This window comes from Rhinatrema bivittatum, chromosome 9 (assembly GCF_901001135.1).
Source record: "Rhinatrema bivittatum chromosome 9, aRhiBiv1.1, whole genome shotgun sequence".
Classification (NCBI taxonomy): domain Eukaryota; kingdom Metazoa; phylum Chordata; class Amphibia; order Gymnophiona; family Rhinatrematidae; genus Rhinatrema; species Rhinatrema bivittatum.
Window position 1 is genome coordinate 245,907,074 of NC_042623.1, and position 72,089 is coordinate 245,979,162.

A 72,089-nucleotide genomic window follows, 5' to 3' on the forward strand; every position below is an offset into this window, starting at 1 on the left:
GAATTGATTCAAACAGCTCAACAATTAGTACAATTATATTTGGAAGTCAACAGTTAGTACAATAACCTTTTGGCAGTGGTGAGTATTGAGACGGAATTGATTCAAACGGCTTAATAGGGCGATTTGATTCAATATCTCAGTAGGTCGATAACTATGGTTACATGGTTACATAGGGTGCCTTAGGCTATTCATGCCACTTTGGTGCCACTTTGCCAAAGTCTAAGTACTTTGGGGCAGACTGATTTTGGGATGCCTCGCAAGCGTCTCATTCAAGACATTGGCACCCAGTGGAATTCCACCTATATGATGCTGCAGAGGTTAGTGGAGCAGCAAATACCCCTTCATGACCTTTCTCTGGAAATGGAGATAGGTGTGCATAATCCCCTAGGGCATCATGACTGGGTAGTCATGAGTCAGCTGGTGAAAATCCTGCAGCCCTTCAAGATGCCACAGAGGAGCTGAGTTCCAGAAGTGCCACTTTGGGTGATATCATCCCTATAGTTAATATTCTGGAGGAAAATTTGGAGGGCTTTAAACAGGAAGAGGGAATGACAGCAGAGGTGCTGCGTTGTCTGGACTTTTTGCAGAAGCAGGTGCAAGAGAGATTTGGACCTTTAACAAAAGATGACAGATACATGCTCGCCACAGTCTGTGATCCCTGTGTGAAAGGGAAACTCGCCCTACAGTCCAATTGTCTCACATTTGTGAAGAACCTGCTATTAGAAAAGGTCTATGAACAGGAGCGCCATATGCAGAGACAGATTAGGCAAGAAGCAGAGGCGGAAACAGCAGGCACATCAGAGAGTAGTGCAAGCCTAAGCAGGAGCAGCACTCTGTCAGCGACAACTAGTATTTCCTCCTCCACTTCAGTACGTCAAAGCCATGTTGTCCCTAAAAAATCATCTCTTCTGGCACAGGCTAGAGCGAAAGTAGCTAGCAAGAAGGACTCTCAGCCCACCCAAGTAAAGGAGATACCAGTACAAATGTCAGTGACACGGTATCTCACAGAGTCCACTGAGGACATGGAGACAGATCCACTGGCATATTGGGCACACAAGTCCACTGTCTGGCCACACCTAGCCAAAGTGGCTCAGTGACATCTGTCATGTCTACCAACCAGTGAACATGTCTTTTCAATGACAGGGGATATCATGAGCCCTCATCGCTCAAGGCTGGCACCAGATCTAATGGAAATGCTAGTGTTTTTGAAAATAAACAAGCCTTTGGTTGGGTTTCCAGATTTAACCTGTGAATGGCAATATGAATAAAAGCACTTTAAAGCCTTGCAGCACCTCTTCCTGCCTCATATGCTCCGGATATATCAGCACATGGAACTGACCTCATTGCTGTGCCTGTCTGTCTCGAGCCTTATGTCACACTACCTCATTGCTGTGCCTGTCTGTTTTGCCCCTTATGTCACACCAGAAGGGCCTGACCTCATTGCTGTGCCTGTCTGTCTCACCCCTATCAACACCAGAGGGACCTGACTGTGCCTGCTTGTCTTGCCCCTATCAAAACCAGAGGGGCCTGTCTACTTCCATTGTGCCTATCTGTCTTGCCCCTATCAACACCAGAGGGACCTGCTATCTCCACTGTGCCTGCCTGTCTCACCCCTATCAACAACAGAGGGACCTGACTATACCTCCACTGTGCCTGCCTGTCTTGCCCCTATCAAAACCAGAGGGACTGTACCTCCACTGTACCTGCCTGTCTTGCCCCTGTCAACAACAGAGGGACCTGACTCTACCTCCACTGTGCCTGCCTGTCTTGCCCCTATCAACACCAGAGGGATCTGTCTATCTCCACTGTACCTGCTGTCTTGGCCCTATCAATACCAGAGGGACCTCCACTGTTCCTTCCTGTCTTGCCCCTATCAACTTTCTGCCACTTTGCCTTGCTACCATACACCAGACGTCAGATGACTCTACTCCTTGTGGAGTTCTTGCCACTATCATGGTTCCTCAGTGTGTTGGTGCTTGTCTTTCTGCTGCGTTGTCCCTTTATTGGTGCCTTGGGGTTTTTTGTGACACCTTTTCTGCTTGCTATGTTCCCCCTTCATTGTGCTGTAGGATTTTTATGCCACTTGTCATGCCACTTTGCCTCTTGTGCTGCCTTTGAGGGTTCATGCAACTGTTATCGGTGCCCTCTTTTGAAGCTGTGGGGTCTTTTTGACACTCTTGCTGCTGCTTTGCACCCCTGTTATAGCACTCTTGCCACTCCTGGTACCCCTTTGCCCCTTTATATATTTATTTATTTGCTTTTGTATACCAACATTTCTTGGGGTACATCACATCAGTTTACATCTTGGCATGGAGAGATAATAGGACGAGTGTGTCTTACTATTTTACATGGAGGAGGAAAATCAACAGTTAGTACAATTACGTTATGCGAATCAACAGTATAATTACCTTTCAGCAAATCAGCAGTTAGTATAATTACATTTTAACAGTGGTGAACATTGAGAAGGAATTGATTCAAACATCTCAACAGTTAGTACAATTATATTTGGAAGTCAACAGTTAGTACAATTACCTTTTGGCAGTGGTGAGTATTGAGACGGAATTGATTCAAATGGCTTAACAGGGCGATTTGATTCAACATCTCAGTAGGTCGATAACTATGGTTACATGGTTACATAGGGTGCCTTAGGCTATTCATGCCACTTTGGTGCCACTTTGCCAAAGTCTAAGTACCTTGGAGCATTTTTGCCCTTCTGATGATTGCTTCCCAGAAGTTTTGTCCAAATTGATAAGAAAACCCCAATTCTGCAGCCAAAAATAGGCTGCAATACTTCCCCCATTGACTTTAATGTCAAACGAAAAACTAATCAAACTAATAAACAAATGTTTTTGGTTTTTTTTGCTTTGAAACTAATGAAATAAATTGGGGTCCCAACGAAATGAATAAATGAACCAAAATGATTTTTTTTCTTCTGCACATCCCTATACTCTCCATTCCTACCCCCCAATGGTTGGGTTACCATAACCTTTGCACTGCAGACCAAATACAACATCTTTAAGTAGCAACAATCAACATAACCTGAATTTTTTGGTCATTTTGGTTAATTTAAATATTTTCTAATTACTATATATTAAAGCTAGTTTTATTTATTTATTTATTTATTTATTTAACTTTTATTTACCGACATTCGTGCAGCACATCATGCCGGTTTACAAATAACTCAGGTGGGCGATACAATAAAACAATAAAACAATGTACAAAGAATAAAATAAAAGTAAAACCATAACAATGTAACCTTAGAACCAAATACTATTTCTTACAAAAGGACACATTAACCGATCATGATCAAAAAGGGATAAATTAAGCAGTAGGGGGGGATATTGTTTCTTCTAGGGTATCCATGGGTGGTGCGGGGGGAAGCGAGGGAAACAAAGGAAGGGGTGGAAAGTTCGAACAGGGGGGGCTGGGGAGAAATTAAATTTGGTTTGTGTCGGGATAGGCCTGTCGGAATAGCCATGTTTTGACTCCTTTCTTGAAAATTTGCAGGGATGTCTCTTGGCGTAGGAGGGTGGGGAGGGAGTTCCAGAGGGTGGGGCCAGCGACGGAGAAGGCTCTCTCTCTGGTGTGCGTGGAATGTGCTGTCTTTAGAGATGGGGTGTGCAGAGTACCTGCATGGGTTGTTCTTGTGGGTCGGTCGGAGGAACGGTACAGAGGCATTTCGTCTAGCCAGGTGTGATTATGTTTGTGTAGGGAATTGTGAAGGATGGTGAGGGTTTTGTATTGTGAGCGGAAGGAGATGGGTAACCAATGTAGGTCTTTTAGTATGGGGGTGATGTGTTCCCTTTTTTGTGTGCCTGTTATGATTCTAGCCATGGAGTTTTGTAGAATTTGGAGGGGTTTGATGGTGGTGGCGGGGAGTCCTAGTAATAGGGAATTGCAATAGTCTAGTTTTGTGAGCATTGTGGTCTGTACGACTGTGCGGAAATCGTGGGTGTGGAGGAGGGGTTTGAGTTTTTTTATGATGTTAAGTTTGTAGACACCCCCCTTTAGTAGAGTTTTGATGTGAGGTTTGAAACTTAGGTGTTGGTCTATGTAGACTCCCAGATCTCTTACAAACTGGGTCTGAGGGGTGGCTGTGGTTGTATTTTGAGTAGTGTTCTGTCGCATGGGGAGATTGAAACGTTCAGGCTGCTTAGAGATGACGAGTAATTCTGTTTTTGACGAGTTTAGAGCAAGATGGAGTTCGGATAGTGAGGCGCTTATGGTGGCGAGGCAAGATTCCCAGTGTTGCAGAGGTTCTTTTATGGATCCCTGAAACGGGATGAGAATCTGCACGTCATCTGCATACAGGAAGAATTTCAGGCCTAGTTTGGAGAGGAGGTGGCATAGGGGTATGAGATAAATATTAAATAGGGTGGAGGATAAGGATGATCCTTGGGGTACGCCTTGCGTGATAGGTATGTGTGAGGATTCGTGCTTGTCGATTTTTACTAGATACTCTCTGTGTGTGAGGTAGGAGGAGAGCCATGAAAGGGCTGTGTCGGCGATACCTATTTCTGTTAGGCGGGTCATTAGTATCTGATGGTTGACAGTATCGTAAGCAGCTGAGATGTCTAGTAGGGCGAGTAGGTACGAGTTTCCGTGGTCCATACCTTTAAGTATGGTGTCTGTCATGGCTAGTAGTAAGGTTTCGGTGCTTCGGTCTTTACGGAAACCGAACTGTTGAGTGTGGAGGACATTGTGGTCTTCTAAAAACTCTGTTAGTTGTTTGTTAATAACCCTCTCTAGGACTTTGGATAAGAATGGGAGATTGGAAATTGGACGGTAATTGGCAGGGTCTGTGGGGTCGAGAGTGGGTTTCTTCAGGAGGGGCTTGACTATGGCCAGTTTGAGTGGGTTTGGGACACTGCCTGCAGTAATGGAGCAGTTGATAAAGTCCTTAATATGTTTGGTGATGGCGGGGGTGATGGAGAGAAGAGTTTTTGAAGGAATGGTGTCTGAAGAGTGTGTGGATGGTTTCATCTTTTTTAGTATAGTTTCTACTTCTATGTTGGTGGTGAGGTCAAATGTTTTAAGGGTGATCTTTTTGTCATTGGGAATGGGGGGGAGGGGGGTAGTGTTGTCTGGGAAGCGGAGTAGAATATTGTCGATTTTATTCTTGAAGAATAGGGCTAGTTCTTCACATTTTTTGTTGGAGATAGTATCGTTGAGAGTTGGTGTATTGGGATTGGTGAGTTCTGAGACATATGTGAATAAGGCGTTTGCATTAAATTGGTAGTCGTGGATATTTGTTGCATGGAAATCACGCTTGGCTTGGGTAATTGCATGACGGTATGCGTGTAAAGTGTTGTTATAGGTGGCTTTAAGTGCAGCCGACGGTTGTTTGCGCCAGGCGCGTTCTTTGGCTCTTAGTTCTTGTTTCAAGGTTTTTAACTTGGCGGAGAACCAAGGTTTCCTTTTCTCCTGTTGTGTAGAGGGTATTTATTTATTTATTTATTTATTTATTTAGATTTTTTATATACCGGCATTCGAGACAGCAGTCACATCATGCTGGTTCACATAAAACAGGGGTGCAAAGTAAACATAACAATAACAAAGTGCTGAAAAGGCAGTTACATATAACAAGGTGATAAGAACTTGGCTTAGAGGAAGAGAAAGGACAGGTTATTAATTTACACAAGTAAACGATAGGAGATAAGGTCGACCATAGTGTAGATGGAGATTAGGGGTGGCTTGTAAGTATTAGATCAATTGACGTCTGGGAAGGCTTGTATGAATATCCAGGTCTTTAGTCTTTTTTTGAAGGTTGAGATGCATGGTTCTATTCTAAGATTTGAGGGTATGGAGTTCCATAACGGTGGGATGGCTGTAGAGAAAGCTCGGTCTCTTAGTGTGCTGTGTCTGGTAGATTTGGGCGGTGGAACCTGTAGCGAACCCTTGTATGCATCTCTTGTCGGTCTTGACGAATTGTGTAGTCGGAGAGGGATCTGTAGGTCAATGGGAGCCAGTTGGTGGATGTTTTTATATGTGGTGAGAATGGCCTTGTATATTATTCTAAAGTGTATCGGTAGCCAATGGAGGTTCTTTAGAATAGGGGTTATGTGGTCCCTTCTCCTGGTATTTGTCAGAATTCGTGCAGCTGCATTTTGCACCATCTGAAGCGGTTTGGTGTATGAAGCGGGAAGGCCAAGTAGGATGGTGTTACAATAGTCTAATTTTGAAAAAATGATTGCTTGCAGAATGGTTCTGAAATCTTGGGCATAGAAAAGAGGTCTAATTCTTTTCAGAACTTGTAATTGATAGAAACAGTCTTTGGTGGTTTTGTTAATAGTGGCTTTGAAATTCAGGCGATTATCAACTAGGACTCCTAGGTCTCTCACTTGTGTGATTGTTGGCGTGGCTTGCTGTGCAGAGGTAATGGGGTTGTTCTCTGAGGCGATGAGCAGTAGTTCAGTTTTGCCGGAATTTAATACCAGGTTTAGGCTGGTGAGGAGGAGTTTAATTTTTTGAAGGCATGTATCCCAGTAAGCCAGAGTTTTTGTGAAGGAATCCTTAATGGGTATCAGGACCTGGATATCGTCCGCATAAAGGAAGTGTTTGAGGTTGAGGTCTGTGAGTAGTTGGCATAATGGTATAAGGTAAATGTTAAATAAAGTAGGAGACAGGGAGGACCCTTGTGGGACTCCTACTGACGACGGGTGTAGAGAGGATTCTTTGTTCTGGATCTTGACCTTGTATCCTCTGTTGCTGAGAAAGGATATGAACCAGGAGAGTGCTGTGCCTGAGATGCCTATGGCGGTTAACTGGTTAATGAGTAGGGAATGATTGACGGTGTCAAAGGCTGAAGAAAGGTCCAGTAGGATCAATAAGAAGGCTTGACCTTTATCGAGGCCCAGGATGAGGTAATCTGTTAAGGAGATGAGGAGGGACTCTGTGCTTAGTGTTTTGCGGAATCCGTATTGTGATGGGGATAGGAGGTTATTTTCTTCAATGTAGTTTGAGAGTCGGGTGTTCACCAATTTCTCCATAATCTTGGCTATGAAGGGGAGGTTGGCGATCGGTCTGTAGTTGTTTGGGTCATTAGGATCTAGATTAGGTTTCTTGAGTAGTGGTTTGAGAGAGGCCAATTTTAGGTCATCTGGGTAAGATCCTTGTGTTATTGAGCAATTTATGATGTCTGACAGGGATTTGGCGATGGAGTCAGGAATTGATAGAAGCAATTTCGAGGGGATGTGATCCGAAGGGTGAGAAGATGGTTTCATTTTCCGTAGTATACCTTGGATCTCAATGGAAGAGGTGAGTTCTAGTTCTTCTAAGCGGGTATTTTTGAAGGCGGTCTGAGGTGGTGTTGAAGTAGATGTGATGTTATGGGGCAGCTGAGTTAGTAGTTTGCTTATTTTGTTATTGAAAAATAGCGCTAGTTCTTCCACTTTAGATTTGGCTTGGTTGAGAGCGATTTCTGATGGGTTTATTTGTGTGAGGTTAGAGACGTAGCTAAAGAGCTATTTCTTTGTGGATAATGGGGCATAGATCATTGGCTATGGTCGTAGTGAGATTGTTCCAGGAGTGTAGTGCGGTGTCTGGATTGGTGAGATCGATGTTGTTAGCTATTTTGTTGAAAGCTAGGGTGAGCTCTTCCGTACTACAGTGTTTACGGAAGGAGATGGTTTTATGGTGTTTTTGTGTGGAAGGTGTGAGGGGTTTGGTTTCAAGGGTTGCATTAATGAGGAAATGGTCGGACCATGGTACTGGGGTGACTACGGGTGGGGTGGCGATGGTTATTTTAGAATTCACAAATATTAGATCGAGTGTGTGGCCTGCTTTGTGTGTGGGTTCGGTGATGATTTGATTGAAATCTAGGGCTTTGAGGGTGTGCAGTAGAGTCTCGCAGGCGGGGGTAGTGGGGCGGGTATCCACATGGAGATTGAAATCCCCTAGTATAATGGTAGGAAGATCTGTTTTGATGTTGACGGTGAAGTATTCAATGATGGGTGAGGGATCTTTTTCAATTAGGCCTGGGGGGGCATATACTAGGCAGATTTGTAGGGATTTGGATGCAAATAGTGCGATTTCAATTTTGGGTGGCGGTTGAGTGGTTTGGAGTTTGAGGTTGAGTCTTTTCTTGCCTGCCAAGAGTAGACCACCTCCTTTCTTTTTCGGCCTTGGTATGGAGAGGAGGTCGTATGACTTTGTGGGGAGCTGGTTTAGGAAAACCTGGTCGGTATTTTTTAACCAGGATTCGGTGATGGCACAAAGGTCGGGGTTGTCGTCTGTAAGCAGATCATTTAGTATAGTTCCTTTTTTTTGTATGGATTGGGCATTGAAGAGAGTAATGGCTAATGTGGTTAAACCTAGGATTTGTGAGAAAGGTGGGGTCATAATCGGTATGAGGGATTTGCGATGTAAGGGTGGGTGGGGGGGTGTTGTAGGGGGTTTGCGTAGTAGCGGGCAGTGCCGTCTAGGGATGGGGAGTAGGCACATGGTTCTAGTATAGTGAGGGGACTTGGGTGGTGGGGACTAATGGAGGATAAAACTGGGTGGAGTCTGTGGTGATATCTGGCTTAGCTGGGAGTGCGCGTCGAGTATACCTTACATAGCGCAGATAGGTTACATAGGGCAAGGAGGTTATAATGAGATATTGGGTACACTGACAAGTATGTTATACTCGAAGTCTGTGTGATGTGAATCAGTAGTGTGGAGGAGGGAAGTTGTCTAGGGCGAGCAGTCTACCATGCAATACAGGATGATCGGAAGTATATATCATTCAAAGACATTCAATGGAATTCAAAGGCATTCAAAGGTGGTCAAATGTATGGAACATTTAGAGGCAGAATGCTATCCGGAGTACTGATGTTAAGGTTGTTGTTTAAATCATTCAGTCTAATGTCGGACACGTAGTTGGGTAGTCAAGTATGTCTGGAGCTGCTGGGCTGGTGGACTGGTTATGAGAAAAGGTTCTTACCCCACGTGTGTGGTGCCGACTGCGCGGGCTCCAGCAGAGGCGAGATGAGATGTAGTTGGAGTTGGTGCCGGGAGGGTAGAAAGTTGTGATACCTGTTGCGATGTCCGTTATGTTACGGTTACGTTTACGTTGAGAATGATCTTTGGTCGTTTCGTGGAGATGGGTTGGTGCTCCTGTGGGGCTGCGACGAAGGGGCGAGACAAAGGGGCCAGCCCCTTTGTTGCGCTCCTTCGTGCGCGCGACGCTCAGCGCGCGACGCCGTGGAGTGCAGGGCCTTTTAAGTCCTGTAGGTCGCTGTTCGCTGACGTCACCCCTGTGCCCGGAGTGGGCGGACCTCGGTGCAGCGGGTTTGGATGGCGTAGGGGTGCGCTTGGAGGGGCGGGATCAGGCCTTGTGGCTGGAGAGGCAATTCGGGTGCGGGCTGGTGGCACGGGGAGGCTCCGGGACCCCGATGGGTCAGCGCCGATCGCGCAGGAGCCCCAGCCAGCAGCGGTGGAGAGTCGCAGCGAAAAAGGGCGGCCAGCGTTGAGAGCCGGGAATATGAAGTTCCCTCCGGCCCCTTTGATGACGCGCTTGGAGGGGCGGGATCAGGCCTCGTGGCTGGAGAGGCGATTCGGGTGCGGGCTGGTGGCACGGGGGGGCTCCGGGACCCCGATGGGTCAGCGCCGATCGCGCAGGAGCCCCAGCCAGCAGCGGTGGAGAGTGTTTTGAATGCAAAGTTTGGTTTTTTATTTATACATAGTCTAAAGTTAGCCAGTTAAATCTTTTGACAATTGACCTCTGTATTATCAATATGATATAATCCAATGGATTGCATTTAATTCCTCGGAGGAATCATATTGCTGCTTGCTTATAATGAACTCTGTTCAGGACAAAGGTAGGCACACATTTATGATACCTTGAAGTGGGTATCCTATTGACCCACATATGCCATGATATGTAGTTGTACATTAAAGGAAGTTTAATTCATTTCAGGCTTCAAACTGCCTACAACGCACAGAGATCCATTACAAACCACAGGGATTGCAATGCCATGATCTGATATTCTGATAGATAGGATTTGCTGTCAGATCCTCCTGAGAAAACCAAGGCATACTTACAGTGACCTGTTTATTCACCAAATGGATTGAGTGCCTCACAGCTCCTAACAAAACTGCAGGGTTTAAAATTATAGGATATGAAACTATAAGAGCAATATGGTAACATGGGTGGTCATGGCTTAGGAAACAGACAGTGAATAAAGGAGGCAGACTCTGACTGTTTCCTTATATACAATTGTATTTTCAAAAACAGAAAAAATAAACACCTTGCAAAGGCTGCTTACCTCAGCAATCCTTCCCTTGCAGTTCCAAAAGCATCAAACATGAGTCATTTGGCAGTACTTCTGGCTTCCTGCCTGTTCCCCAGGGTCTCTCTAACCCATCTAGACCCTGATTCCTTATAGTATGTTGAGGGGAACCTTCCTTCACCCAGAATCCCCTGCAGGGCTGATCCTTAAGGAGTACCAGGCTAAATAGCTGTGGCCAGTTGTTCAGTTCAGAGTTAACAGTCTGCTTTGGAGTTAGCAATCTGATGTTATTTAGGAGAGTTGTGGGTGGATCCTTGGACCGGTGGCAGGTGATCACGCCCCCAGGGGGAAGATCCCGAGAGGAACCACTGGTCAGGCTCAGAGTTGGGAGACAGACACACACTAGTTCTTTTATTAGACAGTATACTGAACCACCAGAGGTGGCAGTAGTGAGCTGGAATGTCCGGCTGGGCTGTAGTCCCTCAGATACTGGAACAGCGATCCCTGGAGGCTGAGCTGTAGAGAAAGTGAAATATAGTGAGTAAGCAGAGTATTCAGAGTTCATGTACCGAACCTGATGGTAACACTCACACAATGTCTCATAGAAGCCCAGGAGCTGGAATGAATAGGCCCTCGAGGAGCGAGTACCTGGTTCCAGGGAAAGCTCTGAGAGAGCGATGGTAACTCACTGATGTAGTTGGCAGTGATGACTTCCATGCAGAAGAGAGTACCAAGTAGGGATGTGAATCGTTTTTTGACGATTTAAAAAAATCGTCAGATATTTTTTAAATCATCAAAAATACACTAGAAATTCCCCCAATTTATCAAGAAAAATCGTAAATTGGAGGAGGGAGGGAGGAGGGCGGGAAACCTGGCACACCAAAACAACCCCTAAACCCACCCCAACCCTTTAAAACAAATCCCCCACCCTCCCGAACTCCCCGCAAAATGTTTTAAATTACCTGGTGGTCCAGTGGGGGGGTCCCGGCGCGATCTCCAGCTCTCGGGTCATCGGCGCCATTTTGGCTGCCACTAATATAAATGGCGCCGATGGCCTGATAAAAAAAAATCCACCTGACTCTTTAAAATGACCCCTTAGCCTCCCCCCCCCCAAAAAAAAACCCTTTTAAAATTACCTGGTGGTCCAGCGGGAGCACGGGGAGCGATCTCCCATTCCCAGGCCATCGGCTGCGTTAATAAAAATGGCGCCGATGGCCCTTTGCCCTTACCATGTGACAGGGCAAAGGTAGCGCTGGCGCCATTTTGAATATTGGCAATACGGCCTGAGTGCAGGAGATCGCTCCTGGACCCCCGCTGGACCCCCAGGGACTTTTGGCCAGCTTGGGGGGGGCCCCTGACCACCACAAGACTTGCCAAAAGTCCAGTGGGGGTCCGGGAGCAATCTCCTGCACTCGGGCCGTATTGCCAATATTCAAAATGGCGCCGGCGCTACCTTTGCCCTCACTATGTCATAGGGGCCGCTGTTTTTGACGTCAAATTGTGGGCGGGCTGCGGTCTGGGGGGGGGGAAGCCCTTTAAATTGGGCTTCCCCGCGCGCGTGTGCCCCAAAGGGGAGGGGCCATGTTCTGAGGCTCAGTGGTGTCTCCCTCGCGAGAAGGCTTGAGTAGGCCAATCAGGCTGTGCCTTTCACCGCGGACCCCCTGAAATACTGGGCCAAGTCGGTACACCCCAACGATGTCGACCGGAGGCCGGAGGTAAGAGCCCGGTCGCAAGGCATGCGACCGGGACCGCAACAATGTCTTTCTATATGTTATGTGATTTTGATATTTAGAATACTTTCCACTAATTTTCCTGGTCTGTAGTTTCCTGGATCACCCCTGGAGCCCTTTTTAAATATTGGGGTTACATAAGCTACCTTCCAGTCTTCAGGTTCAATGGATGATTTTAATGATAGGTTACAAATGTTTACTAATAGATCTGAAATTTCATTTTTTTAGTTCCTTCAGAACCCTGGGGTGTATACCATCTGGTCCAGGTGATTTACTACTCTTATCATAAAGCTCGAGGATAACTGCACAGATCAGCAGTTACTACTCTTAAGAGAAACATGGGGATAACCTGCACGGCATGGTGGATATTACCATTGAAAGCTTGCTGGGCAGACTGGATGGATCATTTGGTCCTTTTCTGACATCATTAGTATGTTATATATATGTAAAATTTCTTCTAAATTGTCTTCCTGAATGCAAAATATCATCTAAGGCAGTGTACAACAATTATAAAAGTTATACATAAACTTCAAATATACACAAGTAATTAAAAAACACAAAAAACACAGGAGACTACAAGTCTGAAGCCCAACACAGTTGTCAACCGCCCACCAAAAAATTACTCCATGTCTACATAAAAAGGAAAAGATACTCATGCACAGGAGCCTGAAACCACCACACTTGAGAAACAAGAAAGAGACATGTATTGACCTTCTTGCAGAATAGAAAATATATTTATTTATTTATTGATTGACTGATGTGTTTTATATACCGTCATTCCATGTGAAAATCACTAGCTCATAATTCAACTCCTATCTATTCTCAAGAGGAAGTCAGTTCCATGCTATAAAGGCTACTATAGAAAAGGCCTTTGACCTAATCTGTGCACTTCACATCTCCTTTCAAGGCAGGAATTTGAAGCAGAGAATCCATGACTTGACCACAGACAGCATGATGCATATATTAATTCAGTTTATTGAATGAAAAGGATCATTTATCTTTTCATCACCCGAAATTTAAGAGCCAAGGTTTTCTACTTTATTAAATGAATATTCATTAAAACTGCCCATGGAGTTTGCAGCTAGGCAGGTTATTTAAAAATTGACCCCTATATATAATCTCTGCAGGTAATCACACATGAATATAATAACTGTTAGTTATGTGGTTTTATTCTCATCTATTTTTAACCAGATTATATTAATTAATATTTTTAATCAATATGTTTTTCTATATGGTGAACTGATATAGGGGCGGATTTTAAAAGGGTTATACACATATTATACACGTGTAACCTTTTTAAAAGCCTCCTGTGCACGCCAAGCCTATTTTTCATAGGCGCGGTGACACGCACAAGCCCCAGGACGTGTGTTTGTCCCGGGGCTTGAAAAAGGGGCCGGGGCGTGGGCGGGCAGTCTGGGGCAGGGCAGGGGCAGAGCCGGAGCCTCCAGGCACAGCAGCCATTTGCCACTGTGCCCGGGATCACGGGCTGGCCATCGCCGGTGCGCGCAACCTACGCCTGCCCGGAGGCAGGTGCAACTTAAAATTAAAGGTAAGGGCTGGGGGGCGGGTTAGGTAGGGGAATGGAGGGGAAGGTGGGGGGTGGGGGTGGAGGGAACGGAGGAAGGCTGCGCATGCAAGTTGCACAATTGTGCACCCCCTTGCGCGCGCCGACCCTGGATTTTATAACATGCACGCGGCTGCACGCGCATGTTACAAATCTATGCCCGTGCGTAGTTTTTAAAATCTGGCCCATGGGGGTTATTTTCAAAGGCTTGACGCGTGTGATAAGCCTCTGTCGCACACGAAAAGACCCTTTTCGCGTGCGAAAGCATGCTGGGGGTGGAGTCGGGGCTGTGAGGGGAGGCGTCAGGGCAGCGAGGAGGCGGACTCGGCGGTGTCTTCACTGACGGCGATAAGGTAAGTAACGTTATCATCGCCAGTAGTGCGCCCAATAGCGCTACCTTTCACGGTGGCGCTATTGGGTGCGAAAGCCAGCAGCAAAAACACCATGGTGATGGTGATGCGGACTGCTGTCTTTCGCAGGCCCGCCCCCCCATTTTCGCTGGATTCACCATTCTGCGATAGAATGGTGAATCCAGGCCTATGGTAGTTAATGGATTCCTGTGACCAGCCAGATGTTTTAAAATGGAAACTGGGGAAGTCTGCGTTTAAAAAATCAACTTGGAGGCCCATGAATACAAAGTACTGCAAGCATTTCCATGAGACTGAAAATTATACTCATTGAGGACATTTTTGTTACCTCCTGTATAGGGCTAAAGTTCACATGCAGAAAGTATATGCAGACTTCAGCCCAAATTTTCAAAGTGGACATAGACGGGTAAGTCTGTTTTGAAAATTAGCAGGTATATGTAGAAATCTGTGTGGTGTATGATTGCACATTTACATTGGTAGCAGGTATAAATGGGTTTATGTACAAATATGCGTACAATTTTGAAAACTGAAAGCATGTGTGTAATTGGTTTCCCTACCCAAACTCTGATCCTGGGGTGACTCTTTCAAGTTAAAGTATACATGAAATTACTTCTTTGCACACTTTTACATGCACGACCCCCATGCACATTTTCAGAAAACTAATTTACAAATATAAAACTGCATTTTACATGCATAAATGCTTTTAAAGTTAGGCCCATTATATATATATATGCAACCCTGTACTCACAAATTTGCATAAAGCTGCAATGTAGGCAGGCAGGCAGGCTTAAGAGGTGACGCTTTCTTTTGAAAGAGATGCATCTTAAATGGGAGAAGAAAAAATAGGTCATGCTACAATATGGAATCAGAGCAAAACTGAATGACAGCAATGTTAACAGATCTGTGCCTAGCCTACCAAGCACCAAGGGTGAGAACTACAAATAGCTCATTATGTTTAAACACTTATCTGACTGAAGTTTGGAATTTGCCATGAAGAAGTGCCCCTAAAGGACTTCCTAACCATAAAAGAAAAAGTTCCAAATTTATTCCTAATAATGAAATCATAAGTACATTTGCCTACCGGACATCTGCGGCAGGATAAACTTCATTTTTATCATCAATGTTTGGATTCTAATTAGATGGTTCATTGGACAACATCTGTGATGTGAGCTTTCTCGTAAGGATTTGTGTATAAACTGCAAGACTCTGAGAACCCTTGATATAATGAACCTATTGACTTAATTGACAAAGTAAAGACTGACGACTAATAACCAGGCCAAGATGGCATTCATGCCAGAGCAATGAAAGAACTCAAACATGAAATTTCAAACCTATTATCAGTAATCTGTAACTTTTCATTTAAAAGCAGCCACAGTACCTGAAGGCTGGACAGTGCAAATGTAAGGGGGTACCCAAATTTTAAAAATAAATAAATACAGTAAATAAATGACTTTCCTGAATCTGTAGACATTGAGGCTCGGAGGTGCAGAAAATGCAGAGGAGAATTGGCTGCAAGAGAAGCTCAGAAATAATAAATGGGACATCATACCACTGTAGCTGCTATCCTCCACATTTCAACAGTGGGATCCGGAGCAGCAACAGAGGCCCAGCTACATCGACAGGCCTCCAAAGTGGGTAGATAGATAGGCTGAGCCTGAGACAGCAGTGGTGAGCTGTGGAGAAGCAGAGCCAGCACAAAAGAGGAGGGGCCTGACTAACTCGTGAGAGCAACAGGGAAATAGAAAGGAAGCCGTGCCCAGAAAGGCAGTGTGCGAGCCACGAGGGAGGAACAGCTGATGGGAGTGGAACTAAGCGGCAGTAGGTTGTCATCTGTGACCGAGTGGGAGAGAGAGAAGTGGTCAGCTGTGGGTGTGATCGCTGCCGCTACTGTTCCCTGCTGTGACAGTGTACCTGAGCCGGTGGGGTGAGTTTACTTACCCTGCGCCACTGCAGTTTGTAAAAAATAAGGCAATTGACTTTGGATGGCCTTGAAGAAGCTCTCTTAGCTTTGCTCCAAACTAGGCCATGGTACTGTTGATATCATCGATGATGTCAGCAGGGACCTATAGCTTTGGAGGGGATGCACTAATTTAGTAAAAAAAGAAAGAAATAATAAAGAAAGAAAGAAATGTCATAATGCCTCTGTATCGCTCCATGGTAAGATTGCACCTTGAATACTGTGTACAATTCTGGTCGCCGCATCTCAAAAAAGATATAATTGCGATGGAGAAGGTACAGAGAAGGGCTACCAAAATGATAAGGGGAATGGAACAGCTCCCTATGAGGAAAGACTAAAGAGGTTAGGACTTTTCAGCTTGGAGAAGAGACGGCTGAGGGGGGATATGATAGAGGTGTTTAAAATCATGAGAGGTCTAGAACAGGTAGATGTGAATCAGTTATTTACTCTTTCAAATAATAGAAAGACTAGGGGGCACTCCATGAAGTTAGCATGTGGCACATTTAAAACTAATCGGAGAAAGTTCTTCACTCAATGCACAATTAAGCTCTGGAATTTGTTGCCAGAGGACATGGTTAATTCAGTTAGTATACCTGTGTTTAAAAAAGAATTGGATAAGTTATTGGAGAAGTCCATTACCTGCTATTAATTAAGTTGACTTAGAAAATAGCCACTGCTATTACTAGCATCAGTAGCATGGGATAGACTTAGTTTTTGGGTAATTGCCAGGTTCTTATGGCCTGGATTGGCCACTGTTGGAAACAGGATGCTGGGCTTGATGGACCCTTGGTCTGACCCAGTATGGCACCCAGTATGTTCTTAAGACAAAGTTAAAATAAAACAGATGTAGTGGCCAGGTAACAAGATGCTGGCCACCTGACTCTATCTTCCCAGTTCCAAAGTCAGTTTTAATGGTGGTAAATGCCTCGATGAGAGTCCTTTCAATTTAGGGATTAAAAGCTCCTCTAAACACTAGAATATCAGGGAATTTTGGTAGTGGTCCCCAGTAGGGGACCTAAAAACTCTGATTTAGCCTTTAGAAATATTGTCAGAAAAATAGTTCTTGAAAGAAAAAATATTAACGCTAACAAAGAACTATGGAACTCTGTTACCGTTTGTAGTGGCATAAAGGAAGTTGTGTGTACCAAAGAAATATTTTTGCCGCTAGGAAAAATGCTTTTTAAGTGCAAATAAATATGAAAATGTATGTTTTAAAGTATATGGTCACACAATATTGGCTCTTATACCATATGTATTCCGGGTACCCCAGTTGTGAACAATACTTCAAAATATCGGTACACCTGGTCTTCTCTTAACGCTTATTGAGAGCAAGCTAACATGTATTTGTAGGACCTCTCTTCTCAGGGTCATGGTATATTTACCAGACTCTATCTCATGGTTCTGGGTCCATTTTACTTTATATTTTTTTGTTGTTTGTCATTTTTCACCAATCACCATTTTTTTGAATTAAATCTTTTTTTCTTTTTTTCAAAACCAATGAACATAGTCACTTTTCAAAAGTCACTGAACTCAACATCAAAAGTACTTATCTGCACAAGTATATGGTAGCATCCGTCCACCCCTGAAATTAGTGGTCTGTCCCAAAGCTTCTCTGAAAAACTAGGACTGCCATAGCGATGGGTCATATCTGAGGGCTGCATGGAAATGGCTTCACTAGCAACTAGTGAAGAGACAGGCATAGCATCAATGAGCCTAAAGCACAGATATGATTAAAATTAGTAAACACTGAAAAAAAAAAGAAAAACACATATGTGAATCAGGGCCCCTTCTATCCCCCTACTTACCTATGCAAGACCAAGCTAGATGCCTAGTCCACCTTAAATGCCTTAAGTAGGCTCTTTGGGTGGGATCCTGCAGGGCAGGTGGAGCTCAGAGGGCATAATCAGAGACTGGGGAATAAGAGCTGGGATCCAGGTGGGGGATAACCAGACCAGGCCAGGACTCTGGAAGGAAGGCAGCTCCTGTATGCAACACTGTCCAAACACCGACCTGAGACGAAGTAAGATACTGTTAAGTAGAGAGTGTACACTGATTAAGGAGAAGACAGTCTATGGGTGTGCATGAGCGAAGTTATAATAAAGAGTACTGTTTAGGGATGTGAATCGTGTCCTCGTTCGTCTTAACGATCGATTTCGGCTGGGAGGGGGAGGGAATCGTATTGTTGCCGTTTGGGGGGGTAAAATATCGTGAAAAATCGTTAAAAATCGTTAAAAATCGAAAAATCGAAAAATCGAAAAACCGGCACACTAAAACCCCCTAAAACCCACCCCCGACCCTTTAAATTAAATCCCCCACCCTCCCGAACCCCCCCCCAAATAACTTAAATAACCTGCGGGTCCAGCGGCGGTCCGGAACGGCAGCGGTCCGGAACGGGCTCCTGCTCCTGCATCTTGTCGTCTTCAGCCGGCGCCATTTTCCAAAATGGCGCCGAAAATGGCGGCGGCCATAGACGAAAAAGATTGGACGGCAGGAGGTCCTTCCGGACCCCCGCTGGACTTTTGGCAAGTCTCGTGGGGGTCAGGAGGCCCCCCACAAGCTGGCCAAAAGTTCCTGGAGGTCCAGCGGGGGTCAGGGAGCGATTTCCCGCCGCGAATCGTTTTCGTACGGAAAATGGCGCCGGCAGGAGATCGACTGCAGGAGGTCGTTCAGCGAGGGTTCCGGTGCCTCGCTGAACGACCTCCTGCAGTCGATCTCCTGCCGGCGCCATTTTCCGTATGAAAATGATTCGCGGCGGGAAATCGCTCCCTGACCCCCGCTGGATCTCCAGGAACTTTTGGCCAGCTTGTGGGGGGCCTCCTGACCCCCACGAGACTTGCCAAAAGTCCAGCGGGGGTCCGAAAGGACCTCCTGCCGTCCAATCTTTTTCGTCTATGGCCGCCGCCATTTTTCGGCGCCATTTTGGAAAATGGCGCCGGCTGAAGACGACAAGATGCAGGAGCAGGAGCCCGTTCCGGACCGCTGCCGTTCCGGACCGCCGCTGGACCCGCAGGTTATTTAAGTTATTTGGGGGGGGGTTCGGGAGGGTGGGGGATTTAATTTAAAGGGTCGGGGGTGGGTTTTAGGGGGTTTTAATGTGCCGGCTCACGATTCTAACGATTTATAACGATAAATCGTTAGAATCTGTATTGTATTGTGTTCCATAACGGTTTAAGACGATATTAAAATTATCGGACGATAATTTTAATCGTCCTAAAACGATTCACATCTCTAGTACTGTTTAAGAAGGCTGGAGTCTCCAGATCTGTGGGAATCACCGCTCATTCCCATAGCATAGAACATTTCCCAAAGACCTGAATAGTTGACCCAAGGGGTTGAAAAGACTGTCATTTGTCTAACAAAGGAATGCCATCCTGCAATAGAAAAATTGAGACCTGATGACATCACTAAGCATGGATATGGAAAAGCCAGGAAAAACAGAAAGTTTAGAACTTAGTAGAGAGTTCTGCTGAAGTGTCATGGAGAGGGAGTGCTGCACTAGTACGCCTCTTCAAAAGTGTAAACATTGTTCAAAACATTGCAAAACCTGGCAGGAATAATAGTAAAAAGTCTGGAATGAATGAGGGTGTGAATGAGAAGTGTGCAATTTTATGAAAAGCCACCAAAGATAAGGCTTAGATTAGTTAAATGTAATTGTAAAGCCAGCTGACCCATGGTTGAGTATCTTCAGCTTTAATAATTAGAGTAAGTGACTGGAAAGATAAAATAACTCTTTTTTTTACATTTTTAAACAAAAATATAAAGAAGTAATACAGATACAAATACATACCATATATTTCTTTACCATAATATCTTGTATCTACATTACATAACCCATAATTGAGGGGGAGCAACCAACATATTATATATTTTCAAATAAACATTACTTACTCCATCAATATTCTTATCCTGTAAAAAGGTCTCCAATAAAATAATTCTTAATCAAATACTATTTGAGAAAGTGAGTGTGGTAAAGACGCAAAACTCCCCGAGGCTTCCCAAAGAGGGGAAAGCAGAAAGCTGAAGTGAATATTCTGAGTCTAGTGTATGTAATTTTTGAAATACTTCCCTCTGGTTCTAGGGAAAAAACTGAAAGGGAAACATTCCTGGAACAGGGGATAGGAAAAGAAATTGCTAGCTTTGTATTCCCTTGAAAATTCCAAGTGAAAATAAAGAGACTCAGAACCAAGGGAGATTAATCAGTCTGGGAAAATGCAACCCTCACTTTCCTCAAACAGCAAAAAGGAAGAAAACTAAGGAGAGAACACTCCAAAGAAAAAGAAAGGAAGAGGTTTGCAAGGGGGGAGAATAAGTGCATTAATCACCTCTATTGCTCATGACCAGCATTAGTTAGGGAAAATACAATTATCATTTGTTTTCTATTATTAGCATAAAAGTTCAACAAGCTGTCATTGACAAAACACTTTAGGGAACACATTTACTTTCCAGATGAATTGTCAGTGCCAGGGAGTCAGTTTTCCTTGTTGATTTTTAAAAGAGTGAAGTAGTAGGCGCAAAGCTGTGAGAGTCAAGAGGTTTAATCAATGCACCCCGACAACAAACTCAAAGAATGCCAGACACCAAAAAAGAGTAAATTTTAATGTATACAAATCAGCTAAAAACACTGGCATAGGACACACCAGGAAGGAAAGGACAGTGAAAGAAAAGGAAAATAAATAGAAAAGAGAGATATACAATACAAAGAAAAGATACAAAAAAGGAAGATACTTACCCGGGAATGGTCCTGAGGACAAAGTTCATACTGACTTGTAATCTAGGAAGACATAAAGCAAAAAAAAAAAACAACCACAAAGAATCAATTCCTAGGTTTACAGTAACGCGACAAACATAAAGTGAAACAAAAGTTACTATTGCAAAAATTGATACTTACCTGACTGAATTGCTTGATAGAATCCTGAAGCTAAGGAGCTTTTTTTCTCTGTGCCCTTGAAAATAGTCTAGAAGTAAAGAAATTAAAGTAAAAGATTGTTTTTAATGTGCATTGATTAGAAAAAGAATTGTACTTATTTGATATATAGCTGCACTAACAATGGTTCTGAAATTGATAAAAGAATAGCAAATAGGTGATTTTAAAAGCCTGGCACATGGAAGATACATGAATATGTCTGGATGGCACGTGCTGAGCAGATTTGGAAAGCCACGCGTGTATGTGTATACCTTCTGATATGCAGATAAGTGAGAAAGCCCAAAAAGGGGCATGGTCCGGGCAGGGCAAGGGTGGGACATGGGAATGTGCGAGTTTATGCAGGCAAGCACATGCTGGGGTCCTCTGCCATTGAACTTTACTACTGCTATTGATGGTGTATAATTAATAAAACAAAAAATGAACTAGGCTAATCAGCAAGGTTTTAAGGGTTGGGGCTAACAGGGAGAAAGGGAGGCTAATAACCTATCCCTTATCTGGGCAAATTGGGAACAAACTGGGAAAATGTGTAATGGCATCAGCATATGTCCCTTATAAAATTCCCCCAGTTATGCGGTAGAGGCAGCACTTATGCACATAAAATTGTACACACGTTCAGTGTATTTTAGTCCATGCACACATATGTATTACACAATGACTGCATCCTTTGGTGCAAGCTGGGAGGGAGAGAGAGAGATGGACTCTCTACCTGGGTAACATCAAGCTAGGTTGAGAGAACATTGCACAAATCTCATCTTTGGGTGAGTTTCCTCACTTTGAAGGTCCTCATATCTTCACAAGAGAGCACTGTTCTGTTCGTACATCTCACTCTGAATGTCAAAGTGGCCCCTAATCCCCTACACTAATACCTAAACCTCACCTCGAGTTACTAGGTGGGCCTCCCATAGAGATATAAATATTTATCTAGTGTGAGGGCATCATGGTGAGTCTCTCTCTCTTACTCTCTCTCTCTCTCCACCATATAGCACTTTGATAAATGACCCCCTAAGTCAGTGGTTCTCAACCCTGTCCTGGGGACCCCCCCAGCCAGTCGTGTTTTCAGGATATCCACAATGAATATGGTTGAGAAGAAAATTTGCATACACTGCCTCCATAACATGCACATTTTCTCTCATGCATATTCATTGTGGATATCCTGAAAACCCAACTGGCTGGGGGGGTCCCCAGGACAGGGTTGAGAACCACTGCCCTAAGTGTTACATACTGTTTGATCTTCATAATAAAAATGATTATTTTTTGACAGAATATCTGGTGTTAGAAATAAATGTATTACCTTTGATATCCATAGTTTTCATTCCCTTCCTTTATCCTTCTTCCTCCCTTCCACTGGGATTCTTGATTGGGTGGGTTTTGGACCCCTTTTTATATAAACCTAATAGGAGAGAGAGGGCTTCTGGCAGTGATTCCTTTTTGGTTAACACCAAGGATCTCCTACATTTCACTCTCAGCTAAGGACATCATAGAGGGGAGGAGATCCCACATAATATGATAAAGATGTGCATTCATTTGCTTCAGGTTTGGTTTTTAGAGCACACTCATTTTTAGCATGCAGTAAAAAATGAGTACACTCTAAATTGAAATCATGTGCACTAAATTTAAATAGTGAGCACTAAATGGATTCAGCATGCGCTATTTTCAATTTAGCACATATTGTTTTAATTTAGTGTACACCAAACGGAGATACAGATTCCCCCCCCCAAAAAAACCCCACAAATAAATATGAACCCCCCCCCCCAAATTTCCAGCTGCCAACCCCTACAATGTAATGCCAATTTTTAAAAAGGGCTCCATTGGAGATTCACCATGGTATAGAGCAATGAGCTTTATGTCTGTGCTGGGTAAAATGTTAGAAGATATTTTTAAAAACAAAATTACTTGCCACATACATAAGCATGGCTTAATGGAGAGCAGTCAACATGGTTTTATTGAAATGAAGTCTTGCCTTACAATTTGATTAGATTTTAACATTGCGTTTTTGAATTTTCAGAAGGCATTTGACAAAATCCATCATGAGACACTTCTCAGGGAATTCAAAAGTTATGGGCAGTGCCATCATTAGGTGAGGGAGGTAAAAATGGGAGAGGCTGCCCTGGCCTCACACGTTGGAGGGCTCTGCACCACAATGGTAGCCCCCCATCCCCAACACTATAATTTCAGTATTCCAGGGCCTCACTGTGGTTGATTCAACCTGGATCCAGACCCTTCTAAAGTCAGCCGTAGTTATGGGGTAGGAGGCATTCTTATTGTGGACTGGAAATTGCTTAAAAGACAGGAAACAAAGGGTAGGACTAAATGGTCAGTTTTCCAAATGGAGAAAGGTCAATGGCGGAGTGCCCCAGAGATCAATGCTGGGACTTGTATTGTCTAATATATTCATTAATGATCTGGAAAAGGGAGGAATGGATGAGGTGATAAAATTGTAGAATGACACTGTGAAGCGGCACCCCTAGTGTCCCCTTGTGAGCATGTGCAGGACCAGGCTGGGAGCCTTCTCCTTTAAATCCCCTAGAGGGAGAAAGGTTATGGGCGGGACACTGCTGGGCAGACGGTGCTTGAAGGGTGTGTCCAGTGCAGTGGAGGATAAGTTGCTGAGCCAGCGGGGAGAGGATGGGCCCCATGGATCTGGGATCAGGAGCTCCAGACCTCTCTCTGGGAGAGAGTAAACAGACTTCTGGGAAGTGCCTATGGATCTGTGAAGGTAGGCAGACTTCTGGGATTCAAGAGATACTGTGAAGGTGGGCAGACTTTGAGGAAGTGCCTAGTGTGTAACTTACTGGGGGGGCCGATACAAAATGAAGGGCAGAAAGTGGGTGCTGAAAAGTCAGCCGAGCATATCGGCATTGGTCATCAATGCGGCCGGCTGAGGGTTTTTTTTTGTTTCTTTTTTCTTTTTTACTTTTTAAAGAAGTACAGAAAAGCAGTTTTTTCTGCTTTTCTGTACTGAGCTATTAACGCCTGCTCCAGGCAGGCGTTAATAGCTGAGCGATAAATATGCGTCTGAGAAGCACAGTTATTTTTTTGCATTTGGAGTGAATGAGTAATAGCCTCATTTACATGCATTTGCATGTGATAAGCGCTATCTCATTCACTCCACGTCAGATGCACGTTAAATAGGCGCTAATCCCCCTATTGTATTAGGGGGTGGATTAGCGCCTATTTAACCCACGTCCGACTGCGGGTTATACAGTGCACTTGGCTAAGCACACTGTATTGCATTGGCCCCTGAGAGTGGAGAACAGGCAGACTTCTGGGAAGTGCCTGGTTAAGTGAGAGCAGTCTTTGTATATGCAACTGTGTTTGCCAATCCTGATTGCGTTAAGTGTGACACTGCAAATAAACACACTGACATTGCAGCAGAGTCTGAGTGTGATTCCTCTGGCTGTATCCAAGTCCTTGACTGCTTGAGTGCAACATAAGGTCTCTTCGTGGGATCCCTCTAAGCAAGGCACACAGTCTCCGGAAGAAAAGACTGAGGTAATTTTTTTTTTCTGAGCAGCGCTGCTGCGGGAGGGTGCGGCTCTGGGAGCGCAGCTGCAGATCATGAGGAATCGCAGAAAGACCTAGCGAGACTAGAAGTCTGGGAATCCAAATGGCAGATGAAATTTAATGTGGACAAGTACAAAATGATAGACATAGGGAAAGATTATCCCAACTACAGGTACACAATATCGGGTTCTATATAAAAAAAAATCACCACCCAGGTAAAGGACCTCAGAGCCTTTGTGCACAAAACTTTGAAATCCCCAGTTCAGTGCGAAGTGTTATAAAGAAACAAACAAAAATAGTACGTTAGGAATTACTCCCTAGGAGTAAGCAACAAGAAATTGATTTTACTTTTTTGATTTATGTGGCACTTGTGACCCAATTGGCCACTACTTGAGCCAGAATTCTTCGCTTAAGGGATATTGGTCTAACCCAGCATGGCATATTATATGTTCTTATAAATCAGAAGTCACTACACACTTATACTCCATCTAGAAAATCTATTTACTAAAGTGCATTAAAATGCATTTAATGTATATTTTTATCACAATTTAGTTCCTGTGATATTCACTAAACTGCTGTAATTGAGTCCCACAGTAAGGGAAGTTCCACTGCATGCAGCTGTTAGAAGAAGCTCTAAATGTCTGTGTGTTTCTGCCCACAGGAACATGCATTCCCTTCCCCAGTAATGCTTAAAGGGGCATGAAACCCCAAGTTACAAACCCCCAGCACTGAAAGAATCCTCCCCCAGTAGCAAATTCCCTGTTCAAAAAGCAATCCACTCTGGTCTCCCCTCTCCCCAACTGATTTATATTAACTTGATCAAGAACTTTCATGATTTTGTCGACTTCTATCATATCCCCCCACAGTCGTCTCTTCTCCAAGCTGAACAGCCCTAACTCCTTTAGCCTTTCCTCCTACGGCAGCCGTTCCATGCCCCTTATCATTTTGGTCGCCCTTCTCTGCACTTTCTCCATCGCAACTATATCCTTTTTGAGATGCAGTAACCAGAATTGCACACAGTATTCAAGGTGCAGTCTTACCACGGAGCGATACAGAGGCATTATGGCATCCTAAGTTTTATTAACCATTCCCTTTCTAATAATGCCTAACATTCTGTTTGCTTTTTTGATCACCACAGCACCCTGAGCCGACAATTTCAATGTATTATCCACTATGAGGCCTCATTCTCTTTCCTGGGTGGTAACTCCTAAGATAGAACCTAACCTTGTGTAACTACAGCAAGGGTTATTTTTCCCTATATGCATCACTTTGCACTTGTCCGTGTTAAATTTCATCTGCCATTTGAAAGCCCAATCTTCCAATCTCACAAGGTCCTCCTGCAATTCAACACAATCTGCTTGAGATTTAACTGCATAATTTTGTGTCATCTGCAAATTTGATCATCTCACTTGTTGTATCCCTTTCCAGCTCATTTATATTAAAAAGCACCAGCCCAACTACAGATCCCTCAGACACTCCGTTTCCCTTTTTCTACTGTGAAAAAGGTAAACAATGGAGTGACTTATAAACTTTGCAAAAAATACTACTATTATATTGATTTTTGAAGCTTTGACTGAAAACAGAGTGTTGCGGTTCCGGTCGCGCTCTTTGCGACCGGCCCCTTACCTCGCTTCGGCTCCAGTCCCGGGGGGCAGCCTGGCACACGGTTTCGCCGCTGCGGCCTAGCCCGCGGCGCTCCCACGAGGGAGACGCCGTCGGGAGATACAGGCCCCACCTCTAGGGCTTGCGCGCGCAGAGGGAACCCTTTTAAAGGGCCTCTGGCGTGAAAAGCCGGTCCCGCCCCCGGAATGATGTCAGACGCCAAGGGGGATTTAACTCTGCATCTGACTCCTTTTAAATGCCTTGCAATGAGTATCAAGTTGCCGTTCCTGCCTGCCTGTCCCAACGTTCCTGATCCTGCCTGCCTGTTCCAGTGTTCCTGATCCTGCCTGCCGGTACCTGTATTCCTGCTCCCGTCTGCCTGTTCCTGAGTTCCTCTGCTTGCCTGCCTGATCCGGTATCCTGACCTCGGTCCGTCTCCACGCATCAGACTTCTGTGGCCTGTCCTGATCCTGGTCCGCGTCGGGTCTTCATCCACTTCCAGCCACTCTCCTAAGTCCCAGTGGTCCGGGTCCCTACGGGCTCCTCCTGGGGGGACCTCGGGCTTCCAGGGCGAAGCCACCTAAGTCCTAGCGACCCGGGCTCCAACAGCTCCTCTGGGGGGGTCACGGGTTTCCAAGTGAAGATTCGACTCCGGCTGTGCGTGTCTGCCTCCCGACCCTCTCTCTTCGCCGGTCGGCCCAAGGATCCACTTCAGGACCCCAACACAGAGGTTTCAACCCTTATAAAGATCTTTTGTGTATTTTTATTTCAAAATTTTGAGATGCGATGTTTCAAAGGGGATATCTGTCGGAAGCTGGTAATTTACAATATCCCTGCCATTTGCTAATGCAATCAAAGATCTGAATATATCTTACCATAAAATGTCATACCTGCAGAAGGAAAGGATGCATAGACACATGTAATGTGATGGCAGATAAGGGTTGTAGGCCAATCTGGGCTGCCCAATTTCATTCCTGGCACAATGCCATAGGCCTCTGATTTTTCTTTCACTTCCTCCCAACTAGGAATCTTTAGTGCTTCTGCCATGCTTTCTTGAATCCCATTATCAATTATGTCTCCACTACCTCCACTGGGAGCCCATTCCATGCAACTCCCATCTTTCCACAAAGAAATATGTCTGGTGCATTTATATCTTTGATGTATTTCTGAATATGTCAATGTCTCTGTCATATTCCTTCTCTCTCTCTCTCGTAAGCTCTATGATTACACAGTTAGGTCCTTAAGACTTTGTACTATGATTTCCATATTTAGTATGCTGGTTAGTGGACAAGTTTTCTGGCTAAAGTTAGCTGGATAACTAACTTGTCCCATATATTCAGTGGGAAAAATGCCCTGTTGAATATAGCAAAAGATGTCTAGATAAGTTTAGTTATCTGACTAAAGTGAGCTGGATAACTTTATTTGAGGATACTAAGAGGGATGTTGATCCCACTGAATATCTGATACAATTTTTCTGGCTAACTCACCGGTTTCCTGAATATTGGGCCCTTTGTATCTCTATAATACAGCACAGAGCTCTAGCAGCTGTATAGGTCCTGGAGAAAAGTTGAGTCTCTATAGTTTGGGATACCCTTCTTCTGATATTCCTGTATCAATACTTATTTTCATTTTGTCTCTTTTTTTCTTTTGGACTAATACATTTCCAATAGCATTCTCAGCATTGCAAGATGGTCTATCAGCAAAGAAAGAAATAGACGTGAATGAAAAGCATTTTCTTTTGTACCCACACTTTGGGGCGGATTTTCAGAGCCCTGCTCGCGTAAATCCGCCCAAAACCGGGTGGATTTACGCGAGCAGGGCCCTGCGCGCCGGGAAGCCTATTTTACATAGGCCTCCCGGCGCGCGCAGAGCCCCGGGACTCGCGTAAGTCCCGGGGTTCTCCGAGGGGGGCGTGTCGGGGGCGTGTCGGGGGCGGGCCCGGTCGTCGCGGCGTTTCGGGGGGCATGTCGGCAGCATTTTGGGGGCTGGTACGGGGGCGTGGCTACGGCCCGGGGGCGTGGCCGCGCCCTCCGTACCCGCCCCCAGGTCGCGTCCCGGCGCGCAGGAGGCCCGCTGACGCGCGGGGATTTACGCCTCCCGGAGGGAGGCGTAAATCCCCCGACAAAGGTAAGGGGGGGTTTAGACAGGGCCGGGCGGGTGGGTTAGGTAGGGGAAGGGAGGGGAAGGTGAGGGGAGGGCAAAGGAAAGTTCCCTCCGAGGCCGCTCCGATTTCGGAGCGGCCTTGGAGGGAACGGGGGTAGGCTGCGCGGCTCGGCGCGCGCCGGCTATACGAAATCGATAGCCTTGCGCGCGCCGATCCAGGATTTTAGCAGATACGCGCGGCTCCGCGCGTATCTACTAAAATCCAGCGTACTTTTGTTTGCGCCTGGAGCGCAAACAAAAGTAGGCTATTCGCGCTCGTTTTAAAATCCGCCCCATTATGTATAATATCTGCTTAAACACAAAGGGGCGGATTTTAAGAGCCCTGCTCGCGTAAATCCGCCCGGATTTACGCGAGCAGGGCCCTGCGCGCCGGTAAGCCTATTTTACATAGGCCTACCGGCGCGCGCAGACCCCGGGACTCGCTTACGTCCCGGGGTTTTGGAGGGGGGCGTGTCGGGGGCGTGTCGGGGGGTGGGCCCGGTCGTCGCGGCGTTTCGGGGGCGTGTCGGGAGCGTTTTGGGGGCGGGTACGGGGCGTGGCTACGGCCCGGGGCGGTCCGGGGGCGTGGCCACACCCTCCGTACCCGCCCCCAGGTCGCGGCCCGGCGCGCAGGAGGCCCGCTGGCGCGCGGGGATTTACGTCTCCCTCCGGGAGGCGTAAATCCCCCGACAAAGGTAAGGGGATGGTTTAGACAGGGCCGGGCTGGTGGGTTAGGTAGGGGAAGGGAGGGGAAGGTGAGGGGAGGGCAAAGGAAAGTTCCCTCCGAGCCGCTCCGATTTCGGAGCGGCCTTGGAGGGAACGGGTTAGGCAGCGCGGCTCGGCGCGCGCCGGCTATACAAAATCAATAGCCTTGCGCGCGCCGATCCAGGGATTTTAGTGGATACGCGCGGCTCCGCGCGTATCTACTAAAATCCAGCGTACTTTTGCTTGAGTCTGATGCGCAAGCAAAAGTAGGCTGATCGCGCTTCTTTTAAAATCTACCCCAAAATATACAGCTTGAGTCTTTGTTAGAATACAATATGTCCTTGCATCTTGTCACGAAGAGTTAAAGGAGATATTTCAGTAGATATATTTAAACCTGAATGAATAACAATAAACTTTTTAAAAAATCTAAATCAGTTTGTATTTGCTTGCATGGTGTTACTGTTCCCGATGGTGTATTAAATAAAGCTAACAAAACACCATCTGTTTTTATAGGAACAGTTCCTTTTCCCCCAAATATCTAGCTCACAAACCACTCATGAAAACAGCAAGGAGAATAACAATTAGGCAGTCAAAGGTCCTGCAAAAGTCATCTGCTAGACTCAAAACTAATGTTTCTTTTTGAAAAATAGCAGTAAAAAGTATTTTGTCTACTAAAAGTGGATAGAAATTATGGTGAGTTTAATAGAATAAATTTAGGTATGTGGCCTTCTCCAAAAGAGATTCATTTTGCAGTAGATACAATGTATTTCATTTTCTCCAGCTTTTAACATGACAGCATATAGAAGAAGTTATTTGTACCTTGAGTATTGACTATGTTCAGGGACAATCATGAAAAAGTCACCATGTACTTTTTCTAACAAAAAATTAACCACAAGTAGGATGAATTGTTCGGCTGTATCACAAGTCACATTACAATAAAAACTAAACAAAGAGTTACATACCATCCTTTTCCACTTGGTACATTTACTTTAGTTTAATCAAAGAGTTACAACTCATAAGCTTTATGAAATCAGAGAGTTGAAATGTTAGAGGTAGAGCCCCCAAATTAAATAACGTTGAGAGTCTCTCAAAAGACCTATGGGAATAAAAGCTTTAGGTGCACAGTATTATATGAATATGTTCAAAAAATGTGTATAGCATTCAGAGAATAAGAATAAAGCACCATCAGCAATATTTCAATAGCAAGTCAGGTACAGCTTAACTTTATACTTTGATATGTATCATATACAAAGGACTCAAGTTAGAATTTTATCTTGTCTGATTTTTTTTTTATAAGAAAGATGTATCATTTAATATTTAAAAAGGCAGATGACAAACAGTAATATTTCAACCAATTTTTTTTTTAATTGTCATTGTATTAAAAAATTCTTTAAGTTGCTCTTCTGAAGTTCCCCTGGGAGCAGTCATGTTTGCAAAAGTGCTTCAAATAAAGCCACAAGGAATGGGATCTGATTGTATCATGTGGTATGAGATCAATTGTTACATCATAGCCAAAACAAATTAGGACCTGTGGGTGTGAGGTAATTAGTGCCAAGAAGACTACTGGAAATTCAAAAGCATTGCAAGAGATTTGCTTAAAGAATTTAAAAAAAAATGATTTATTAGAAAAATATTTTCATTACTAAAAGTACCACTTCTGTTTTGAAGTAGATTGAGACTTAATGATGCTGCAAATAATTGGCAAATGTCAGCCAGGATTCAATTCTGAACTGAAAAACTTAGGGTTCTGTTTTTAACAACTGTAGAGCAACTGACTTGTAGGGATGTGTGCAGAAAATAATTTGTATTGTTTCAGTATCTTTTTTGTTGTGTATGTTTTTTAATTGTTTGATTTTTATTATTTTCAGTTAATTGAAATTAAATTAACAGAAAAAAACCACAAGAAGAAAAAAAACTAAAAGGGGTGTTGTGATATACGCTCATGGGACAGGCCCGCGAGTGGCTCACTTACTGCAGACACTGCTGAGCAATGCTGCCACTGTTCCCTGGGGCAGTGAGATGCCATCATTACAATCACTTCCTGTTGTGCAAGCTTGAGATGCTGCCGACCATCACTGCTACCACTGAGCCATGTGGCAAAGAAACGCTGCTGGCCTGACACTGGCTGAGCCTGGCAGCTGCTCCCCGCAGCAGTAGAGATGCAGTCACTGACCATTGCGGCTGAACACTGCCATTGTTGCTCCCTCTCTCTGCTCATTTTCCCTAGGTGTGCGCCCCTCTTCACAATTTAAAGGGACTGCTGTGGGAAAAGACCCATTGGCCCCTCCTGATGACATCCTTCCTGGATCCCTATGAATGGGTCATTCAGTCTGTTTCCTGTTTTCTTCACAAGAGCTCTTCTGATCTTTTGGTTTCCTGGTTCCTGCCAGGTCTTCATCTGGTCTTTCATCATGTCTTCAGTGTTCTCCTGTTCCAGTCATCACCAGTGAGTTCCTGATGTATTGTGTCTCAACATTTCCAGTCCTAGTCGTACTCCGCATATTGAAGTCTTTGCTTCCAGTGGTCCAATTGAAGTCTTCATCTTCAAGTTCCAAGTCCTTATCTTCCTTATCTCCAGCCCAGTGTCTTGAGTTTCTGGCCAAGTCTCTGTCTACGTGGGTTCAAGTCCTCAGAGTCCTTCCTTCTTTTTAAAGTCTTGTTTCAAGTTCCTAGATCATGAATCTTTGTTCCTAGTCTCAGGAAGCTTGTCCAGCCAGCAGTCCTCCTTGTTCCTATTGCCTGCCCGAACCTTGCCTTCAGTCCCATCTGGTTTCTTTTCCTTGTCTGGATTAGTCTGTGTTGGGGTCCCCACTGTCAGTAAGTCGAGAGGACTGATGGACAGAGGCCGCTGGAGCTTCACCTATACCAGCCATCGTTCCCTGCGGGTTGAGCCTTTGGGTTCCAGGGCCAGCAGGACTTAGGTGTACCTCTGTATATAGAGGTAGAGATTGGTTCAGCCCAGACACAGCAGGTGAGAGATGGCACAGTCTTACTCTGGACAAGGTTGTGTCCTGGAAACTCGAGCGTGAATGGAATGGAGGCAGACAGGGGCACTCAAGCAAGAGCAGGCCAAAGCCTGAATAAACCACATCCAGAGAGTAAGCCAGAGAAGTGTCGAGAAATAGACTTGAGTCAGGGCTGGCGGCAATCCGGAGGCAGTGGCAAGCAAGGCTGAGGTCTAAACACGGAGATAGTCAATAGCGGAGTCAGGTAAAGCAAGGGTCTGGGTCTGGAGATAGGCAATAGTGTAGTCAGGTGAAGCAGAGGTCTGGGTCTGGAGATTGGCAATAGTGTAGTCAGGCAAAGTAGAGGTCTGGTTCTGGAGATAGTCAATGGCGTGGTCAGATGAAGCAGAGGTCCAGGCTTGGAGAGAGTCAATGGCATGGTTAGGCGAAGCAGAGTGAGAGTCATGTAGGCAATCCAATGAATGGAGCTAGGCAGGAAGAAGGCTACAGGAACAGATAAGGAACAGGAACACATGGATGAGAGGAATCTCTGAGAAGCAATGAGTACTTGACCAGCGAATAGACCTGTTGCAAAGGCAATGCTAAGGAGTGGAGCCTGTACTTAAATACTGTAACAATGTTGACATCATCATCCGTGGCCACGGCTCAGTTCCCGCCGTGGTCCCTAGTTAAACATCAATGTTGCACGTGCACACCTAGGGAGGGGTGTGGCGCGAGTAGCAACATCTCTCCGCAGGCCATACAGAGAGGCCCATTGAGAAGTGGTGGCTGGACCAGGAATGCCAGGGACTGTGGCAGGGCCGGAGGCACCGGGGAGGTCCGAGGACAGAGCTGACGGCCCACCACTGCCAGCGAGGAGGAACCAGGAGCTGGAGTCACTGTAGAAAGGTGAGGGGGGGGGCTGTGCCGTGGGTCTGCCGTGGATGTCACGCTTAACAGGCTCTTGTTTAATTCTCACCACCTCTTGACTGCGAGAGGAGTAACGTAAAACACACGTCAACTCCTGATTGTAAGGTCTTTGCTGGTACTGTAATAACAACTCCTTACAATCAGGAGTTGACGTGTTTTACGTTACTCCTCTCGCAGTCAAGAGGTGGTGAGAATTATACAATCCCATTGGCAAATACTTGCCCTTCATAGTGTTTTTGATTCTACCCCCAGATTTGCATTCTCCAGAGCATCTAACATTCGTGACCTTGTAGTACACTCTGCATTTCAATCCACACATGTGTCCCCTAGTACAGGGGGGCATCAAGTATGTGGACATTGTGACATATGCGGCTTGGCAATAACGGTGACACAATGGAGTTTACCTAATTCTACAATTGTGGTACGACAATCTGTTTTGACCAATTATGACTCAGAGTGTGTTGTATATGTGATTCAATGCCCCTGTGACAAGGTATATGTTGGTCGCACAAAAAGGAAGATTAGAACGTGACTCATTGAGCACAGCAGCTGCATTAAGACCGGCAAGCTCACTGCACCTTTAGTCCAACATTGCACCCAATTGGGTCACCAATTTACAGATCTGAGATGGTCAATCTTAGAACAGGCACAGAAAAACACCCGTGGGGGCGATATTCAGACTTATTTAAATCGCCGGGAACACTTCTGGATTCACCAGTTAAGCTCTGTTGATCCATTGGGACTCAATGATAAAATAAACTGGTATTTGCTGATTTGAGTCCTGGATTGTATTTGTCTTTTTAGTTTCTGATACAAATTCGCTGGTTTGAATCCCAGACTGTATTTTTCTTTGTTCTTTTTAGTTGTTGATACAAATCATTTGTGCTGTGTGATAAGCACAGATTGTATGGTTTCTAACAAGCATTGGAGTTTATATTACCCCGCCTAACATACGACCTGCTGGGAGACTTGTTTTGTTGTTCTGTATAATGGTTGACGACCGAATTGAAGACTGGACTTGCTGTAGCCTCATTTTCGGTGTGTATATCTAAATTGGAGGATGACCGAATCAAAGACTGGACTTCGTCGTAGCCTTATTTCCAGTGTGCATATTTAAATCTGAGAACGACCGAATTGAAGACTGGACTTGCCTCATTTTCGGCGTGCGTATTTAAACCGGAGGATTCGCCATGGTTTGAATAGAATTGCGGCCGACAACGCTGACTGCTGATACAAGGAACGGATATCAAATGGAACCGTAAGAATGTTACTTTGGAGACCCTAGCTTTTCTAGATGTGCCGTTGCCCCTGAAGCAGGAACAGGTCGGTCCAAAACACGATCGTGTCGGGACATTTACAACAGATGAGTATTTTTTCGGGATATTTATAATAGAAGAGCTACAAAATTGTTGCAAAGTAGTTCGTGCTTAGAAATTCCAGTTTCGTTCAGTATATGGAGTAACTATTTTGTGCTATTTATTGACAAGTATCGGTTTGGGTCTAGAAAAATTTTATGATAAACTAATAACAAAAAATCCAAAAAAATTGACCTTTTGATTAATAAAGCAATTTGGACCTGTACACTTAAAAATGAGTCTGTATGCTTGACAAACTCACTTAGTTCAGAGTTCCTACATATATACAAACAATATGGATTATTAATTGCTTATGTGGTTCTGTATTTAGATTGATGATAAAATGAATACCAGTTACCTTTTTGCGTTTTGATCTATGATTTGGAGGTTCTGGAGTAAAAATTTTTTGGGCTTATATAGTGTGATTAATTTATCCAGTGCCATCAGTCACCCAGGAGCCAATTTATTTGTAGTCCTGCAATACAGCTAACCCATCTGTTGTGGGCCCATTTAGCATCAGCTGCAGGAAAATGCAATAATGATTCTCTTCAAAATCAACCATTACTATTGCCTGAGGGGGCTGAGGGCAATAATCGTAAATTGATCCTCAGTTCCGGAGATGGTTTTCAGGGGTGATAAGTCAGATGAACTGAATGAAATTACTGTGAACCTGGAAGATGTAGTAGGGTAGATTGACAAACTAAAGAGTGGCAAATCACCTGGACCGGATGGTATGATCCTAGGGTACTAAAGGAACTCAAAAATGAAATTTCTGATCTGTTAAAATTTGTAACCTATCATTAAAATCATCCATTGTACCTGAAGACTGGAGGGTGGCCAATGTAACCCCAAAATTTAAAAAAGGCTCCAGGGGTGATCCAGGTAAATATAGACCAGTGAGCCTGATTTCAGTGCCTGGAAAAATAGTGGAAACTATTCTCAAAATTGTAGAGCATATAGAAAGACATAATTTAATGGAACACAGTCAACATGGATTTACCCAAGGGAAGTCTTGCCTAACAAATCTGATTAATTTTTTTGAAGGGGTTAATAAACATGTGGATAAAGGTAAACTGGTAGATGAAGTGTATTTGGATTTTCAGAAGGCGTTTGACAAAGTCCCTCATGAGAGGCTTCTAAGAAAACTAAAAAGTCATGGGATAGGAGGCAATGTCCTTTTGTGGATTATAAACTGGTTAAAAGACAGGAAACAGAGAGTAGGATTAAATGGTCAATTTTCTCAGTGGAAAAGGTAAACAGTGGAGTGCCTCAGGGATCTGTACTTGGACTTGTGCTTTTCAATATATTTATAAATGATCTGGAAAGGAAATCGACGAGTGAGGTTATCAAATTTGCGGATGATACAAAATTATTCAGAGTAGTTAAATCACAAGCAGAGTGTGATACATTACAGGAGGACCTTGCAAGTCTGGAAGATTGGGCATCCAAATGGCAGATGAAATTTAATGTGGACAAGTGCAAGGTGTTGCATATAGGGAAAAATAACCCTTGCTGTAGTTACACAATGCTATAGTTACACAATGTTCCATATTAGGAGCTACCACCCAGGAAAAAGATCTAGGCATCATAGTGGATAATACATTAAAATCGTCGGCTCAGTGTGCTGCAGCAGTCAAAAAAGCAAACATAATGTTAGGAATTATTAGGAAGGGAATGGTTAATAAAACGGTAAATGTCATAATGCCTCTATATCGCTCCATGGTGAGACCGCACCTTGAGTACTGTGTACAATTCTGGTCGCCACATCTCAAAAAAGATATAGTTGCGACAGAGAAGGTACAGAGTAGGGCAACCAAAATGATAAAAGGGATGGAACAGCTCCCCTATGAGGAAAGATTGAAGAGGTTAGGGCTGTTCAGCTTGGAGAAGAGACAACTGAGGGGGATATGATAGAGGTCTTTAAGATCATGAGAGGTCTTGAACGAGTAGATGTGACTCGGTTATTTTCACTTTCGAATAATAGAAGGACTAGGGGGCATTCCATGAAGTTAGCAAGTAGCACATTTAAGTCTAATCGGAGAAAATTATTTTTCACTTGGTGCACAATAAAGCTCTGGAATTTGTTGCCAGGGGATGTGGTTAGTGCAGTTAGTGTAGCTGGGTTCAAAAAAGGTTTGGATAAGTTCTTGGAGGAGAAGTCCATTAATAGCTATTAACCAAGTTTACTTAGGGAATAGCCACTACTATTAATTGCATCAGTAGCATGGGATCTTCTTAGTGTTTGGGTAATTGCCAAATTCTTGTGGCTTAGTTTGGCCTCTGTTGGAAACAGGATGCTGGGCTTGATGGACCCTTGGTCTGACCCGGCATGGCAATTTCTTATGTTCTTATGTTTCATGTTTTAAATATGTGGTGGGGTATATTTTAAGTATGGGGTATGATGTGTGTGACATATGGTATGGTTGGTGTGAATGAAGGGTAAAGTATGAATGTGGATATGAGGTGTTTATCTTCTATTGAATATGATATATGGTAATAATGTTTAAAGGTATACAGATTCTATATTTGTAAAGTCATGATCTGTATGTGGTCCATATGCTAAAAGGCCTATTGTTTTGAACATATGTTGTCCATAATAAAGTATAAGCCAGGGCATAAAATTTGCTTTGGACCTCTGATTTCCTATATACCATTCCCCACTAGAGATGTGAATCAGTACTGGACTCGTTTCCGGTATCAGGTTCGTAGAACTGCAGGAAATCTTCATTTCCTGTGGTTTTGAACACTTTTTTTATGGGCTGTCCCGAGCCGAAACCCCCCCTCTGACTCTTTAAATCGAATTATTTAAAATTCCCCACTCTCCTGACCCTCCAAACTTTTTGCTAAAGTACCTGGTTGTCCAGCGGGGGTCCCAGGAGCGATCTCCCACTCTCGGGCCATTGGCTGCCACTAATCAAAATGGCGCCAATGGCCCTTTGCCATTACTATGTGACAGGGGCTATCGGTGCCATTGGCCGGCCCCTTTCACATGGTAGGAGCAATGGATGGCCTGGGCCATTTTTTAAGATGTCGCCGGCCGTCCATTGCTCCTACCATGTGACAGAGGACAGCCAATGGCACCAATAGCCCCTGTCACATGGTAAGGGCAAAGGGCCATTGGTGCCATTTTGTTTACTGGCAGCCGACAGCCCGAGAGCGGGAGATCGCTCCCGGGACCCCCGCTGGACCACCAGGTACTTTAGAAAAGTTTTTAGGGGGGTTGGGAGGGTGGGATATTCTAAATAATTCGATTTAAAGGGTCAGGGTGCGTTTGAGGGTTGTTTGTGTGCCCTTTCTTCCCGTTTCCCCCCCCCCCCCAAAAACAATAAGAAAACCGCTCGAAAGTTTTGTGGGGTTTTCCTATCACTTTCGGGGACACCCCCCGATACCTGACAGATGAGAAAATATCGTACAATATTTTCATCCATTAGAAAAATGATTCACATCCCTATGCCTATCCAGATCATGCCCACGCCTCTTTTTGGCAACTTTTCATTTGTACGCATAGTGGCAAGTATGCATGTACTCGTGCAGCTTTTAAAATCCACAGCATGCGATGTTGCAATATATTTTTGTATCTCCCAGTTTTAGAGCATGTCGGACTTTTAAAATTCACTTTATAGGGCCTGATTTTTAAAAGCATTTACATGCTTAAAATTGTGTTTTACACATGTATATAAGTGGGGTTTTGAAAATTGCTACAATGTAGGCCATTGAAGGATCCATAGGATATTCATATATAGATGCACTTTACTTGCATAAATGGCTCTTTAAAAATTGCCACAATAGTTTGTTACATTTATATATTTAATTCCTTTAAAAATTATCTCCTTGGGAGGTAATTTTCAAAGAATTACATAGGGGTTATGCATGCAAAATTAGTGTATATGCACATGAGTAGCATGTACAGAAGTATATGCCATTTTATAAATGTCAGGAGCATGCATATACTTGCAGTGTTGCACATAAATGTTAACAGGGAAAAAAGAAATGGTTTAGAGATATTCCAAGAAGGGTTCAGATTAACATGCACGTTGCTATTTTGTAAGTGATATATGCAAATAATTCCCAAACGTTTCTATTCACTTTTACACCTGCTAATTAACTAGCACAATTGAAATTGCACTAGCCTTTTTTTTGTCTGTAGTCTTTTGGGCGGGAGACCCGAGTGAACTGGACACAACGTTGAGCTGGTGATTCCAAGAATGTGTGCAAGAAAGTACACAAAAAGGAAATAATTTTCAAAGGAGTTACATGCTTAAATGTAGCATACTATCATAGAAATTTTTAAAAGCCATTTACCTGAGTAAAGTGCACTTAAGCAAGTAATTCCTATGGAGAATTTAATGGCATATATTGTAGCAATTTACAAAATCCTACTTACTCGAGTAAAGTGCTTTATAAAATACTTGCCTCTGAATTTAACTCTGGGTTATAATGTCTGCATTGTTATAATTAATACAAATACTGAGGGTAATAAATCAAAATTATTATAATTAATGCCCATGTAAATTATATGTGCTTAATTTTATAAAATAGGTAGAGAAACCATGCATGGTCCTCCATTACAAATATACACTTGTGCTGAAACATATGGTGGACATTTTAAAAGAGAGCGCGTGTGCGTACTTTTGTTCACGCATCAGGCGCGAACAAAAGTACGCTGGATTTCATAAGATGCGTTGTGTCCAGTATCTTATAAAATCCGGGGTCGGCGCGCAAGGGGGTGCACATTTGTGCAACTTGCGCGCGCCGAGCCCTGCGCGAGCGGCCTCGGAGGGAAATTCCCTGCCCCGCACCTTCCCCTCCCTTCCCCCACCTAACCCACCCTCCCAGCCCTATCTAGACCCCCCCCCCCCCCCATCTTTATCAGAAAAGTTACTACTGCCTCCGGGCAGTAGTAACTTACACGCGCCGGCGCAGCAGGCCCCGACACAAGCCGCTGTGTCGGGGCACTCGGCCACGCCCCCAGACCGCCCACACGCCCCCGATCCAAAACCATGCCCCCCTGGCCACGCTCCCGGCCGCCCCTTTTTGCAAGCCCCGGGACTTACGCGCGTCCCAGGGCTTGCGCGCAAAATAGGCTCGGTGCACAGGGGTTTTTTAAAAGGGTTACGCGCATAACCCTTTTAAAATCCGGCCCTATGTGCATACTTTTGGGACAGGAATACATGTCTGTATGACAGAAGCCACACAGTTTTTAAAGTACTACCATAAATCTCTGTGGACCACTTATACGCAGAGGATAACTTTCAAAGCTGCACATGAGCACTTATATACCTGTGTGCATGGGCGTGCGCAAATTTGCTACCATTCTAATCTGTGCGGATATGATATGTGCAGCTTATAAAATGCGAGTATATATGCACGCAAATATGCTCACTTATGTAAACTAAGCACCGCATAAGTTCGGCCTTATCCAGCTAAGAAGTGATACTTATCCAGATAAGTTCCGATTTATCGGCTAAGTAGCAACAAAGTTATATAAGATATTTTACACATGCAACTTTTGAAAATTCACTCTCTATATTAAATGGTGTACTGCAGACAGTTTTGAAAGTTGGGCTCAAACTGTTTATAAAATTACTCTCCTGGTGACAAGTTGAACTAGGCAGACTAAAGATTACAAGATACTGATTTCTTACCAACTGAGTTTCACTAGCTACTTTATTATCTGAAATGCACAACCAGGTCCTTAAGATTGTTTCCAGAGATAGATTTTTCTTTGTTTTGCTGGCTTTGGAGCAGGGCCAAATTTAGGCATAGGCAACATTGGTTAGGGCTCCAATTCTGAAGGCACCCAAAAACTGGGACTCTCTCTGCTGTTCTCTTATTTCTGAAGACAAAACTCACACTGCCTCAGGTCCTCTGCCCCTAGGTGTCATAAACTTAAATCTTGCCCTGATTTGGGAGAAAGTAGTAGAAAGTAGAGATGTGCTTCGGGTAAAACGTTTGTGTCGGGCTTCTTTTCGGGCCACCCCCTCCACACACACAGGAATTTAGTTTTTCCCGTGGTTCGGGGTTTTTTTTTGGGGGCCCCAATTTTTGGGTTAGTGCACACTATTGGGACTTAGTATGCGCTAACTCCCATTAGCGCAAACTAACCTGGCAGAGTTAGCGCACACTATCAGGAGTTAGCGCGCACTATCGGGAGTTAGCGCGCACTAATGGGAGTTAGCACGCACTAACTAAACAATGAATTTTTTCTGAAATTTCAGAAAAAAATCAATCCTTTTTCAGTTATCCTGAACCATTCCTAATTAGGCGATTTCATTGACATTGCCTATAATTCGGGAAAAATGATTGCACATCCCTAGTAGAAAGAATATTTTTTAGAAGCATGGTGGCAGATCGTGCAAATTTCCTGTTTTGACACATTCTTTAACTTATTGTCTGCTAATTTCTGAAAAAAGTAACACATTAGAAGAAAGCAAGAGATGTGAGCTTCTGTCAATGAAACCACTGGGTATTTCAAACACTGAGAGTGTATCCAAAAGCTTGGGCACTGCAGGAATAGAATGATCTGCCACAGTATTCAGCGAAGCAGGAAAGTGTCAGGAGCTGGACATTCCTAATCAATCTTGCAGCACATTCTCAGTTCCTCAGTTCAATGAATCTGTAGCTTGGGCTATTTATACTACCTAGGTTTTTTTTTTTGTTTGTTTTTTTTTTTAACAGTTTTTGAAAACTTGCGCTGATTGTTTTTATTGTCCATGCGTAAGCTTTTGCTCTAAAACCCTCGGTGCAAGTGTGAGAAGGCGAGCAGTTATGATCTCTTAACATTCTTTTGACAGATTGACAAACTTGAATGTTGCCATATCCTTAAATTTCATTAGGACAGGTCCACTGTCCTGGACTGCTAGGATGGAGGATAAAATTCAGTGTTTCTGTCAGGAACAATTTGCAACTTCCATGACACCAAATAATTTATTCTAATAAAACATAAAGCAGTATTCATAACATTTAAATTGTACAACATACAAATACAAACTTATACAGCATAAAGTGCATGTTGGATCTAAAAAGGGTAATTTTGAAAGTCTGCATGTATATTGTAAATGCAGACTTTTCTTGAATATTTTTAAAGTAAACTTATGCACACACTCAGGTAATTGTCCAACTATGTGTACAAATAAAGGGGCAGATTTTAAAAGCCCTAGGTGTATAAATCTGGCTGGATTTACGTGTGCAGGGGGTTACGCATGCTGAGCCTATTTTGCATAGGCTCGGCGACGCGCGCAAGCCCTGGGACGCGCGTACGTCACGGGGCTTGAAAAAATGGGCAGGGCATGGGTGGTCCGGGGCAGGGCGGGGGCATGGCCAGAGGCCTCCGTAGGCCCACTAGGCTGGGGGATCGCGTGCCGGCACTCGACAGGCGCATGCAACCTATGCCTGCCCAGAGGCAGGCGCAACTAAATAATAAAGGTTAGAGGGGGGTTAGGTAGGGCTGGGGGTGGGTAAGGGAGGGAAAGGTGGTGGTGGGGGGTTGGGGGGCAGAAGGAAAGTTCCTTCTGAGGCCACTCCGACTTCGGAGCAGCCTCGGACGGAACAGGAAAAGCCATCGGGGCTCCCCTAGGGCTCGGTGCGTGCAAGGTGCACAAGTGTGCACCCCCTTGCGCATGCTGACCCCGGATTTTATAACATGCGTGCGGCTGCACTTGCATGTTATAAAATTGGGCATAGATTTGTGCACGCCGGGTTCTGCGCACAAATCTACGCCCACACATAGGTCTTAAGATCCGGCCCAAACTCTTGTAAAGTTACATTTCCTCTTCAGGTTTAAACTTACATACACACTTTTCAAAATCAAAATATATGTGTATAACTGCTGATTCTATCCAGAAGTCTGCCCCCTGGAATGCTTCTGCGAAAATCTACGCTTAACTACGTTACATGCGTACTTCTGGATGTACTTCTCCCCAGCCTATTGAAGTACCTCCAATTATGTGCATAGAACTATATTTTATTAATGTAAGTGGCTTGAAAAATTACCCCAAACATGATTAAACTAAATGGAATCTTATTCTTGACATTTTTCTTAAAGAATATAAACCTCCCCTCCCCTTGTGCACTGAATTCTTGACTGGGATGTTTGATGTTTCTGTGTAGTTGTGTGTGTGGCAGGCGCTATGATGTTCACACAAGGTGGACTGTTTAATAGGGATGTGAATTGTTTTTTGACGATTTAAAATATCGTCAGATATATTTTAAATCGTCAAAAATCGTTAGGGCCACGATACAATACCAATTCCCCCGATTTATCGTCAAAAAATCGTAAATCTGGGGAAGCGGGAGGGCAGGAAAACCGGCACACTAAAACACCCTAAAACCCACCCCCGACCCTTTAAATTAAATCCCCCACCCTCCCGAACCCCCCCCAAATGCCTTAACTTACCTGGGGGTCCAGCGGCACACTAAAACACGGCACACTAAAACCCCCTAAAATCCACCCCAACCCTTTAAATTAAATCCCCCCCTCCCGACCCCCCCCCAAATGCCTTAAATTACCTGGGGGTCCGTAGCGGCGGTCCATAGCTTAAATTACCTCCGTAGCGGCGGTCCGTAGCTAAATCGGGGGAAGGGGGAGAGCAGGAAAACCAGCACACTAAATCGTGTAGTCTTCAGCCGGCGCCATTTTGCAAAATGGCCGCCGCAAAATGGCGGCGGCCATAGACTAAAACGATTCGACGAAGGAGGTCGTTCCGGACCCCCGCTGGACTTTTGGCAAGTCTTGTGGGGGTCAGGAGGTCCCCCCAAGCTGGCCAAAAGTTCCTGACCCCTGCTGAACGACCTGATTATGTCAGCTGTGTAGGAGAGAAATCCCATATATGATGACTGGTGTAGCAGGACTTAAGGCAAGAAAATGATCAGGATGATTACTTCCGCACAGGGAGCCTGGGTAAATCCTTCAACCAAGGTTTTCCACACGCTGTGAACCCAGTATTGGACACAGCTCATTCTCCCATAGTCCCTGAAGCAGGCACCCCGTGCCGAAACATGGCCCGTGTCGGACAAGCAGCTCCGTACCCATGAGACATTTCAGAGGTGACGTCCTGATAAGTATGAAATAAAATACCAGTGGGGCGGAAAAGCAGCAGGGGAGAAGGGATTTTTAGTAAAAATTAAAAAATTGAAAATTCCAAAAAAATAAAAAAAGATGTCGGTCAAATTAATAAAAGAATAATAGACGGAGGTCCACGAGAGGATAACTGCAAATCGGTTACCCTCACAGGATCACCTCCGTACAAGATTACCACCAAGCAATTATTCCCTTACATGTTCATGGAGTATTTTTGAAAAGGGAAAGAGGTTGGTTAGTGACTGATGCAATTAATAGCAGTGGCTATTCCCTTAGTATAATTGATTAATAGCCATTAATGGACTTCTCCTCCAAGAACTTATCCAAACCTTTTTTGAACCCAGCTACACTAACTGCACTAACCACCTCCTCTGGCAACATATTCCAGAGCTTTATTGTGCGTTGAGTGAAAAAGTCTTAAATGTGTTACTTGCTAACTTCATGGAATGCCCCCTAGTCCTTCTATTATTCGAAAGTGTAAATAACCGAGTCACATCTACTCGTTCAAGACCTCTCATGATCTTAAAGACCTCTATCATATCCCCCCTCAGCCGTCTCTTCTCCAAGCTGAACAGCCCTAACCTCTTCAGCCTTTCCTCATAGGGGAGCTGTTCCATCTCCTTTATCATTTTGGTTGCCCTTCTCTGTACCTTCTCCATCGCAACTATATCTTTTTTGAGATGCGGCGACCAGATAAATCGCAAATCTTACAGAAGTACATCAATGCGATGTACAATAAAATAAAATTAACATGGTATTTTTATTTATTTATTTTATTTATTTAGAGATTTTTATATACCGCAGTACGTAAGAAGATACAAGGAACATAATGTAATAAAATGAACAGCACAAACTAAAATAATTAAATAAACACAAAACATTTAATACAAAAATTAGAGAGAAAACAAGCACCAGTACTTAGTAAAACTGACAGAGCCATACAATGAAAATAGCGAGGGTCAATTACAGAGAACATCTGAATACAAATAGGAAGCCAAACGGTGTAAAACATGAGAAAAAAAAATATTGTCTGGAATTTTAAGCCAAACTGGCCAAATAAAATCTAACCTGAAGGAAAGGCTAGTAAGAATAGATGTGTTTTCAAGGCTTCTCCCCTACGTTACTGCTAACGGAAAAGAGTTCCAAAGGCTGGGAGCATTAGTGACCCTACTTTCAGAAATCTTGCACGAGTTGTATACTACATCTACCGGTTGTATACTACATCTACTGGTTCACCTTTATCCACGTGTTTATTAACTCCTTCAAAAAAGTGAAGCAGATTTGTTAGGCAAGACTTGCCCTGGGTAAAGCCATGCTGACTTTGTTCCATTAAATCATGTCTTTCTATATGTTCTCTGATTTTGATGTTTAGAACACTTTCCACTATTTTTCCTGGCACTGAAGTCAGGCTAACCGGTCTGTAGTTTCCCGGATCGCCCCTGGAGCCCTTTTTAAATATTGGGGTTACATTTGCTATCCTCCAGTCTTCAGGCACAATGGATGATTTTAATGATAAGTTACAAATTTTTACTAATAGGTCTGAAATTTCATTTTTTAGTTCCTTCAGAACTCTGGGGTGTATACCATCCAGTCCAGGTGATTTACTACTCTTCAGTTTGTCAATCAGGCCTACCACATCTTCTAGGTTCACCGTGATTTGATTCAGTCTATCTGAATCATTACCCATGAAAACCTTCTCCATTACGGGTACCTCCCCAACATCCTCTTCAGTAAACACCAAAGCAAAGAAATCATTTAATCTTTCTGCAATGGCCTTATCTTCTCTAAGTATCCCTTTAACCCCTCGATCATCTAATGGTCCAACTGACTCCCTCACAGGCTTTCTGCTTCGGATATATTTTAAAAAGTTTTTACTGTGAGTTTTTGCCTCTACAGCCAACTTCTTTTCAAATTCTCTCTTAGCCTGTCTTATCAATGTCTTACATTTAACTTGCCAACGTTTATGCTTTATCCTATTTTCTTCTGTTGGAACCTTCTTCCAATTTTTGAATGAAGATCTTTTGGCTAAAATAGCTTCTTTCACCTCCCCTTTTAACCATGCCCGTAATCGTTTTGCCTTCTTTCCACCTTTCTTAATGTGTGGAATACATCTAGACTGTTCTTCTAGAATGGTATTTTTTAATAATGACCACCATTGCTCCTTTAAGCGTATCTGGCATGGCCCCTTCTGTTAAGGATAGATTAATGATATTGGTTAGAGTTGGAGAGACTGTGGAGGCTAACTTTTTAAAGTCTATGGTTGGTATTGTGTCTTGAGTATGTGGGGCTGGATTTAGCTTTTTTAGCGTTGACTCTACTTCTAGTTCTGAAATTTCAGTAAAAGCTGTCCATTGCTTAACATCTCTTTTTTGCATTTTGATTGTTTGTGTTGATGATTTTGGAATCTTCATTTTTAGGTTCATAATTTTGTCCTTGAAAAAATTAGCTATTTCATTACATCTATTTGCTGGAAGGTTTGGGGAAGATTCATTTTTGTCGTTTGTGAGATTTTTAACTATGGTGAATAAGGTTCTGGGGTTGTTTGTGAATTTTTCAATTTTAGTACTGTAATACTGCTTTTTTGCGTTGAGGATTACTTGTTTATAGAAGGCGAGAAGTTGTTTGTATTTTGTCAGGTTTTCTGCTGTTTTATTTATCTTCTATACTTTTTCTTTTTTTCTCAGATTTCTTTTGACTTCTTTTATCTTTTCATTGTACCAAGGGTTTGTTTCTTTGGGGTCTTTGATGTTGATCAGCTTAGTTGGGTTTATTATGTTGGCTAAGGTTCTGGTTGTTTGTAACCATGTTGAGGTAACAGAGCAGCAGTTTGTGTAATCTATGTCATTTAGTCTTACTTCTAAATTGTCTTTCAGGATGTCTATGTTATACGGCGGGTGGTAGTTAAATTCAATGGGTGTATTTTTTATTTTCTTTTGTTGTTCTGTGTATTTGAAGGAGGATTTAATGAGGAAATGATCTGACCAAGGGATCTGTGTATGCTCGGTGTTGATGTGTTCTAAATGTTTATGATTAGTAAATGTTAGATCAAGGGAGTGTCCTGCTTTGTGTGTGGGCTTGTCGGTAGTAAGAGTGAACCCTAGTGCTGTCATGAAATCCGTGAATGTTTGGCAGGTATTGGATAGTAGGGATGTGAATCGTTTTTTAACGATTAAAATTATCGTCCGATAATTTTAATATCGTCTTAAATCGTTATAGAACACGATACAATAGAAATTCTAACGATTTATCGTTAAAAATCGTTAAATCGTGTTAGTGCGCACTAACGGGAGTTAGTGCGCACTAACTCCCCGTTAGTGCGCACTAACTCCGAATGATACAAATTGACACTTTCCAGGTCAGTAAAGGTCAGTTAGGAATGAATATGTGTTCCTATTGGCTGGCTGCCCTCTTATCTATTGATGTTAACCAGGTTCCCACTGAGGTGATGGTTGGGGAGATGGGAAATGGAAATGGAAACTCAGGAACACTAACAGAAAATGATACAAATTATTGACACTATGCAGGTCAGTAAAGGTCAGTTAGGAATGAATATGTATTCCTATTGGCTGGCTGCCCTCTTATCTATTGATGTTACCAAGGTTCCAACTGAGGTGATGGTTGGTGATGGTTGGGGGAATGGGAAATGAAAACTGTTGGTAGTTGACAAAAAAAGTAATGTGATCAGTCAATATGACTAGAACCTGTGCCCTATTCCTGATACCAGGGGTGTTGTGATCTTCCTGCACTCAGTGCCCTATCCCTGATACCAGTCTGAGACAGCTCCCTCCCTGCATTACTAGTGAGAGGCTGGCTTCACAGACAGGGGGGAGCTGCCTGACCCTCACTCCTGACTTCCCCCATGTCCCAGCTAGTGAAAGGTGTGTGGGTGAGGGGGGGGAGGATGGTGAAGTCTGAGACAGCTCCCTGCCTGTATTACTAGTGAGAGGCTGGCTTCACAGACAGGGGGGAGCTGCCTGACCCTCACTCCTGACTTCCCCCATGTCCCAGCTAGTGAATGGTGTGTGGGTGAGGGGGGGGGGGGAGGATGGTGAAGTCTGAGACAGCTCCCTCCCTGCATTACTAGTGAGAGGCTGGCTTCACAGACAGGGGGGAGCTGCCTGACCCTCACTCCTGACTTCCCCCATGTCCCAGCTAGTGAATGGTGTGTGGGTGAGGGGGGGAGGATGGTGAAGTCTGAGACAGCTCCCTCCCTGCATTACTAGTGAGAGGCTGGCTTCACAGACAGGGGGGAGCTGCCTGACCCTCACTCCTGACTTCCCCCATGTCCCAGCTAGTGAATGGTGTGTGGGTAAGGGGGGGGGGGGGGGGAGGATGGTGAAGTCTGAGACAGCTCCCTCCCTGCATTACTAGTGAGAGGCTGGCTTCACAGACAGGGGGGAGCTGCCTGACCCTCACTCCTGACTTCCCCCATGTCCCAGCTAGTGAATGGTGTGTGGGTGAGGGGGGGGAGGATGGTGAAGTCTGAGACAGCTCCCTCCCTGCATTACTAGTGAGAGGCTGGCTTCACAGACAGGGGGGAGCTGCCTGACCCTCACTCCTGACTTCCCCCATGTCCCAGCTAGTGAATGGTGTGTGGGTCGGGGGGGGGGGGAGGATGGTGAAGTCTGAGACAGCTCCCTCCCTGCATTACTAGTGAGAGGCTGGCTTCACAGACAGGGGGGAGCTGCCTGACCCTCACTCCTGACTTCCCCCATGTCCCAGCTAGTGAATGGTGTGTGGGTGAGGGGGGGGGGGGGGGGGAGGATGGTGAAGTCTGAGACAGCTCCCTCCCTGCATTACTAGTGAGAGGCTGGCTTCACAGACAGGGGGGAGCTGCCTGACCCTCACTCCTGACTTCCCCCATGTCCCAGCTAGTGAATGGTGTGTGGGTGAGGGGAGGGGGAGGATGGTGAAGTCTGAGACAGCTCCCTCCCTACATTACTACTGAGAGGCTGGCTTCATAGACAGGGGGGAGCTGCCTGACCCTCACTCCTGACTTCCCCCATGTCCCAGCTAGTGAATGGTGTGTGGGTGAGGGGGGGGGGGGAGGATGGTGAAGTCTGAGACAGCTCCCTCCCTGCATTACTAGTGAGAGGCTGGCTTCACAGACAGGGGGGAGCTGCCTGACCCTCACTCCTGACTTCCCCCATGTCCCAGCTAGTGAATGGTGTGTGGGTGAGGGGGGGGGGGGGAGGATGGTGAAGTCTGAGACAGCTCCCTCCCTGCATTACTAGTGAGAGGCTGGCTTCACAGACAGGGGGGAGCTGCCTGACCCTCACTCCTGACTTCCCCCATGTCCCAGCTAGTGAAAGGTGTGTGGGTGAGGGGGGGGGAGGATGGTGAAGTCTGAGACAGCTCCCTGCCTGTATTACTAGTGAGAGGCTGGCTTCACAGACAGGGGGGAGCTGCCTGACCCTCACTCCTGACTTCCCCCATGTCCCAGCTAGTGAATGGTGTGTGGGTGAGGGGGGGGGGGGGGGATGGTGAAGTCTGAGACAGCTCCCTCCCTGCATTACTAGTGAGAGGCTGGCTTCACAGACAGGGGGGAGCTGCCTGACCCTCACTCCTGACTTCCCCCATGTCCCAGCTAGTGAATGGTGTGTGGGTAAGGGGGGGGGGGGAGGATGGTGAAGTCTGAGACAGCTCCCTCCCTGCATTACTAGTGAGAGGCTGGCTTCACAGACAGGGGGGAGCTGCCTGACCCTCACTCCTGACTTCCCCCATGTCCCAGCTAGTGAATGGTGTGTGGGTGAGGGGGGGGAGGATGGTGAAGTCTGAGACAGCTCCCTCCCTGCATTACTAGTGAGAGGCTGGCTTCACAGACAGGGGGGAGCTGCCTGACCCTCACTCCTGACTTCCCCCATGTCCCAGCTAGTGAATGGTGTGTGGGTCGGGGGGGGGGGGGGGAGGATGGTGAAGTCTGAGACAGCTCCCTCCCTGCATTACTAGTGAGAGGCTGGCTTCACAGACAGGGGGGAGCTGCCTGACCCTCACTCCTGACTTCCCCCATGTCCCAGCTAGTGAATGGTGTGTGGGTGAGGGGGGGGGGGGGGAGGATGGTGAAGTCTGAGACAGCTCCCTCCCTGCATTACTAGTGAGAGGCTGGCTTCACAGACAGGGGGGAGCTGCCTGACCCTCACTCCTGACTTCCCCCATGTCCCAGCTAGTGAATGGTGTGTGGGTGAGGGGAGGGGGAGGATGGTGAAGTCTGAGACAGCTCCCTCCCTACATTACTACTGAGAGGCTGGCTTCATAGACAGGGGGGAGCTGCCTGACCCTCACTCCTGACTTCCCCCATGTCCCAGCTAGTGAATGGTGTGTGGGTGAGGGGGGGGGGGGGGGAGGATGGTGAAGTCTGAGACAGCTCCCTCCCTGCATTACTAGTGAGAGGCTGGCTTCACAGACAGGGGGGAGCTGCCTGACCCTCACTCCTGACTTCCCCCATGTCCCAGCTAGTGAATGGTGTGTGGGTGAGGGGGGGGGGGGGGAGGATGGTGAAGTCTGAGACAGCTCCCTCCCTGCATTACTAGTGAGAGGCTGGCTTCACAGACAGGGGGGAGCTGCCTGACCCTCACTCCTGACTTCCCCCATGTCCCAGCTAGTGAATGGTGTGTGGGTGAGGGGGGGGGGGGGAGGATGGTGAAGTCTGCGACAGCTCCCTCCCTGCATTACTAGTGAGAGGCTGGCTTCACAGACAGGGGGGAGCTGCCTGACCCTCACTCCTGACTTCCCCCATGTCCCAGCTAGTGAATGGTGTGTGGGTGAGGGGGGGGGGGAGGATGGTGAGGTCTGAGACAGCTTCCTCCCTGCATTACTAGTGAGAGGCTGGCTTCACAGACAGGGGGGAGCTGCCTGACCCTCACTCCTCCGGGGTATTGTGATCTTCCTGCACACAGTGCCCTATCCCTGATACCAGGGGTGTTGTGATCTTCCTGCATGCAGTGCCCTATCCCTATTAATACCAGGAGTGTTGTGATCTTCCTGCATGCCGTGCCCTATCCCTAATACCAGGGGTGTTGTGATCTTCCTGCACACAGTGCCCTATTCCTGATACCAGGAGTGTTGTGATCTTCCTGCATGCAGTGCCCTATCCCTGATACCGGGATGTGTGCAAGAAGATCCCAACACCCCCGGTATCAGGAATAGGGCACTGTGTGCAGGAAGATCACAACACTCCTGGTATTAATAGGGATAGGGCACTGTGTACATAAAGATCACAACACCCCTGGTGCCAGGGATAGGGCACTGTGTGCAGGAAGATCACAACACCCCTGGTGTCAGGGTTAGGGCACTGTGTGCAGGAAGATCACAACACTCCTGGTATTAATAGGGATAGGGCACTGTGTGCAGGAAGATCACAACACCCCTGGTGCCAGGGTTAGGGCACTGTGTGCAGGAAGATCACAACACTCCTGGTATTAATAGGGATAGGGCACTGTGTGCAGGAAGATCACAACACCCCTGGTGCCAGGGTTAGGGCACTGTGTGTAGGAAGATCACAACACTCCTGGTATTAATATGGATAGGGCACTGTGTGCAGGAAGATCACAACACCCCTGGTGCCAGGGTTAGGGCACTGTGTGCAGGAAGATCACAACACTCCTGGTATTAATAGGGATAGGGCACTGTGTGCAGGAAGATCACAATACCCCTGGTATCAGGGTTAGGGCACAAGTTCTAGTCACATTGACTGATCACATTACTTGTTTTGTCAAGCTACCAACTGTTTCCATTTCGCATCCCCCATATACTGTCAGTGGGAAGCTTGGTAACATGAATAAATAAGAGGGCAGCCAATAGGAATACATATTCATTCCTAAACTGACCTTAACTGACCTGAAAAGTGTCAAATTGTATCATTTTCAGTTAGTGCGCACTAACTCCCGTTAGTGCGCACTAATCGGAAAAAACGATTTTTAACGATTTTTTAACTAAAAAATCGTGCCTAACACGATTTTCTTGCCCTGCCACACGATTTCTATCGTTAAGACGATATGGAAAACGATTCACATCTCTATTGGATAGGGGCTGTTTCATACTACAAATAAATTGTCTTAGATAATGAATTAATGTATTGCCAAAATAAAATGATACATGGTCTTTGTAGTATATTCGATTATGTTTCCTTTACTCTTAGAATGTCAACTATTCAGGACTTCCTCAAGACTACAGTATATCAGATAAGTATAAACATTCTGTAAACTAAAACCTTTAGGGGTAAATATTCAGCCACTAAGTGGCTAGTTAAGTTAGCTAGATACCCATATCCAGCTAACTTAACCGTGATATTCAGCGGCGCATCTGCACCGCTAAATATACCTGGATAAGTTGCAGTTAGCTGGATGAGGTATCCGGCTAAGTTAAGACCGGCCCTATGGCATATCTAGAGTTAGCCAGTTAAGTTAACCATCTAACTCCACTCCATTCCTCCCCAGATCACCTACCTCCCACCCCAGGAATGCCCTGACTTACCCATCTAAATTCTAGCCGGATAATTCTAATATCTGTCTAGATGGTTTTTGAATATGTACTCCATTACATTTTATTTCTTTGTGATTTCTTTTTCCTAATAGACAAAAATTGATATTTTGTGTTTCCCTATCTTGTCTTCTAGTTGCAGATGATGATTTGTGCATCACATCTCCATTAGAACATAAGAACATAAGAGATTGCCATACTGGGTCAGACCAATGGTCCAACAAGCCCAGCTTCCTGTTTCCATCAGTGGCCAATCCAGGCCAGAAGAACCTGGCAAGTACCCAAAATCTAAGTCTATTCCATGTTACTGTTGCTAGTAATAGCAGTGGCTATTTTCTAAGTCAACTTAATTAATAGCAGGTAATGGACTTCTCCTCCAAGAACTTATCCAATCCTTTTTTAAACACAGCTATACCAACTGCACTAACCACATCCTCTGGCAACAAATCCCAGAGCTTAATTGTGCGTTGAATGAAAAAGAATTTTCTCTGATTAGTTTTAAATGTGCAACTGGCTAACTTCATGGAGTGCCCCCTTGTCCTTCTGATATCCAAAAGAGTAAATAACTGATTCACATTTACCCATTCTAAACCTCTCATGATCTTAAAGACCTCTATCATATCCCCCCTCAGCCATCTCTTCTCAAGCTGAACAGCCCTATCCTCTTCAGCCTTTCCTCATAGGGGAGCTGTTCTATCCCCTTTATCATTTTGGTTGCCCTTCTCTGTACCTTCTCCAGTGCAACTATATCTTTTCTGAGATGCAGCGACCAGAACTGTACACAGAATTTAAGGTGCGGTCTCACTATGGAGCGATACAGAGGCATTATGACATTTTCTGTTTTATTAACCTTTCCCTCCCTAATAATTCCTTACATTCTATTTGCTTTTTTGACTGTTGCAGCACACTGAGCCGACAATTTCAATGTATTATCCATTATGATGCCTAGATCTTTTTCCTGGTTAGCAAGTATAATGCTTTGTGTTATGGTTGTGCTATGATTCTTTTGTGTCCTCTCCTTTACTTTCTTTGCTATACTCTTTTCTTCCTTCTTCCCTCTGTGTTTGCTTGCTAGTATTTTCTCCAAATTTGTGAGCTCAGGCCTGGCTACTCTATTATTTGTGTGCACTTAGTTGTATATCTCTGGCCTCTGGTCAGCCTTGATGTGTTCCTGATTAGCTTAAATGTCTGCAAACTTTGCATCTTTGCTCACTCCTCTTCTGGGAACCTCTTCCTATAACCCTAAACTATAAACAAGAAAAAGGAAAAACTCTCTCCCTAACACCGAAATTCTTACACACGCTACATGTAAAGAGTTTCCTCAGTGTGTTCTCTATGCCAGCTTATTGAAACTGTTGTTTTTTTTTTACTAACAAAAACAAAAACAAAGGATAATCAATAATGCCCTATTCTGAGAGAGAGAGAACAGCTTCCTAATTCAGTTATGCTCTCACTCACTGTCTAACTTGGACTCGTGACACATTTGTATCAGGTAAAGTCTTTCTTAGTCTATTTTATTATTTATCTTTTTGATTCTCTCAGATGAGTTTTTTTTTTTTTTGCCTTTACTTTTGTAACTTTCTCTGGCTCTGCCTGAAGTTTCACTTTGAGAGGGTGCTGGAGCTGTTATCTCTGTTCAGGGGGGGGCGGGGGGGTTACTTCATCTTAGCTCCACAACTGAATTTACATATTCCTTTTTAGTAAAGCTTTTCAGTTGCAAAGCAGCTTCTGATAACTCACATTCCACTTCCAACAGATAATTGTCTCCTTACTAACTTTCTTCACTTTATTACCTTACTTTGAGAAAGGCTCAACACTCAATCAAGCAGTCTTTTTTCAGACACTCAATCTCTAGATTATGCTATGCTAATTTCCATGGTACAGCAAATACTTTAATAGAAATCTACACTAATTTTTCCCTTACACTGCCCTTACACTGACTAAAACTAATTTACAGAAAACCTTTACACTCTAACTTTTTTTTTTTTGACCTTTCTTTCTTAATTTCAGGTGTATTAACACTTTTCCTAAACCTTGGAGCAGAATACTATGACAGGGCTCCTGCTCTGTTAGTGTCAGCCTTCTCTCTTTCTACTCATTCTAAACTGTCAGCTACTTTCTTTTCTAGTGCTTTGAAATCCTTACTCTTGCTGATGTCATGACATAAATTAGTTCCCAGGGCTAGTTGGTAGACATATAAATGTCCTGCAATGAACTCTCTCTCTCTGTCTGCTCCCACTGATGCTTAGGTTGGGGAAATTTTTATATATTTTATAATTCTTTCTGATGCTTTTACTATCCGCTAGGTTTATGTGTTTTGACTTTGGCTAGTTGTATTGTGCCAGCCTCCTGTTGTCAGGGACACTGTTACTGTGCAGCCATGGCTATGGCTTCAGAAACTCTTCAGGTTGCCATAAAGAGACTAGATTTTTTTTTTTTAAGATGGTATGGGATAAACCATTAGAATCAGTGTCTGGCCACTACCATTTTCATAAAAACTACAATTTTTAAATTTATGCCTGCTTAAAAAGTGTTTCTTTGGGCAGCAAAAATATTCCCAACACCTATTTATATATATTTAGATCACTACAAATTTCGAAGTAATTTCCCAGCTTGATGCAGGCATCAACATTCATCCTTCACAAATCACAACTCCCATCATCTAAGCAAGGCTTGGGCAAGGGTCCATTGGCTTCCCTCTTTTGACTACAACCAGAAATTCCTCAAATTTAAGAGTTTTTATGGGGTTTTTTGGCCCCAATTCAATGGGGCTCCAACAGAGCAATTTTCTCATTTAAAATGTGCTATGGATGCAGGGTGGTGATGTCATCCACATCTCTGGGATCTTCTTTGGTAATTTCAATCTTCATTTTATTTTATTTGTACTTAATTTGTTTTAAATAAATTTGATGACCCTGCTGTGGACCCGCGAGTCCACAGCAGGGACTGATGTTAGCAGGATCATGGCATGACACTAGATCCCTGCACCAGGAGCTTTTCCAAGGCCCCCCCCCGATGCTAATTATACCTCCCTAATTCAAACTATGGAGGTGATTTTCCCCTCCTTCTCCATTACCTCACCAACGGACCCTGGATGCATCATGGGAGAGGAAGCCAGCAGCAGCAACGACTCGTTACTCAGCTGACCACTCCATCTTTTCTTCTCAGCTGTCTCCTCCCTCATGACTCCATGCCACTGCTCTGATTGCTCTGCCATCGATGGCTTGATGCTACCTTCAGCCACATGTAGCCTGTCATTGGCCACTGTTGGAAACAGGATGCTGGGCTTGATGAACCCTTGGTCTGACCCAGTATGGCATGTTCTTATGTTCTTATGTTCTTATCAAAGCAGCTTTCAGTCACCAGCACAACCTCTTCAGTTCTGCAGGACCTTCTGTTTCACACTATCCAACTGCTTCTCTCAACTGTTTGAATACAGCTGACAGCCACTTCAGCTCCCCTCCTAGACCAACGATGTCTCATGGCTCATGCAGGACTCTGCTCCTAGCCTCTCCTAATTCATACTACTGAGGTTCCATGGATTGTTATTTATTTATTTATTTTTTTTAATTTATAAAATCTTCCAAAGTGATTACTGGCAGGCCCTGCCTGCAAGGGGGTCTCTAGTCTCCTAGTGCCTGCACTCTCAGGCTGCTTCAGTTTTGGGCTCAGTCCATCCTCCGGGCCTCCTACTACTTGTGCAGCTCTTCTCATTCTCTTAAAGTCCAGCTTCACGCCCACAACAGAACTTTTTATCCAGGTTCTCTCAGCCCCTAGACTCTGGTAACTTAACATTTTATTTTATCCTGTTTACTTGAAACACTGGTGGGGTCAGTATTCAAAGGGTTAAGCACCTAACAGCTAGATTCATCAAAATGCTATAAATATAGCAGAAATAGTGCCCGTGATAAAAATAAATTGGCATGGTTAGACTAATTTCCTATCTTCTGCATCATGTAGGCTATTTCTGTGAAGCGCGATACCTTAGTGCGTCATGTGATGCATCAGCGCGTCACACGTAATTAGTGCATCATGCATAAATCTATGCACGACACGGCTATTTTGGATTTTATATACCGGCTTACTGAAGCTGCCTCTTTGAGGGTGTGTTGAGAGTTGGAGAGAGAGGAGGTAAGTGTGGTTGGTTAGTGGATAGTTGAAGATTAGGAGGTTCTTGTGATTACTGAGTGAGTTGTCCTGTTTGGTGTTCTCATCTACTTCCCTTTACCTTGGTCTCTTTTGTTTTTTTCTATGTAGGAAAGTTTTTGTTTGTCACATTTGTCGGTCTGTCTTTTTCGGTGGAGGAGTGAAGAGGAGTGGTGGTGGAGTTTAGGAGTAAGGATGAGGGGTGGTGGAGAAGTGAGAAGAAGTAGAGGAGTGAGGAGGGGTGGTAGAGGTGGTGGATGTGGTAAGGAAAAGTGAGGAGGATGGAGTATGAGAAGCATTGAGAGAGGAGAGGCATGAAGACAGGAGGGGGAGGGAGGAGGAAGAGGAATAGGGACAGGAGTAGAGATAGGCAAGAGGGAAGGGATAGGAGGAGGTGGGAGGGTAAGAGGCTAGGCAGGCAAGGAAGGGGAGAGAAGGCTGGCAGACTAGGGATAGAGTGTTACAAATGTCGCTGCCCAACGTCTCCACTGGCCTCCTTACCTCCTTGGCGACTCCTCCCGCGGTTGATGGACGTCTGGCTGCCGCGGCATCTGCTTGCCATCCTCTCCGGTGTCCCCAGTCTGGCTTAGGAGCTGCCTCCCGCCATGTTGTTCAGCTGCCATAGGGTGTGCACGCCGCGCGGCCCTGCTTCTTATTCCTTCTTTGGTGCAAACCTCAGGGGCATCCACCTGTGATGATGTTGTTACTATTTTAGTTTAATAAGGAATAATTCACAGATACCAATTTAATAACAATTTTTAATAAGCAGATTGGTAAAATTTGATTTGCTGTATCCTTTTAATGCTTCTTTAATATGCACTTAGAATATACAATAAAGTATATTTATTTATTTTATTTTATTTTATTTTATATACCGGCAACCGTTTGCACATCGTGCCGGTTTACAGATAACTTACAACCAAGGATATATAGGCAAAGCCTTTACAAAGAACAGTTTGTAACAATAAACTCAGTAACATAGCAATAAATAAGATAAAAAGGTGGGGAGGAGAGGTATATAGGTAGACAAGACAAAGGGAGGGGGAGGGGGGAGGGAGAAAAGGATACATAAGGAAAAGATATGTACAGGGGTTTGAGGAAAATGTGATAAACACAGATTATTTACAGGTTAGTATAAGCGCAGAGGAACAGTGATTGGAGGGGAGAGGCGGGTACTAAGTAATATTTTAGGTTTGAAGTTCATTGGGGGGGTGGGTGCAGGGAGTATGTCCTGAAGAAGGGGTGTTGGTAGGGGTAGGCGGTTGGGTGAGGATGTTTGTAAGGGATGATGAAGATTGTGACTGGGGGTATGCTTGGAGGAAGAGCCAGGTTTTGAGTTTCTTTTTGAAGGTGGGTGTGGAGGTTTCGGTGCGAAGGTCAAGGGGCATGGAGTTCCAGAGGGAAGGGCCTGCTAGGGAGAGGGCCCGTTTGGTGGTATATAATTCCTTATCCTATTATCTTTCTCGGAATCTTTTCAGAGAAATAAGGTATAAATGCAGAGTACACTCCAGATGCCTATACTTAATATTGTATCAAATACTTACAATGTAAGTTATAGCTGGCCAGGCTATTGATACTCACAGTGGGGAGCATAACACTGTGATACAGGTAGGGATGTGAATCGTTTTTTGACTATTTAAAACAATCGTCAGATATATTTTAAATCGTCAAAAATCGTTAGAGCCGCGATACAATAGCAATTCCCCCGATTTATCATCAAAACATCGTAAATCGGGGGAGGGGGGAGGGCGGGAAAACCAGCACACCAAAACAACCCTAAAACCCACCCCGACCCTTTAAAACAAATCCCCCACCCTCCTGAATGCTCGCTCCACCGACTGACATTTTTATCAGGTCTCGGGGGGTCTGGAGGGTGGGGGATGGTAATGAATTTATTGTGAACATCTTGGGAAGGGGTCACGAGGGGGGCAGGTTTCATTCAGCAACTCGGGGGGGGGGGGGCAGGGGAGTGTGGGGTGGTTAGTTTAAGAGAACTTTTCTGATAGGGTTGTTTTTTGGGGGAAGGGGGAGGTTCACACACAAATACATACACTAAACTTGCACGATCTCGGGAACGCACCAAAATAGCCCTCCCCAGACCACAAAACAAATTTGGAAGTGCAAATTTGGTTAGGCACTCCCCTATTTGGCTACATAAAGCGCACAGACACCCAGGGACAGACCACATGTAGCACCAACAATTTTAATTTCCCAGGTCTTGGGAGGGGGCAGGAGGGTGGGGGGTTATTTGATTTAAAGTCATGGGATAGGTGGCGATGTCCTTTCGTGGATTGCAAACTGGCTAAAAGACAGGAAACAGAGAGTAGGATTAAATGGGCAATTTTCTCAGTGGAAGGGAGTGGACAGTGGAGTGCCTCAGGGATCTGTATTGGGACCCTTACTGTTCAATATATTTATAAATGATCTGGAAAGAAATACGACGAGTGAGATAATCAAATTTGCAGATGACACAAAATTGTTCAGAGTAGTTAAATTACAAGCAGATTGTGATAAATTGCAGGAAGACCTTGTGAGACTGGAAAATTGGGCATCCAAATGGCAGATGAAATTTAATGTGGATAAGTGCAAGGTGATGCATATAGGGAAAAATAACCCATGCTATAATTACACAATGTTGGGTTCCATATTAGGTGCTACAACCCAAGAAAGAGATCTAGGTGTCATAGTGGATAACACATTGAAATCGTCGGTGCAGTGTGCTGCGGCAGTCAAAAAAGCAAACAGAATGTTGGGAATTATTAGAAAAGGAATGATGAATAAAACGGAAAATGTCATAATGCCTCTGTATCGCTCCATGGTGAGACCGCACCTTGAATACTGTGTACAATTCTGGTCGCCGCATCTCAAAAAAGATATAATTGTGATGGAGAAGGTACAGAGAAGGGCTACCAAAATGATAAAGGGAATGGAACAACTCCCCTATGAGGAAAGACTAAAGAGGTTAGGACTTTTCAGCTTGGAGAAGAGACAACTGAGGGGGGATATGATAGAGGTGTTTAAAATCATGAGAGGTCTAGAACGGGTAGATGTGAATCGGTTATTTACTCTTTCGGATAGTAGAAAGACTAGGGGTCACTCTGTGAAGTTAGCATGGGGCACATTTAAAACTAATCGGAGAAAGTTCTTTTTTACTCAACGCACAATTAAACTCTGGAATTTGTTGCCAGAGAATGTGGTTCGTGCAGTTAGTATAGCTGTGTTTAAAAAAGGATTGGATAAGTTCTTGGAGGAGAAGTCCATTACCTGCTATTAAGTTCACTTAGAGAATAGCCACTGCCATTAGCAATGGTTACATGGAATAGACTTAGTTTTTGGGTACTTGCCAGGTTCTTATGGCCTGGATGGGCCACTGTTGGAAACAGGCTGCTGGGCTTGATGGACCCTTGGTCTGACCCAGTATGGCATTTTCTTATGTTCTTATGTAAAGGGTTGGGATTGGGGGGTGGGGTTCCCACAGAAAGACAAAGGTTTTCTGATCTGAAGGGTAGGCAGTAGGTGGGGGGAGGTGACAGTGAGGGGAGGTAGAATGAGGGGGGAGGTGAGTGTCAGGGGAGGGAGAATGAGGGGAGAGGTGAGTGTGAAGGGAGAGAGTTGGTGGGAACAGGGGAGGGAAGGAGGGGTGGTGATCAAGGGGAGAGGAGGATGAGTGACTGAGGTAAATGAGCAATGGGAAGAGGGAGGGAGGGTAAAGAACCTGACTCTGCCTCTGCAACGCGTGGCCGGGTACCGCTAGTAAATAATGAAATGAAAAAGAATATAACTTGCACAACACACATAATAACAATTGGATGAATTAAAAAAATCAAAAACATGACAGGCTGTTGGGGAAAATCTGAACAATGAGTCCCACCAAGAGAAATGAACAGGTTTATTTAAGAAAGTGCTGATACTTTCTCATTCTCAATTTGAATAGTATGTTGAACTTGAGTATTATTTAATGTCAAATAAGCAATGCAGTGATGGAGCTGTAACGTTTACATGGTGATGATAGATATCTTCACCTAGTCCCAATGGTAAAGGATAAACAGAAAAAGAAAGTCCTTTGTGATGTCCACAGACTGCTTAAAGATGATAGGAGTAGAAAATAAGGTCCCATTGATACGAAGCGAAGTTAAAGTTTGAGACTGAGTAGAACACCATGTGTCATTGGTAAGGTCCACAGAAAATGGAACAGAACTTTGAGTAGTAGTGAAGAAAACAGTTTGTGGTGTAAACAAGTGAAAACAGAAACTCAAATAAAACACCATAAAATCTTCATTAGGATTGTATTCTACAGAAGCTTCTAAAAAGCATTGAGATAAATTAAGTAAACAAGGTGATGACACTCAGTAGTTAACAATCAAAACAAGAGAAATGATAAGGAAAAGATTTACATAAACTTGGATCCATAGGTTGAAACTCATTCCATGCATTATCAAGAGGTAAAATCCAATTCAAAACATCACTAGGATATACAACCACATTATGTAATTGAATACCAATGTTAACTATAGGATAAATAACAATATGTTCACCCTGCCATGGAAGCAAGGTACCAATTGTACAACCAGTAAAAGAACAAAAAGGGACACTAACAGTCTAAATTTTCAAGAGCAAATTGAGGTATATGCTTACTTGCAAGTTGCATGAGTGAAGGGGGCCAATGACCTAGATGAGCAGTAATTAAAATTTCTTTAAGAATAGTGTTAAGTTCTATTTGTACTTGGCTTCAAGCTAATGCCCAAGATACATCTTTAGAAAGTTCATACTCACTTTTAGCAAGCGTAAATATTTTCTTCTCCAAAATGGATGATACAAGACTAGTAGTATCCACAATAACATTAGATAAACGAGAGGAAGCTTCATTAATATTATATTGGGATCTAAATCCATCAGCATTATGCCAAGCTGTATAAGTCATTTTGCTATGAAGTACTTCTAAATTAACTGTATTCACAGTGCCTAGTACTGTACTAGCACCACCTAAGATAGTATTTAATATGCTACATTTATGTCGAATAGTTTCATCTGGAGAATAAGTAGTTTGAAGAGAAAACCAAGATTTAAGTAATTGAACATGATTAGCAATGAAACTAGAGCAATTTGGATAGGTGTAACTCACTAAAAATAAATGAGGATATAAATGCCACGTAACAAAATGATAATCTACATAATATAAAACATCATGAGGTTCATCATATTTAACTTGGAAAGGGTGTGTACTTAAGACAAGATGTTTCGTGGAAGCAACTATCAGTTTCAATAGGGTATGTCAGATCACATCGTATAGTGTATGGAACACATTAAGAAACACAGTAAACTATCCTTTCATCCAACTGAAATCTATTATCTCGGGTGAACATCTCACTTTGTGAAACAGTACAGTTCTGAAAATGAGTAGTGTTATCATTGTAGACATAATATTGGGGGGAAGGACTACCTAAATATTCACATGTACATTGCCAAGCTAGAGATCCACTTTGTTTTGTAGTATTCCACTTTATTTTCCTATATTGACCATCTTGCAATTTTGACTCATCTGAACAATAAGGATGAAGAGAAACCTCTTCAGCATGAGTGTATGATAAATGGACAAACAACCCGGAAACACGAGATAGACAAAACATCTTCTTCCAGGAAAGACGCCAGGTAGGCTGGAAAGATGATCTTATAGGAGACCGTCTCACTTTCTGGCATGGGCGTTTCACTCCACACAAAAATCTCCATGGATCCATCCCACAACAAGAAAACTCAAGAAAATTTCTTTAATTGTGAGATATGTACCCATTTAAGCTTATCACTGGGTAAAACAATCTGATAAACAACTGGACTAATACGGTTAGTGACCGTACAAGGTCCCAACCATTTAGATTCTAAAACATGCATCTTTTTACTCAAATTAAAGGTACATAACCTGCTCACCAACATCCCATCCATCTGATTTGTCTTGATCAGGGCTATTCTTGTTACGTGCCTTTATAATGGATTGCAAAGCCTGATCCATTCAAAACTGCATGGTGGTTTTATCTTGTAAAAGAGTTTTAATATTTATTTATTTATTTATTTATTTAATTTCTTTTCCTATACCGATGCTCAAGACTAGGTCTTATCGTACCGGTTTACAATGTAACTGAGGGGAAACCAATTAACATCAAGGTAGAAAGTAAAGTTACATTAAACAGGGAGCATAAAACCTGGGCAATGGAAGACAGTACAGAGTTTAAACTAAGAAACAATTAGAGAGAGATAAATATATAAATCAACAAAAACTGTAAGATACAAAAACATAGGTTTATCCTAGGCAGTTATTAGCCTGGTATGTCCATGGCTTGTTAATCTCCTTCACACATGCTGTCTTGATTAATTATTAGTGCAATCGATTAGTACTTCAAATAGAGGCCAAAATCAATGGTAACTTTTGAGGCCAATCACTGTGGGGCGGATTTTAAATGCCCTGCGCGCGCCGGCGCACCTATTTTGCATAGTCCGCCATTGCGCGCAGAGCCCCGGGATGCGCGTAAGTCCCGGGGTTTTTTTAAAGGGGCAGGAGGGGGCATGTCGGGGGCGTGGCAGAATGACTTGGTGTTTCGGGGGCGTGACGCGGCGTTTTGGGGGCGGCAACGCGGGCGTGGTTTCAGCCCGGGGGCGTTCCAGGTGCGTGGCTGCGGCCTCCGGACCAGCCCCCGGGACCGGAACACGGAGCGGGGCAGCCGGCCGGTGCGCGCAGATTTACGTCTGCTTTTCGCAGGCGTAATTTGTGGAATAAAGGTAAGGGGGGGTTTAGATAGGGCCGGGGGGACGGCGAAGGAAAGTTCCCTCCGAGGCCGCTCCGAAATTGGAGCGGCCTCGGAGGGAACAGGCAGCGCGCGCTGGGCTCGGCACGCGCAGGTTGCACAAATGTTCACCCTTTGCGCGCGCCGACCCCGGATTTTATAAGATACGCGCGGCTACGCACGTATCTTATAAAATCCAGTGTACTTTTGTTCGCGCCTGGTGCGCGAACAAAAGTACACGCTCGCGCAATTTTTTTAAATCTACCCTTGTCTGTATATACATAACTGCTGGAGGTGGATTAGGATAGAACTGTAAAACCTGTTTAACTGCTTAAACTTCTGCATTTTGAGCAGATACATGTGTGTGCATTTTTCCTTTTATCTCAGCTCCAGCCAAATTTATGGCTGCAAACTGAGTATGTCTTACCCCTTTTTCCCATAATGAACTACCATCAGTAAACCAAATGTGTGGATGTAAATCTGCAGTATCAATCTCTGATAATAATGGAGCTACTTTACACTGTGACATGTGAATATCTTCTAATTCTCCACTATTATGATCATTCCCTTTTTCAATAAGTGCATGTGCCATCAAATCAGGTTTGCTTATTGTTTCACTAGTAACTCCTCTGTTAAGCAAAATAAGAGTCCATTGTGCTAATCTAGTTCCTGAAACTCTACCTCCTACCAACTGACCTGACAAAATATACTTCAAAGGAGTATGCAGACACTGAATTGTTATAGGAGCTGTACCTGTCAGTGGTTCAAAAGTCTGAACTGCCCGCACTGCAACCAAGCATTCCCTTTCACAAGGATCAAAATTTAATTCTGTGCCCTGCAATTTCCTTGAATCATATGCAACTGGCACCAATTTAGCATCTTCATTTCTCTGTAAAAGCACAGCAGCAAGAGCTACATCGGATGTTGCAAGTCTAATACTAAATGGCTTAGAACTATCTGGGAATCTAAGTGCTGGAGCTCTTAGTGCAGCTTGTTTTAATTGAGATAAAGCTTGATCATGTTCTGGACCCCATTCCCACTGAGATTTCTTCTTTAACAGTTTATACAATGGGGCTGCTATGTGTGCATATTGAAAAATGTACGATCTCAAAAAATTAAATCCTCCTAATAGAACTCTAAGAGAATGAGCATCAGTTGGAGCAGGAGCTTCCACTAATGCTGTGACCTTTCTCTGATCAGCTTTTCTTCCTTCTTTACCTATAAGAGTACCCAAGTACTGCACTTGTTCTTGAACTAGCTGAGCCTTCTCCAGGTTAACCTTAAAAACCTGTCTTTTGAATAAGCTCTAGTACCCTTTCTGTCCTCTCTTGTACTTCCTGTTTATTAACACCCGTAATGATAATATCATCCACATATGAATATACATGATCTTTGTCTGACTCTTCTAAGTTCGACAGCATTTGGGTTACATGTGCATGAGCTATTGCAGGTGCATTGTGAAATCCCCGAGGAACTCTACAAAAAGTGTATTATCTTCAAATTGGAATGCAAAGCACTCCTGACTCTCATATTGAAAGGGGATATTAAAAAAAACAGTTTGCCAAATCTATTACCGTAAACCATTTGCATCGATCTTGCATCTTTTGTACCCATTCTGTAATATTAGCTACTACTGGTGCCATTTGAGGAATACCTTTATTTACTCTCCTGTAATCAACTGTCATTCTCCAATTAATTCCATCAGCTTTTCTAACAGGCCAAATAGGTGAATTAAATGTTGAATTTGTTCTCCTAATTACCCCTTGTGCTAATAAGTCATCAATAATTTCTTTTAGACCTTTATGAGCTTCCGCGGGATAAATATATTGTTTTTGTGGTGGCACAAAATCTCCTACAATTTTAACACAAGCTTCAATTTTACCACAAACTTGTCCATAAACTAGGAAATTTATTTTGCCAATATTCCCTTTCTTCCTTACACATAAGTCTACATCTTTAATTGGAAACCATGCACCTCTTTGACTAACCTGCCAGAGAACACTGTGATACAGGATGATGTCTTCTGGGTCTGCATGTCTCTCTCTCTCTGCCTCCAATGCTATGATAATGTTGTACTCTGTTTTATAATTTCCCCAAGTACAATCAAGGACAAATGTTCTTTTCTGATTGGTCATAAATTGAAGCTCTTTTCCTCAAACATGGTTTTGTACCAGAATAACCAAGTTCTCTTTGTCATATATGGTTTTGTGCCAGAATAGCCCCAGCCAAATACGAATAAATTATTAGCCTAACTATTCTGTACCATATAGCAACTTATGTTCTTCTGGGTTATTTCTGACCAACCAATCAGTGACTACAGTGACTTCAGCCATGGTTGATAGACAGTCTCCAAATGTAAGCTATTTTAACTCACTCCAAAAGTCGTTGTCAATCTTCCAACATTCCAATGTCCAGTGTCCAGTATAGTGTCTTCAATATGCATTATTTCTGAACAAATACAGATACTGCAAATCTTCTGCCTTTCCGGTTCTCTAGTAAGTCTTAGCTGGTTTACTAGTTATCCACTGTATCAAACACAATATTAATTCAAATAAGGAAATCAAAGAAATAATCTCCTCATTAACCCACAACATCACGCATCCCGGATACAAAAGCCTTCTCTGTTTGCTAGCTAATCGAGTTAGCAAGGGGGTCTCCTTACAGATGGGATTCGCTCTCCATTCCTAGCTACTCTGCCTCTCCTTAATTGGACTTACTCTATCGGGGTACCAGCTCCTCGGGGGCCTCTCTCTTTTCTTTCAGGTCACTGTCTGGAACCGGTACTCAATCCTCAAGGGCCCATGTTCCCGGACTCGCTGCCTGAGCTTACTTCTGCTTGGAGGAAACCGCTGCCTACACCATCAGTGAGTTACCATCTATATTCTCTCAGAGCTGTTCCCTGGAACCAGGTACTCGCTCCTCAAGGGCCTGCCTCTATTCCAGCTTCTGTGTCACCTTCCAGGAGAAACCACTGTGTGAGTAATCAAACAAGGCTCTATACTAGAACCCTGTGTATGCTCCACTGTACTCACTGTCTCAGCTTCTCTCCACTACAGCACAGCTATTGAGGGATCACTGTTCCAGTGTCCTGAGGGACTACAAGCCCAGCCGGGCTTCATCTCTACTCACTACTGCCACCTCTGGTGGCTCCTCAACTCTGTTTAATAAAAGATAATTCTGTGTTTGTGTCCTAAAGCTGAGCCTGACCTGTGGCCCCTCATGGGACTTCCCCCCGTGGGCGTGGTCATCTGCCACAGTGACCAAGGGTCCACCCAAAACCTTACAAACAATAACATAGAGAGGGCAGAGGGAAAGGGAGTTTGTAGACAAGGACAGGGGGGAGGAAGGGAGGGGAGATGGGAGTAAGAGTGAGAGCAAATAAATGGGAGGACATCTCTCAGGAAATGGAAGTGGCACCCCCTTCTGGTAACCAGGCAACAGGATGTACTCATCTGAGGGCTCTCAAGTTTAATGTTGAGGACAATGAGAAGCTAATTGCTGTGGTCCTCGAGCATTACCCAGTGGTTTTTGGGAGCCATGCAGCCAGGACATCGAAGGCAGCCAAATGCCAGATCTGGTGCACCATTGCCCAGGCAATGTCAAGGTGGAGTGTTGTGCAATGCAGTGCAGAGCAGGTAGTCCACAGGTACTGGGACCTCAAGGCACAATTAAAGATGAAGTTCTGCATCCACAACAAATATTTCTAGACCGATGGAGAAACCCCTTTCCCATTTGTGCTCACCCCCATATTGGAGTGCCTCATCCAGCAGCTGGGACTGGATACGTTTGAGGGCATGGCTAAGTGGCTAGATACCATGTGAACCAGATCCGATAAATTCACCTAATCTGAAAAAGGCCAGGCTGCTACAGTTGTGCACATCATTTGACATAAAATTCTCATATTGATTGAGATGGAAAGTGTGCTTGTCATACCAAATGTTCCATGTGTGTACCTCTTAGCGTTGGTATTTATGTCTTTTTTGTTTGCACAGCTCTCATCCAGGACTTTGCTGGTCCCAGCTGTCAAGCCCCAAGTACCAGCAGTGAAACCCTGGGGAACAGCCGCACAGTTGGATTTTTCCATGCCCCCTTGCTTATGGATGCTGAGACCCAGTTCAGTGAGGAGGAAGAGAGAGGAGGAACAGCAGCAGCAGCACAGCCCACTCCTGGAAGCCCTGGGCTCAGCAAACCTACTGACTGTGAGCTTGAATATTTCAGCCTTAATGGACAAACCCAGCCTGCAATGGGACACTGTTCAGCCAGCACAATTTTACTCCAGCGCACATCGCCAGCTCGAGGCAGCAGGCACTGTGGCAGACCAGCCCACCAGCATCCTCATGCCATTCTGGAGCCTGAATCCTCATCGCACCACATGACTAGCACAGCAAAAGCACCAGCTCTGGCACCAGCACAGTCACAGACACAAGCCTCCATGCATGAGCAGCTGGACTGGATGGAAAGGAGCCATCGTGTCAACTTATATCAGATATGGGCAGAGCTAGTGCGCCTGAGGAGGGCAGTCACAAGAACACCCAGGCCCTGCATACCCAGATGGCAGTGCAGGCACAGGCTCTTACAACAGTAGCAATGTCAATCAATAACCTCACCAGTGTGATGACATAGATTCTACAATGCTGGAGCCTGCACCTGTACCTTCCCCATCATTACAGGACTGAATGCCATGCACCAACCCGGGATAGGACCCCCCAAGGCATGCCACCCCCAAGTGGCAAACCATGGAGTGACAAAAGGCCATGAAGGATGCAAACAGATGGCCTCTAACGGCTAAGAACAAGACTTGTTTGACAAGCTTTACCAGGCCTCTGTACAGAGTTCCTATGCCAGCTGAAGAAAAACTGATACTTCACACATCCAGCAGAGCTCTCTGCTTCAACGGCAGGGGAGAAGAAAAGAGGGTTCGCACTCACAAAGCGGGGAGTAGCTGGCTTGTTACGGCGGTTACTACCCCAAACCAAATGTGCCTGATACTTCACTTTCGATGCATATCCAGCATGGCTCTCTGCTTCAACGGCATGGGAGAAAGACTGATACTTCATGCATTTCCAGCATAGTTCTCTGCTTCAACGGCAGGGGAGAAGAAAAACCGATACTTCACACATATCCAGCATAGCTCCCTGCTTGAACGGCAGGGGAAAAGAAAAACAACCAATAAGGGCTGTATAATATAGTCTGGGTAAAACAAATAAGTATGGGTGTAGCTTGCTTATTGCGGCGGTTACTACCCCCTAACTAATCAAGCTAGATATTTCACTTGGATGCAGCTCCATCACTGCTCTCTACATTAATGGTGGGGGTGGAAGGGAAATAGAACCAAGAGCTAAGAGAAACAGATAAGTATGAGAGAGAAAATGTGTGAGGCTTGCTGGGCAGACTGGATGGGCCGTTTGGTCTTCTTCTGCCGTCATTTCTATGTTTCTATGGAGAAAGCCTGATGGACCTGTCCTAAGTACAGAGTTCTTGTGCTTGCCTGATTTTTTTTTTTTAAGAGTTGTATAGTCTGCTTTTCAACACTTCAAAGCAGATTTACATTCAGGTACTGGTATGTATTTTCCCTATCCCCAGATGGCTTACAATCTAATTTTGTACTTGAGGCAACAAAGAGTAAAGTGACTTGCCCAAGGTCACAAGGAGTGACAGTGGGATTCAAACCCTGGTTTCCATGGTTCTTAGCCCACTGCTCCAACCACTAGCAGATGGTCTACTATGTGCCACTGTGGTACTGCAATCTACTTCCAATGCACTCCTTGATGTTCTTCCCATACTCCAGCCTCTTTGAGGCCGTCTCCAGTCATGTCCATCTCCTATTTCTTCTAATCATGTCTCATCTCCTGCTCCTGTTTCAGGTGTCTCATCTCATCTCTTCCTACTGCTGTTTCTATTCTGGTGTCTTACCTCAACTCATCCTACTGATGCCTCAATGCTGGTATCTCATCTCTTCTCATCCTGCTGTTGCCTCCATGCTGGTATCTCATCTCTTCTCATCCTGCTGTTGCCTCCATGCTGGTATCTCATCTCTTCTCATCCTGCTGTTGCCTCCATGCTGGTATCTCATCTCATCTCATCCTGCTGTTGCCTCCATGCTGGTGTCTCATCTCATCCTACTGCTGCCTCCATGCTGTGGTGTCTTCTCAAGGGGCTCCTGCCTCTATGCTGCTGTGTCTTTTCCTGGTCCTCGGTCTCCATGCTACGGTCTTTGGTCCTGGTCTTTCTGTCTTCTTGGTGAACTGTGCTGTCTTGGCCCTTAGGCTGTCCCCCTTTGAGTGCACTCTTTCTAAATGGACTATATGGCACCTTTTTCTTGCTATCACATAGTAAGGCTGCTATCAGCTTTAATATTAGACTGTACCGTAGCTATTGCGGGTGCTACTTCTGCTTTCTATGTTCTTTTCTGTAATCATGATTGTGCCAAAAAGTAAGATGCTAAGCCTGTATATGTAATGATGCCATTTCTAATAATGTATGTACAAGTCTAAACTGAATGTACTGTTCAGTTCATTTATAATGATATGTGCCATTTGCTATCTTGTCCTTGTAGAATGTGGTTACCAAAGACATTGACTTGATTTGAAACTGTTGACTATTTGTTCGCTAATAAAGTGGTCACTGGTTTAAAAAATACTTTCTGGTTCAATCTTTTCATTGTGGTTTTTGTCTTAAAGGTTCACTAGGTACTTGGCTTCCACATGACCTTGCATGGTAGAGCACCCTTGCACATTCCAACTAGCCACTTATTTGGCAGGCAAGACCATATTGGCTAGGCCATACAACTGAACGCTCGGTGTATGATCCCAAGGAAGACAGCAAGAGCTAAACAAGAAGCTCCTTATTGTGGAGCTTATCTATTGGCTCCTGTTGCCTTCTTCAGACAGCATACTCTTAACTACCTCTTGGGTACATGGGTCTGTATGTGAGATGGACACTAGCTAGCTAGTGTTCAGCTCCATATGCTGTCTGGTACAATAGGTGTCAAAAAGCTTGGCATTAGGTGCAGTAGGTATGCCTTCACTCTGTGGGGGCCCAATGGGTGGTAGAGCTATGTGCCAGTCATATGCAATGATAACCCATTGGCCTCTTCCATAGTGAAGATATATCACCTCTGACCATACAATGGCCCTTCTCTCTGGCTCTGGCACCATATGTTCTCATGATATCACTCTTTTGTCAGAGACCTACTTGAAAAGTAACTTATGCCCAAGGTTTGGTTCATCTGTAGGGAGTTGAAATGTACAGCTGCAGGTTCCAAGGCCAGAGAGTACATTGTATACATGTAAACCTCTATGGTTTTAAGGGGAAGTTACAGTCATCACCACACAAGACTTTACCTTGGACCCCCTTACTTGTGTCATCACTCCATTTAAAAGGCTATTTGTACCTAACCCTTTTTAGGTTTCACATTAAACAAAATATGCCATCTACATGCAGGCTGCTGAAAGAGGGTGTCAGCTGCTGTGTAACAACTGAGGAGGAGGAGTGAGGGAGTTGTGTCATGTAGAGAATGCCCACAGGCCAAGAGCAGAGGGTCTAGAGGGCTACTGCTGCTGCTGCTTGGGCTCAGGCAGACTTCCACAGACTGGCTGCCACCCCTGTACTGGCCTGCTTGGGGATATATATATAATGCATGTAAGCTAAGGATGACCTTACAGGGATTATAGAGATCCTCTAGCCAGGCCAGTACAAGGATGGAAGGCAGTCTGTGAATGTCTGCCTGGTTCCAAGCAGCAACAACAGCAGCCCTCTAGACCCTATCCTCTGGGCCTGTGGGCATTCTGTACATGACAGAACTCCCTCACTCTTCCTCCTCAGTCGTCACAAAGCAGTTTTATCCTGTTCCAGCAGTCAGCAAAAAAACAGTGGTGCCGAATGCAAAGGTTGGTTAGTGGACAAATGAAATGTGGAAGGTTTTAGGCTAAACCTGTCCCCGAGATTCTACAGCAGATTTGTGTACCACTTGTATGTATACACAGTAAACATATTGAGCTATATATGGCAGAATCGAGATAGAAGAGTCAAAATGATGTGGCACCCTCTATATCTATCCATTATATGATCTACAGCGAGGTGGCTAAGGAGGCCACTAACAGGAAAAAAGGAACCTCAAATAGGACTGCTGCTAGGCCTCAGGTACCTGCCAAGCAACCCAACCCCCCCTCCCCCCTCCACGTATCTGATACATGCTGCTACTATCCCCTCCCCCAAACCATTTCTCTGAATAACCCCAACATTGATGGCATTAGGAGGCCATTGGTACTCTGTGCTTCTGCCATCCCTGCATCACCTACATTCAGTAGACAGCTTCTTAACAACCATAATCTCCCTCCCAAAACTGCTAAGCCTCCCTGGCAGCTGAAGCTCTGTGAAACCTGCACATCTCAAAGTAACTGGACTATTAGGCCTTCTCCAGATACTAGCTGGAAAAGCCTCAGGGCTTGGGATGGAAGATGCACATTACAAGCAGATATCAACATGCAAGCGGATATCAACAGGAATGTTTCTGGAATGTTTGTCATCAAACATCATTGATGTCTGTGGCAGCATGTCCCTAATTCATGATGTAGTCTGAGTCTTTACTCAGCACAGAAGATTATCTATGCCTGACAACATAAAATACATCTGTCAGAGGCATATATGAAACATACTTTGTCTGAGATACTTATACAGGCCCCTCATCACCTCAGATGGCACTAAATGTATGTCTTGCAAGAGACCAACACAGAAAGGGCATAAGCCATCATGCCAACCACATGAGAACTCTGGGAGTACTGGGTCTATACATTCAGTAATGTGGCTGGTTTACTATTGAGGCAGCTTGTAGGATCCTGTGGTCCTCAGCTGATAACATCTTTTCTAGCCATTATGCTATACACAGAGCTGATGACTATCAGCACACCTGCCTTGCTTACCACTAACTGTAACAGTGTAAAACACCACACGAGACAGCTGTCAGTGGACCAGCAAGGGCCTCTAACCATAAACCATCTGAATGGGGATAACTCGCCTTGAGCACTGACCTTCCAGCACACTGCTCACCCCAGAAATCCTCAGCCTATGTACTTTAATGGTGCCCAGAGATAGCATAAGGAGTGTAACCAACACTAGCTATCACTACAAGCACGCAACTGCAGAATTTATTGATACATACATACATACATACATACATACAGCAGTACAAGATGATTAGCCAAGAGCTGGATGGGCTACCTGTGACATGTCAGGCTAGGCAAATAACTTCTAACATACTTTTGCAGTGGGTTCAATGAGAAGAAGTTTTTGTTTGGAGACATATGGATGCTATTAGAGTCCTTAGAAACTATACTCTTCTCATGACAATTGTGAGATGACTTTCAAATACAGGTGAAGGCATGACATCATCTAATTCCCTAGCCTGCCTTCACATAGTCTGAACACCATCCTTGAACAGCCTCCCTGAGAAGCTAACATAACCAACATGACAGCCCAACAGACAAGTGCCTCACTATCTGGACATGATAGTTGACAATTAGCCTAGGTAGCTGGAGTAGGGTGCATCTGTGTATGAGTGCACCCAACCACAAACAGGTACACTGGCTTGCAAAGACATGTGAGCATTATGGGTCATGACACTATCCTTGACATGCAGTTTATGAAAGCTTGCAACTGCACACCTGCTAGATGAGCA

At 44.4% G+C, this 72,089-nt stretch overlaps 1 long non-coding RNA gene across 1 annotated transcript; it reads left to right on the top strand.

The window, feature by feature from the left end:
- Positions 1-23,417: 23,417 nt before the first annotated feature.
- Positions 23,418-51,604, top strand: LOC115098513. The gene is made up of 3 exons (XR_003858541.1): positions 23,418-23,470; positions 24,127-24,246; positions 51,154-51,604. It is a non-coding gene; the product is annotated as an uncharacterized LOC115098513 (long non-coding RNA).
- The last annotated feature ends 20,485 nt before the right edge of the window (positions 51,605-72,089 follow it).